This window comes from Tetrao urogallus, assembly GCF_951394365.1.
Source record: "Tetrao urogallus genome assembly, chromosome: Z".
NCBI classification, from domain to species: Eukaryota; Metazoa; Chordata; class Aves; order Galliformes; family Phasianidae; genus Tetrao; species Tetrao urogallus.
Genome location: NC_136816.1, coordinates 34,595,932 through 34,656,879, shown reverse-complemented (window position 1 = coordinate 34,656,879; position 60,948 = coordinate 34,595,932). Strand labels below are relative to the sequence as shown.

General features: G+C 38.4%; 2 protein-coding genes across 2 annotated transcripts; both read right to left on the bottom strand.

Annotated features, from left to right (window-relative positions):
* Positions 1-1,849: 1,849 nt before the first annotated feature.
* ISCA1 (iron-sulfur cluster assembly 1) lies at positions 1,850-6,321 on the bottom strand (the record flags this gene model as incomplete). Its single annotated transcript, XM_079548097.1, has 4 exons — positions 1,850-1,998; positions 3,775-3,880; positions 5,528-5,581; positions 6,241-6,321. The coding sequence occupies 4 exons, from the start codon at positions 6,319-6,321 to the stop codon at positions 1,850-1,852; spliced, it is 390 nt and encodes a 129-aa protein (XP_079404223.1).
* A 3,479-nt stretch (positions 6,322-9,800) lies between these two features.
* Positions 9,801-38,625, bottom strand: TUT7 (terminal uridylyl transferase 7; the record flags this gene model as incomplete). The annotated part of the gene is made up of 28 exons (XM_079548522.1): positions 9,801-9,864; positions 11,041-11,108; positions 11,264-11,337; positions 13,022-13,344; positions 14,788-14,903; positions 15,356-15,447; positions 15,554-15,601; positions 16,806-16,983; positions 17,545-17,622; positions 17,730-17,843; positions 17,934-18,023; positions 19,074-19,177; positions 19,887-19,944; positions 20,465-20,565; positions 21,716-21,802; positions 22,461-22,611; positions 22,737-23,869; positions 24,230-24,410; positions 25,159-25,290; positions 26,314-26,433; positions 27,276-27,402; positions 28,874-28,943; positions 30,755-30,806; positions 31,729-31,817; positions 32,252-32,429; positions 33,466-33,582; positions 34,112-34,290; positions 38,130-38,625. 28 exons carry the CDS (start codon positions 38,623-38,625, stop codon positions 9,801-9,803), a joined length of 4,620 nt encoding a protein of 1,539 aa, XP_079404648.1.
* Between the last annotated feature and the right edge of the window lie 22,323 nt (positions 38,626-60,948).

Genomic DNA, 60,948 nt, shown 5'->3' with positions numbered 1-60,948 from the left:
CAAAACAAGTGAAACAAGTAAAGTCAAAGCACTCTTAGCAAACACCAGTGTTACTACATTCATAGTCATATCTGCTAGCAAGGAGCATAGAAAAGTAATCTGAAGAAACACCCTTAGCTTGGAGTTTTAGACATACTATCACATTAACCAGATTTTTGTTTGGCAAGATGAAAGGATTTACGGCACTATAAATTCACCTAACCAGTGTTACACTGGTTACAACTGTGTATAATACTTGACCATTAAAAAGAGTTTTTATATCAGAAGATGACATAGTATACAACTGAAATTCAAGCACCTAATATTAAACCATAGCTCTGGAAATTCTGGCCTCCAATTCCTACGCCGTACATACCAAGAATGATTTAAGTTTTTCATTTTTATTCTTGCCTCCACATATTTTCTCAAGCCAGATCTAACTAAGTCCCCAGAATCCTCCATTTTCTGTTCCCAGTCTTTTGACTAAGTGTTCAGGTTAGTTTCCCAGATTAACAAGTTACTGTCTTGTCTACCAAAGGGAATAACTTAGCTGCACAGTGCCCTCTTTAGACAATCAGGGAAATCAGAGATAAAAGGATGGACCTGTACTTTTCTCCTATCAGCTTTGGGAAGGACTGGAGAAAAGCTTACACTTCTGCCTGATTTCCAGTGGAAGATCATCAGCTTGAAAAACACTGCTTCAAAAAGGGAATTATCTGACTAGGAATAATCTGATATATTTTTTTTTAAATTACTGACAATTATTTTTAAAACAATTACTCAATAAAAGCTTTTTTTTTTTTAAATGATAGTTTCCTGTAACTAAATTAACCCTTGGCTAGCTGTTACATACAAGTTACTGTAAGCTTTTAAAGTGAAAAATTCTAGTGCTACATAGTTACCAAGTAGAGTTTAGAGTTCTAACAGCATGAGTAGCACACCTGGTTAAAAAAAAAAAAAGTTAGAAGATTCCTCTTGCAGAAAAAGCAGCTTATGGCTTTGGTAGACAGATAGCATGGTGAGAATACAAACATACTCTGTGAACACAGAATCAAAATTTTGAGTTTTAACACCTCTGCAATTTAAGCCACAAAAGATAAACAACAGAAATGTCAGGAACAAGGGCTGTATCCTGCTTTAGCATTCCAGTACCTGAATATATTTTATGTTTTTGAAAATCACTAAGTACAACATAGGCTGTGACTTCAACTAGGCAAGGAATGGGATTAAAATTTGGTTAGCACATTTTTAATTATTTCTACAAGCAGTACTACAACAGCCTACCACTACACTAATATACAAACTTCTTTTTGGACTTCCCTGGATTTAGAGGAAAGTAAGTTCCAGAGAACCTACACATAAAAACATGAAAGTATCAGAAATCTAAGAAAGGAAAGTAAGCATTTACATAATCAGTGGACTTATAAGCTGAAGACTGTATGCCCGTGTATATAAAACACCTATAAATGGTGATTTTTTTTTTTTCCTCCCCTAAATCAAGCCAGAATACTGGCAACATACTTTTGCAAATTGCATCAGTTTTGGATGGGGAACGAGCTGAGTGAACAAAGAAAACTGCAAAGGAAAAGAACAGCAGTGTTTTATTTCCTTGGCATGTAAAAGCACAGTGACATTACGATAGCACTTACTGTTCTTACCTTATAGATTCCAACTCATCACAAGTTACAGCATAAATACATCAGTGCTGCAATTTAACATACAATTTACATACTCAACACGACTCAATTTTATTTTTCTTAGTGGTGTCCAGACTTCACACACCCTAGATCTGAAGAAAACTGATCTACTTCTGAAAGCCAAAAAGCAAGTGTCCTGTGATGTTTAAAGTCAAAGAAGTAGTCCTGAGATTTCAGATGTTAAAGCTTTCTCCACAGCCACATGTTCCTTTAATGTTTGGATTATTGAAGACAAACTCACTGGACAATTTATCTTCTACATAGTCCATTTCAGTTCCCAGAAGTGTCAGCTGTGCTTTCTTCTCAATAAACACTCTAACCCCTTGAAGACAACAAAGAAAAACAAATTTACACAGAGCAAAATCATTCATCGTTTACTTTGAGTTGTATTTCAAATGAAAGGGAAATTGTTAACTTTCAGTTTTCTAGAAGCAAAATTTGAAGACCATCAACACAGCTTCTTTTTCCTTAACCTGTGACACTCTTCCATTGCACTTTCTATCCTACTATAAAATCTGAATAACAGTCTTAGTAGTAGTTCATCTTATGAACCAGAAAGAGATCCCTTTTCTAAGGCATGCAAAGCTGTGAGTAGGTTGCTTTAGCTGTTTATAGAGTAGAAGATAACAGAAATAACATCAGTGAACAACAGCGAGAACTGGTTAAGTTATATAAGCAACTGCCAGAAAGCTGCTCTATTACAGTGAAAACTTAGATAAAACACACTGGTATAACACAAGTCCGCAGGCAACAAAGTTGAAGTTACTCCAAACAGATTTTCAGGGAAAATTTTGATAGCAATTAACACAGAAGGCTAAACCTAATGCAAAATTTTACAGACCTGATCCCTGAAGTGGTCACTTGCTACCTAAAAGCCAGAAAATTTGGGCTGAAATCCAAAACCACCAGCCTGGTGAGTACAGAGCTATATTAAAGTCAAAGGCAGCCAAACAAAACAGAAAGCAGAGACATCTGAAATCCTGTCCGTTTTTGGACCTTGAAGTCTCTCTCTTGACTGAGGGAAACATGAACTGCTTTTATCTTCCTTAAGATCCAAACCAGAAAATGTTTTTTCAGCTCTATAAAGCCGGAGCAGCTCTGAGTCAAGCAGAGGTAACTCCAGAAGCAAGTTAAGTTTGAAATCAAGAGGCAATTGCAGAATTACGTGGCAGTCTCGATCTCACATGCTCCAGTTCAGTTTAGTCATTTGTCCCAACTACTTCTTTTTGTAAGAGAATGAAATGTATTAGTTGGTCGTAGATATCTATAACACAGCTATAACATGGTCTCTGCGTAGCAGAATACTATTTATAAGGAAATAATTGCAATATCCCATTCTTATGCATATCTCCTACTTTTCTGCCAGATTCATTTTTCTGGACGTAAATACAAGAGAATTCAGTAATTCTCAGACAAAACAAAAGAAAAACCAGAGGAATATTTCAGAAACCTCTCAAAAACAAACATTATATGGATTCTGTAAAAATCCCTATTTTACAGGACCACAAAGAAAGTCTTCTGAGTGCTGGACAAAACTATGGAACTTTCAATATTTTAGCAATACACCTGTTATAGCATTCTCAACAAAATTATCAGATAGCATGCTTAAACATCAGCATACAAAAACAATTTTCTAAGTAATGCTTAGTTAAAATTGTAGAAATGGTTGTTACAAAACAATTTGAAGATCAAAAGCATGAACAGATTAGAAACAAGTTACAGATCAGTGAAGAAGAAGACGACAAGTTAGAGAAGACTTTTCAAAAACAAAATCCTTATTTTGCCAACCCTGGTTTTAGGCATGCTGATAAAGTATCCCTTTCCTTATGCATTTTTCTATTTTTTTTTCTCTAAATACCGAGGATTAACCACCTCCAAAAGCATGAACAATTGGCTACACTGGTTATTCTGCACAGCAGCCTCTGAACTACAGATTGCAGAGCTGCAGGTTTTAACTGATAACTTCAATATGGAAACCAATGCAGCACCAATTCCAGTATCAGGAAGCTAGGACCTCTTGTTATAGTTTAGTACTCAAAACAATTTCTAACCCGCCTTTCTAACTACATAAGATTGCTCTACTGCAGCAGAAACTCACCATCTTGAACTACTTCTTCATCAGAGTCTCCTTTAGACTTTGTATATTCTAGCGTATAAGAAAGTCCATTGCATCCCCTTGTACGAACACCTACTTTCACACCTACCTGAAAAAAAAAAAAAAACAAAACACAAACATACATGACTTTTTTTAAACCTGTTCTTCAACACCTTGCAATAAAAGTAGGTGGAATAACAAAATGACGACATCTATTCTTCCCTACCCAAAGCCTAGAACTAGAACAGAAGTGAACTAGCTCAGTGCATTTCTTTTCCTTTTACAAAATTGATTATAAAGGTAATGGTAAGCATCAGATATTTGCTACTTTGCACCCAGCTCTAATAGTTCTTAAAAACAACTTTTGAAGTGATAATAAACTACTGCTACTTCTGTGAGTGCCCAGTCTCATAGACAGTAGAATTTCAGAATGTTGTGACTTCAATTTAAACTTCATTCAGATGCTAATTCAGGCACTATTTTAAGACTATTATAATTAATTATGAAGCTGTGAGGGCAGGCCAAGGGCAGTTGCTAGATTTCTACACTCTTTCTCTAATGACCATCAGAAAACTACTTCAATTCAAAGTTCTGAAAGAATTTACTTTGATTTCTTCATTACTCCTGCTGCCTTTTGTCCATAAAACTCAAACTCTACCTTACATCGAATATATCCATTTGCTTACTACATTAATCCATGTCAAACCCAACCCAGTCAGTGTATTTGTAATCACTCACTGCTTCTCATAATGACCTTCTATGTTTGAGAGAAAAAGAGCAGCCATACAAGTGAGGAGCTAAGAAAAAGTGGTATAGAATCAGAAAGCCATTCACGTACAATAAACTTCCAAAACTACCTATTCCATTTTCAGCAAACCACTATTTCTTAGTTAAATAGAAGTACACTGTATATTACACTGTGTATTACCTGTGTTACAATAAAAATCTACCAGAACATTACCAAATGCCACCATGTGGGACCTCAGACAAACTGTGTGATCTGCTCTAAGCACCTCTCGACAGGAAACACTAGATACAACGCAGCATGCTGGAAAACAGGAACACCATTTATAACACAAGGATGACTGATCAGCCGAGCTGCGGGCTTAGGGCTTCCTTACCATCATTTGTGTTTTGAAGAAAAAGCCTGGTTATTTACAGATGTACAGGAAGAAAAGGAAACAATGGGCACTGTACTGAAGTTAAGAGAGAATATTTCTCTTGAAATAGTACTTGCTGTAAAGCAAAATTAAAGACGGTGTTTGTTTTCATAGTGGTTAGAAAGCAAGTCTGAGCTTTCCTCTGAAAAGCTCAGTTATTTGGTGAAATGCTGGCAACTCACAAAAATGAATGTTTTGACCAACAGATAACAATCTAACATTACAGCTATATACCTCATAATGACCATTCCTACAAAAACTGATTACTAATGTCTTAAAGCAACAGTTGAAGGCCCTAAAGTCACCTGAAGTCACCACTGTGCCATATTAGAAGACTTCATTAAAATATAACTTAAAAATAAAGCTCAACTTTGCTTCCCATTTTATCATCTCAAAAGTAACTGTACAGTGATACATCATTACAGCAAGCTACCTCCTGCATTTAATTCTATAGAGAAACAATGCTTAAAAAACATTTCTCTCCAAAAAAGCCCCCAGCATCTCTAAACTGCTGGGTGTTTATTTCAGACTTCTAGGTTAGTGAGAAGTGCTTTGTGACCGTCAGCTGCACAACACGACAGCCCTAGTATGCTTACATGCTCAGGCTGGTCTTTAAGAAGTTGTTTTATCTTCTGGACGGCTGACGGGGTCTGAAAAACAAAAACACATCATTTCTAATCGTTACTTCTTGTTCATTTACAGAGAGTGCCTGCACAAGCATTTCACAGAACTGTGTTACGCACAGCCCTATTCTGACACTGTGCAACACAGTTATGCCTTACACTTCATCCCGGCACCCCATTTGCACGGTCACCTTCGGCACCTGTCACATCGCCAGCCCACCTGCTGCCGACCCACTGCCTGACCTCAGCAGCGCCTCGTGACTGCAGGGCCGAGCAGAGTGCCTGCCGCCTCCCCACAGCCAGCAGCTCAGATACGTAAGCCCCTGGGGCTAGCTTTCCGTTTTCAGACAGTCTCTGTGCACGCAGCGCGCTACTCGCTTTCTACACACAACGTCTTTACGTTTGTCTGTAGGCACGCAGGCACTTCGCAGCCCGTGACGCCGCTCCGCAGCCGGCTGCCCGCGGTCCCCCGGGCGCGGCGCCCCCCCGCCCGCGCCCGCACCCTCGTTCTCCTTTCCACTCCGGAGGCCCAGCGGCGCTCGGCCTCGCCCCGCCCGCCGCCTCCGAGCCCGCTGTCACCCCGATGCCGCCCGCCGCGGGAGCAGGCCCCGCCGCCCGGCCCGACTCCGAGAACGCCGCCGCGGGGTATAAACGGGGGCCGAAGGCGCTCGGCCCGGGGCACTGACCAGGGTGAGGGCGGCGCGGGTGGCCTGGATCTTCCTCTTGCTGACCGCGCGCACCGTGGCCCGCACCACCGACGATGCCATCACGCCCCTCCGCCCCGTCCTCTGCCCTCTGCCATGGGCACCACCGACGTCACGCCGCGACACCGCCCCGCCCGACGCGCTTCCGCCATCCGCCCTCATTGGGCAGCCGAGAATGACGGGCAGGCGGCCCGGCCCGCCCCTCCGGCCGTGCTGCACCGAGGCCGCGTGCGCGCGCCTGTGGGGTGTGTGTCGGAGGAGGCTGCGCGGCTTGTGCGCGGAGATAAGGGGCGTGCGGGGCCCGGCCCTGCCCCCGGGCCGCGCCGTCCGTGTCCGCAAGAACGACGGCCAGGGGTTGCAGATACAGTCCGATGGAAACAGGGAATGGCGTCTCTGCAGAACCGTAGAGTCACTGTGAAAAAGACCTCTGGGATCACCGACTCCAGCCGTCGACCCACCATCGCCGCGGCTTTCAGTGCATCTGTGCCCTTCTTGAACGCCACCGGGGCAGCCTGCGCCAGTACCTGATCACTCTTTCTGAGAAAAAAAATGCTTCCAAATATCCAGCGTGAGGTACACAGCCCTCTGCAAATGTGGAATATGTCAGCCGGGCTCTTTACAACTCCCTGAGAGGAGTCTGTAGTAAAGCATAGGTCGCCCTTTTTTCCCAGGTAATAGCAACAGGATGAGAGGGAATGACCTCAAGTTGCACCAGGGGAGGTTCAAGTTGGATGATTCTTCTCTGAAAGAGTGGTGAGATGTTGCAATGAGCTGCTTAGGGGGATGGTAGACACTGTCCCTGGGGGTATTTAAGAATAGTGTGGATGTGGTACTGAGGGTATTGTGCTTTTATCCAGCAGATGACTGAGCACCAGGCATTCATCTGCCCACTGCCCCCTTCCCAAAAGGATAGAGAGAACTGGAAAAAAAGAAAGTAGTTTGAGATCGAACTGTTCACTAAGATAGAGAAAAGGATAACGCTTATGACTATATATACATATATTTATGTATACATGAGCATGTACAAGACGTGCTGCACAGGCCTCCACCACCCTCTGACCTACGCTCAGCTAGACCCCTGAACAGCAAAAGCAGTGATGAATTTTCATAGCCTTCAAAACTCCTTCCACAAGGTCATACACTACAAAATAATCCTCTGTCCAGTTTGAGTCAGCTGTCCTGATCCTGCACCTTCCCAGATCCTTGGGATCTTTGCTGGGAATGGCCTTGGCTCTGTGCAACACTGCTTAGCAGCAACTATAAGTATCAGTGTGCTATCATCGTTTTTCTCGTAGAACCAGGTGCTCTGAAGAGCTCCATCCCAGCTCAAACTAAGACACAGGGACATGATTATTGGGCATACTGCTGATGGGTTGATGTTGGAATTGGTGATCTCAGAGATGGAAGGCCTTAGATGCTCTATGAGCCTGAGGCCTTAGTCAGCAACGCTTGTTATGTACAAGCTGGAAGCAAGCGTGCAAATGCAACCAGTTTTTCTGTCAGTACTATTTGCTTTACCTCCTTGTATAAAGGTGCGTGACTGAAATCCTTCATGCAGAAAAATGCACCCACTGACATTCAGCAGTGCTTGCTGAATGTTTATGGAGACCAGGCAGTGGAAGTGAGCACGGTGAAGCATGCGGTGTATTTCAGCAGTGACAACAGCAGGCCACCTTTGCTGGTGCACATCTTTATGAGCGAGGCGACAAAACCCTGCTTGCCAATGAAAATGCACAGCTAATGACAATGACTTTTGACAGAAGTGTTTTATAGCTGAGAATTTGCTCTATCAAACAGTGCTAATGTACTCTTTGCTGTAGTTTCCACAGAAGTAAGAGGTATTTTCAGAGTGAGTTGGAGGTTGGAAGTGTAATCTGTAGGATTTAGAACTGACTTCAGAAATCTCACACTTGAAAGCTTCACTATAAAACTAAAAAATATCTCAATGCGAAGGTGCTGAGTAGCATAAATGTGATTTATTTAGTTTTAAAAATATCTTCTATCTATGACATTATGCTGTAGTCTCTTAGAGGTGTATACATTTTGTTCTCATCAACAGAACAGAAGGCTAAATAAAATATATATGAGGCATACAAATGTCCTGCATGTGAATTTTCTGGGTATGAATGTGGAAGTATAGAAGAAAATCTTAGGGAAAAAAAATGCTTAAAATTATATGAATAACGTGCTATAGAGAACAAAATTGGAATGGTTTTCCATTTATGAAGCTGGCTAAGATTGAAAATAAGTAAAGAAAAACAACATCTTTTGGGAGAAAGATAAAACATCTAGAAATATAAAGATAGCTGGCTTCATGTTGATGAAGAAAAAAAAAAAAGGAGTTAGCTTCCTAAGGTCACTTTGGAAATTCTAACCTTCACCTTTAGCGAAAAACAGGTGAAGGAAAAAAAAAAAAAGCATAGCATTTTATAATACAGATCATTCCAATAAATTAATGATTCATTCCACATTTAAGTCAGGAATACTGAAAGCTACAACTTAAGAAGAAATACAGAAACGTAATTCTGGATTTTGATTTTATTTATTTATTTCAAAGTCATAAATAACAGTGGTTTCAATTTTACCATGTAATTATTTCCTGAACAAGACAGAGTACACTACCAGCTCTGGAAGGACTTCAAGTAAAGCTCAAGTTGATAAACCTACTTAAATTCTTGGCTGGTCCAAGGATCCCATTCACATTTTATGAAAATGCACATGTGTTTTCCCCAGATGCCATATACCATTTCTCTATTCCATAAAGCAGTTATGTCTGTATCCCCAAGATAATGAAAAAGATTCTTAGCAGCATCAAACAGGACTGACCTGTTTCTTAGTTGTCTCTTTTTCTTTTTTTTTTTTTCCTTTTTTTTTTTCCTCTCTTCTCCTTCCTTGTACACAAGCACAGCAGCAAATTAAATTTCATAAAATCAAAGAAGGGGCAAAAAACTAAAAATCTCACTGGTACTGCTTTACTGCAGAGACAGCTTTAACATATGTTTACTAGTGCCCGTGTTTTCAGTCCTCTAGACGGGGAAAATAAAAACACCACAAAAACCTGTTTGCAAGCACAGTCTACAAGCGTTTCAAACACTTTTACACAAATATTCATTAACAATCAACATATATAAATAATATTTGCTCCTTCAAAAAAAAATCATATTTTGAAGAAAATACATTTATTTGGCCTGCAACAATTTTAGTGCATTTTAAAATGCTCAGGCTGAATGACAAAACCTTGGTCCATTTTCAGTACCTGCATTTGTCTATATGATTTACCTAGTAAACAAATACAAAACATCATGGCTTTCTATTAAAATGCTCAGACAATCTATTTAGGAGCAAGGGGTCTATGGTATGACACCATATTAAAATCCTTTATTAGCAATCTAAAGTAAGGTTAAAGAAACATGGGTGTTTTAAGTTGAAGATTATTTATGCTGCTGTCCTGTGAATCCAGATGCTTTAGCCAAAGTAAGTTTTTAAGTATAAGAATGAAGTAAATTGCAACTGTATTGCAATTTAACAGTGCTTCATATCCCTCATGATTCTTGCTGGGTCCTCTTCTGTGAGGCTTTTCCCTGAGTCATATATCTATTGGAAAGGCTGCCTGAGATCAGGGGGGGAAAAAAAGCATCACACTTTAAAAGCTTAAAGGTTACAAATCAAAACAAAACACAAAGAAATCCCAACCCAATAACCACCACTACCACCACCATAGACAGAAACAAACAAACAAACAAAAGTAAAACAAGAAGAAATTACTGTTAAGTTGAACTGCAACGAAAGCACACAAGATCAACTTTATAATATCAGCTGCTAGAGGACAGTAGGAAATATTGTAATACAGAAAAGATTACTTTTTTTCCAATTAAATGCCTGGGGACAAACTGCTTTTTTTTTTTTTTAATGTCCCAAACTCAGCTTCAAAGAAGTCTTGCAATGACTTTTTTCCCCACCCCACATAAAACTGAAAACCTACAGAGATATTTAATAGCAGTTTGCAAAGACTTCTCAAATCTCCCTTCAGATGCCCCAGAAGGGATCTATGTATTCCATGGAAAAACCCAAGCTGCTAAATGGTTTGCACTTGCACACAAAACTCAAAGTAATTAAAAAACAAAAAAACAGTTACTTGGAAAATCTTCATTGTGACAGTTAACAAGTTAAATGTGTGAAATTTCTGTAAGGAAGCTGCAGTGGCAACCATGCATCTAACACAGTGCACAAAATGTTTCTGATCCAGAGAGCGTATACAAAGGCCTTTATGTCATCGTCTGTCTGCTACTTGTAAGTGTAATTTTAACTTTCTCGCATTTTGACAGATCAAAGGATGTGCTTTCATAGTCTCTCTTAAGTTAGCTGATCATGTGGAATTCTAGATGATTATTCTGAGGAAGCCTCACAAGAAAGTGCTCCACATGTTGCTCCTGAAGAGAAACACAGAACCCCATGTATGCCAAAACAGAGGGAGAGAAGAGAGAGATTGATAAAACACCAGATCCTTCTGCAAAATAAATCTATCAGAGTTAAATAAAGAACAAATGGCTGACAGAATTGACATGCCTTATAAGTTTTGTTCCCAAAACACGAATAAAAAAATGCGCTTTTCCAGCTTAAAAAAAAAAAAAAAGAAAGAAAAGGTGGTTTCAGAATTATCTGGCAACCTATTCAGACTGCTGCTGCGTTCAGCAAGTTAGGCAGAGTTTCCATACGGACTGAGAAAGTAAGGTGAAAACGCATGCTTTCACACTGTATTTCTGAATTGAAAGAAAGAGATACAAACCTGTCTGGGGACTCAAAAGTACTTTTCCTTTTTGTTTCTTTTTTTCTTCATGTGTAACCATTCCCTATAAACAACACATATATACTGATGAACCTACAAAACTGAATTACATATTACACATGTTCTCCTTGAAAGCTTAAGTAAGAATAGCTTTAAGTTCCTTTACAAGGGTTTCAGAATATTTAAAGAGATCCAGGAAGAAGAGCACTTAACATTTACCTGATTTAATCGACCAGCATGTTTGGCAGTTGGAGGTAAAGGGGATCCACACAACATTTCTGGTTTTGAACCTCCTGAAAAAGTTGTAATATAGCAAAGACTTACTATTTTGAAACTACTTTTCATCTCAGATATCCTAAGGTACAAAAACTAGAAAGATACTTGCATTCTACCTTCATAGCACAGAGAACTTAAGACATTTCTGTTTTCCGCCTTTATATAATATAGAAAAATGGGCACAATGAAATGAGATGCATCCATAGTTAAGTATTTAAGCTAGAAACCCCGATTCCCAAACCTACACAAGGAGACTGGAACCTTCAGAAAATGAATGATAATATTGGGTTAAGTGAATTGACCAAAGTCTCACAAAGTGCTTGTGTAAGCACAGTAAGTCACAAAACCTCTTGGGCCCAGAGAACTATAGAGAACACTTCAGGCACCAGACAAGCAAAAAAGTCCATCCTGGATCAATTCTCCTTCTCTACAAATATATTGATTTCCAAAATACCCATAATTCCCCCCAGCAACCACAAAACAGTCAAGTATATTCCTTTTCAACTCAGCAAACTCATTATGATGGCAAATATAATCTTAGCAAAAAATGCTCAAAGATAAATTCAAAAGTTAAGTTTAGACTTGACATGCATCTTCAAACTCTCAAAAGCCTAATAAAATGTGGCTTCACTTTATAAACATCTTTTTCATCCACCCAATTCTATTAGTAATCAATTAAGGCAAATATCCTTAAAATTCTGAGCACATTTGCAACCATTTTCTTACTGCTTCCAGAATTCTGGTAGTGCAACTTTATGCCTTATTCTATCAAAAACATCTGGCTAAAAGAGTTTCCTTATCTGAGCCAGAAAGAACATTTTTCTAGTAGAGATTATTTGAAACTGTGTATGCAAAGGATTCCTGTACTTTATTTTGAGATGTCAAGTAATGAGCAAACTGTACAGCTTTTTTCTGTAGTGTGTATATAAATGCTTCTAGATTTACTTAGGGGGAAACTGTAATACTGTGTTCGTTTGTAAGCTAGCTGAAAGTACCATGCACCATGCCAAGAAGTTGCATTCTTATTAGAGTGATTTTCCTACAATAAAGATGACTAGAGATCTGTCTAATGTGAAGGATGACTTAGATACTGCTTAGCAGTTCACTGTTTTCAAGTCTGTCAGTCAAGTTCTATCTTCAGGCAATTACTGTAGTTTCACGTGTTTTTTTTTAAATTTTATTTAACTCAAAGTTGCAAAATAACTCTAAGAAAAATAAGGCAGATTATTTTATCAACCATATTACTGAGTTAGGAAGGACATTCTTTATTTCTTCCCATTCAAAATATTTTATCTGAGCAATTTATTTTCAGTGATCTTGAGGTCCTTATGAAAGAGGTCTATTTTACATGATGGGAAGGAGCTATAAGCTTTTACTGCTATTACCAGGTGCTGAAATAGAAGCTGTATATTGAAACATTAGCCAACTTTAGCAGTGAAGACAACAGAAGCAATTTCAACACAGCAGGCACTCTCCACTTTCTACTGTTACCTCCTGGCCTGCTAAGAGAAACCATCTCAATTCTCAGGACACAACAGTTTTGAAAGATAGGTGAAAGTAAAGGGGAAACTGATCATGTCTGACTCTATTTTTAAAAAGTTGGCATTTATGTGAATGCCATTCAAAGGAAAATATTTAGCCGTTAATGAACTTTGTAACCATAAGTTCTGCTTAAACTACTCAGCTTGGTCAGTTTCATACCTGCAGCTACCTTATACTGTGGGCATTCCTTTTTAATGTGACCTTCTCTTCCACAGATAAAACAACGTTTTTCTTTTAACTCTCTGTCTTCTTGTCGCTTCCACTTCTCTGCTGATTGCCTGGGAGACCGTTCTTTTCCAGTTTCCACTACTCCCCTTGCTACTTTGCTCTTCTGAGGTGTAAATAGATGCAATTTCCCCTCCTTGACAGAGCTTTCTTTTTCTGTTGTTCTGTTCTGTATTTCTTTGTCCTCTTTGCTTTTCTCTTTGTTTTCTGTGTACCTCTGGTTTTTACTATCTTCATAATCACGTCGTCGCCTCAGTCTGCAAGAGGAAAAGGCTGCAGATTTCATATGTCTTATATACATTAAAGATAAAAACACAAACACTGCATATAGCCTATAAATGGACTCCATGTATTTCTTCAGTGGGTTAAATAAAGTTAAATGCCTTTGGCTCTTTTAAGAAACAGTTCTACACTGTTATGATATATATATTATTAACTTCACGATTTGATTACAATACAGCTGAAATTCTATTTTTTTTTCCCCTCTAAAATACGAATGCATCAATGTGAAGATCTTGTTGCTGGAGCTGCAATGACAGTGGAAGAAAAAGGACACCAAATTAAATACTAGCACATAAAAATAGAGCTCTCGTTCTACTTCTTGTACCATTCCAGGAGAAATCTACCTTTCTTCCAAAATGGCATATATTCACTCTCTCTACAAATCACGTATAAAGGAAGATGCTTCTAGCATTCAAAGTGACTTAAAGATGTATCAGTGAGGACCTGGGTGCCATTACTGATCTGGTTTCATTTTACTTGTTTATTTATGAACTGGAGAAGGAACAATCAGTGTCTGATGATGATAACAGACTCCTTTGCTCAGTCAGATGCAGCACTAATGACAAGAAAACTTCTTCAAACTCACAAAACGGAATAAACTGACAAAATGATAGCAGACAAACTTCACCATAGATAAATTGTAAATAATGCATCCTGGCAAGAATAATCTAGAGCATGGCTATATAATATACAAAGGAAAGCTGGCAATTAGACCTAAAAATAGATCTGAATTATCTTGGAATCATTTTAAAGAATTACTATAAAAAAAAAACCCAACAAACAAAATCCCCACCCCAATACAAACAAGAAAACAAGAAAAACTGACTAAAGTAGTAGCCAAGAAGTTTACCAGAATATCTGCACCATCAGGTAACATATCAAGAACAGTACAGAAAGGACTTTTTTTTTGTGCTGAGTAAAACTATGGCGTGCCTCCAGCTATGTACTTTGTGTTAGTCTAATGTGAATACTTTAAGAAGGAGGTAGTACAGTTACAGAAAGTACAGAGAAAGGCAGGTAAAATGAAGGAGCAATTACTAAAAAGGGCACAGACACTAATTTGGCAAGAAGCTACAAGATGAACACAACCGTGACTTCAAATCTCATCCAGGCATTATCAATACTCATTAATCCTCCTATGTAGTGCTTATGAAACCACATGAATGCAAGAGAAGAGATCCCCAGAAGACAGCCAACTAGTGTACCTGTCATAAAGAGCATCTCCTATTGCAATGGCTGGACAAAGGACTGAAGAAATATCAGTCTTATACCACTTATTTTCATAAATGCAGAATTTCATTGATTTCTGCTCTATGGAATGCTGTATGGAATATAGCTGTGAATGCACAGCTTTAGCATCCCTATTCTAATCTTCCTTCTAAGGAAATATATCACAGAGATCCCAAAACTATACTCACTTTCTTCTCATGGGACAATCTTTCATGAAATGGCCAATTTTACCACAAATTCTGCAGCATCTATCATTTGGTGCCAATTCTCCTTCTGTCAGTACCTCTGGATCAAAGAAGTACTCCTGGAAAAAAAAAAAATGATGCATATAAATTACAAGTTCATACACTGGGCAGTCAAAACAGATAAGTAAGTTGTTGAAATTTTGCTTATGTACAGTTCTGACAGATCTAACGAGATAAAATCATCCACTGCTTCCTCTTCCCCACAGGCAGCCGGCTGACTACCAGGTGTGCAACATTCTTTCTTAAACCAGTCTTAAAAAACCCTAAGCTTTTCTGAAGGAGGCTGAACTGTCTAAAAGCCTACATAATGAATATCTCCCTTGATCAGTATTTTGTATGCCCCCACATTTTATAGGCAAACAATATGAAAAAAAGTACTCAGTAATAACAGTTCAAGGATTTATAAGAGCACTGCTGAAATTAACAAAAGCATTAATAGACCATAACCATGTTCTTAAAAGGGAGTTACACAATGAAAAACATGCATATGATGCCCTTAGGAGCAGCTTACCATTTTTGATGGATATTCTTTAGGAAATATTTTTACAGGAGTACCAAATACTCTTCTGCCGTTTATAAAAGCTTTCATTATAAAGTTTGTCACTAGGGAAACACACACAAAAAAAGAGAAAACATCATGTGAACATCAAACAAGCCAGTAAAACAAGAATTGTCACTTAATATCCAAGTTTTTCAACAGGAAACTTACTTTTTCTTGATAATCCAGCTCCAAGATTGTGGTTCAAATCGAAGGGGTCTGTATGGAAAGCATTAGAGATATAAATATTTATATGCACATATATACACACATACACACACAAACAACCCAAGACAACTGTTTTGAAAACAGAATTAATGCACTAAAATTAAACTGTTTGTGAATTTCTGGAAAATAAATTAACTTCATGGACAAAGGATCACGTTAGTGAGATGAAAAGTGAATGAAGCAGCCCCAAGCGCATTAGGCACAGTATAGATTGACAGTCAAGGGAAGGAATTGTTCCACTCTGCTCTGTACTTTTGCAGCATCACCTCGAGCACTGTGTGCAGGTTTGTGCACTGCAATATAAGAACATAAAGCTACAAGGGAATGTCAAAAGGAGAGCTATAAAGGTGATGAACGGCCTGGTGGGCAAAGTGTATGAGAAGTGACAAAGGTCCCTTCGATTCCTCAGTCTGGAGAAGAAGAGACAAAAGAGAGGCCTCATGGCGACCTACAGCTTCCTCATGAGGGGAGCAGAGGGGCAGATGATGATCTCTTCTCTCTGGTGACAGCAATAGGACCTGAGGAAACGGCATGGAACTGCATCAGGAGAAGGTCAGGTTGGGGATAAGGAAAATGTTCTTCACTGGAGGGTGGTCAAACCCTGGAATCTGCTCCCCAGGGCAATGCTCATGGCCCCAACTTGCCAGAGTTCAAGAAGCATAAGGAGAATGCTCTCAGAGATAGGGCTCGAATTCTGGTAGGTCCATTCTGGAGCCAGTGATCCCTATCATTCCAAATCGGAATATTCTGTGGTTCTATAAAAGAATATGCTTAAGTTGTATGTGGGGCAAGACAGTAGTTCTTTCTGTGAAAGTCACATGGCCCAGAAAATGACTTATGGAACATTTCTAAAATGTATCACTGCATTTTCCTAATAGAGATCTTAGCATTAACAGTGTAATACATGTACAACATTAAACTGGTCATTCAAATAAGAACTCTGCTAACCTTACTATTAGTGGGAAAATCTCACAAGTATGATTTGTGCTTTGCAGCTTTTTTGCAGGTGGGAAGAAAAAGAATAATTTTTAGCTCCACTGAAAATGAATGGGAATTTTAAGAAGACTTAAAACGTAACAAAATAGCAACTTGTAATCTATTAATAGAAAACTAAATAAACCAACACAGAATGACCAAGTTTTCCATGTGGACATTAAAGAAATTCCATATAGGGATGTACACTATGTGATTTTACCTTCAATAACAATGTATTTGGATGTCCACTGCTTCTTGAAAGTTGTAAGCAGGTTCTTTCTCCTAATGCAGATGACATGCTCTTTAAAATCAAAGTCTTCAGTGTAAAAACGAAGAAGTCCCAGCCACAGTTGCCCTACAGATTCAGTGTTTTTGCCAAAGTCAGGCCAAACAACTGGCTGAAAATGACAGAAATATGTTTATTTTCTACACTTACACTGGAGAGAATAACTTAATAACTTTCAAATCCAACACGATCCAGTTACTCCAGGATACTTTCTTTCTAAACTGCCACTAAGAACCCAATTATTGATTTTATAATAGCATGTCTTTAAACTTCAACAGAACTTTTAACATCAGGTTTTGCCTTTATTAATTCACTGTAAATGCTCACTTAATTCAAAATTATTCAATAGGTTTAACCTACTATGGCCATAAACGTAATTAATATTTAAAAGAAATTCTCTGCTCAGTAACGTGATGCACATAATGATTAATCATCATCAACATCTGAAAGCAATTTATTTTAAAACTACTTTTTTCAGGTTATGCAGTGGATTTTTTTTGTTTGCTTCTTTTTCAATGTACAGATGCTTGCACTGCTGGGTTGAATAGAACCATGCTCTTAAAAGTTCACATTTCAATTTATAAAGCAATAGCTACTTCAGTTCCACTACTGTGTTCAATCAACATGTCTGAGAACATTTCTTAAAATGAATTCTTTTTCGTTTTTTACTCACCAACTCTTCTATCTTATCAAAGAAATAAACGTTCCAACCATCAACTAAAATTTCAGGCTTTTTTGGTTCTTTGTAGATCTGAAAACATAGTATTAAATTCAACAGAAAAGCCTTTAAGACCAACACTAACATTCTTCTGATCAATACTGTGTACAGGTACTGGTTTCTTTATTGATATACTGTACCTCTTGAAGAACAGGGATGACAGGTGGATTTCTCTGTTGAAGAAAATAAAGCACCATAAGAGTATATGCATAAGAAGAAAGGCTACCACGAGATGCATCTCCAATGTCGCACATCTACAAAAAGGAACATAAATTACATTTTTTTTTATGATCATCACCTCATGGTGCAGGTACTACCTCATCCTGAATGCCCGAAAAACTCACCTTTGTAAAAACTTTCATCGTATAGCACAGATATTTCACTCGAGGATCAATGGCTGCATATGATGAAAGAAGTCTTGTATTATGCAAGGCCTATGAAAATAAGAAATCCATATATGAAATATAGGAGGTCTGAAGAAGTTGAGGGAATGAGCTGAAAACACATAAAATGTTTTTAGTCAAGAGAAGACAGCGAATGATTCAGAGCACTGTAGATTCAGAGTCCACATGCATACTTCTTCAATTTTAATTTACTTACTGAGTTTGTGTTAACAGCCTGTAGAGCTGTGAGCTCAACAGTTAAGCCCCGCATAGCAGAATGTATATTGAGAAAGGAAACATTCAACAGTGAGGTTATCACTACTACTCTACTGAAAGGCTAACAAACAACTCATGCTTCTCAGAGTTGCTATAAAGCAGAATTCACAGAACACTACTTCAGAAAGTGAAGTATTCATCTATTACTGCATTTTCAAAATATATGGTAGGAGGTTAATTCTTGAATTAAGAGATTTCATTCCAGAAAAGTGAGAGCTATCAAATTACCCATGGGGATGCAAAACTTCAAGTACACACTTTTAGATTTTGTAGTTGAGGCATCCTTCTCTACTTGGGCTCCCCTCAGACTCATATAGAAGCTTCAGAAAGCTTAATGCTTGGCTCTAAAACTCACTTTCCTTCAATGCTGCAAGGAGCTGCCTATTGATGTACAAAACATCGGAAAAAAACAAATGATACTTCTTTTTAAAATATTTGGCCAATGACTTTTTTCTAAATTGTGTTGTATTCTAGTCCAGGCAAGCTGGATTCCTGTTACTATCCCAAGCCTCAAAAGCTAAGTATGACTTGTGATGGGAATTGAGGGATGGGAAAAGTGAAGTTATATTATTGTCTGTTTCACAGAAAGAATTAAACACTATCACTTATCATTACTGAAGAACTACTATCTTGTCTTACAGATGTATTAACACTGAAGTCTTGATTGCACAATTGATTGCACCACGTCAAAAATAACTCATCTGTGCTTGGAAATTTAAAACTGGAGTAGAACTGGAATCACTTATAATTGAACCTACACAAAACAATCATTTCATTCCCAAGAAGCAGCCCCGCATTTTATTGCTAAAAACCAGATAACCTTACCAGAGTGTTATATAAACTGATGTCTACTTCAAGACCACTTCTGACATGGAAAAATTTGACAATTGGGACTTTAGCAGTTGTTATAGGCAAGACATTTCGTAGACCTAGGAGGAAATATTTCATTACTAAATGTCTACAATACAGTCATAACAGTATGGAATACTCTCCAACTAATCCCAAACTGTAGTAAGAATGCTACACAACAAAATCTTAGTTGATATCAAAATTGTATCAGTAATACATGATTATTAAATGACTTCAGGCATTTGTCAAACACTTTGAATTATGAATACTACATATTACATATACAAATACAGTTATGCCCTCCCCCCTCAATAAAACAAAGATTAGTCCAAATGTAACAGCAAAATAAACTTAGGAGGTTGTTTACGATTCACTCTATGTTAAAGTCATGCGAGATAAACCAACACAAGCACTGTAAAATTGTTTCTCTTGTAGATCAAGCAGGACTACTTCAAGCTTGTATTAGGCTACCTTTTATCATTACATTACTAGGCACTAACTGCACAAATACAATACAGCTACTAACATGAAGCCTCAACCTTCAACTTAAGGCTCATTTTTACACATTAAGGCTATGAATCTACACTCTGCCCAATTCAGTTGCAGTTTTATAATATTATAACTCAGAAACCTACACATACAAATAAATACAAAAGTCCACAACATAATCTCTTAGTTATCAATATTAAACTCATACAACAATTTCATGACTTTCCATCTACAGGGCCCAAAATTTTCACGTATCAACTGAAGTCATAAACAGAATAACTTATTTCAATGTTTAATTACCTGACTGTTTCTTGAGAACTTTTGCTAAATCTTCAATAATTTTGATACAATCAAGTCCCTAAGACAGTAAGAAAAAAAAGTCAAAACTCAAATAATACCTGCTACAAGTGTTTCAAACAAATCTTTTATTAGTTGCCATTTAAGTTTAAAGTTACGTAACTGGGTTTCATATAAAACAATTAGGTATACACCAGAAATTGTTTCAAAATAGCACTTGTAACCTCAGCACTAGACAGACAGTACCTCAACACAGGCTTTTTAAAAGTTCTGTTTTATACATGAAAGACTCATTTCATGTTCCACTGCTTCCCACTCATCGTTGTTCGTGCTACAAAAAATGTTATTTATCTGCACAGCTAATACTAGAAATTATGCTAGCACCCTAATTCAGAAGAAAACTGTTTATGAAGAACTGAGGTTCTTAAACACATGCACAGATCAATAACAAAAAAAGGTAACGCCACCTTCTTTTGTCACACCTACTTGTGTTTTCCTCTATCTGAAAAGCTTTCATATGGCTACAACATACATACAGCACAAAGTTTGCATTCACTGGAAAAAAAATCTTGTCAAACTACCTCAGCAGTTTCCAACCCATCCATCGTCATACAGATATCAAGATCACTTTGTTTGAAACCAAAGCCATTTTTTGAGGAGCCAAACAAATTCAGCTTCGTTCCTGTAAGAGATGTGATGGGTTATAGTCACATGTTAACAAACAAAAGCTTGAAACCACTGCATGCTTTTTAATACAGGCATGAAAACACTAGTGATTTTTATGTTACTTTAAAACTTAGTTCCTATCAAATTCAAAATGATCTCTGCTTTTATTAGCTAAAGTGAGAAGCCTGACAGAAGCAAATTTGGTGTTCCCAAGTTAAGCATTCGGGCCAGGACTGAAACCAGATTAAAATAGGATTGCTTTCTACAAGAGATCTTTGAGATAAGGCACCTCTGAAGTCCAAGTCCTACATATAAAAGAATCCAGAAAGAAAACAACAGTTTCATACAGCCAAGATCCGAGAAAAAGCCAAAATTTAAAAATATTTCAAAGCCGATAATCTGTAGCAGGAACAGTATGGATCAAATGCTTTTGTCCCTGTAAGAAATTTAAAGAAATATATATATGCAAACATATAGACTAATGCATGTATGCAAGTGCACATACATATAGACAGACAGACAAACTTTGAGGCATTACCAAGTTTTCCATGTCTTGGTAAGTATAAAGAGAGTAGTGATGAAAACACAGAAACATGCATGTAAACTGAAAAATTGTTCTTTAACCTTGGAATCAAGACTCCTACCAGAATTCTTAAAAACAAAAAAGCTTTTTTTTTTTTTTTTTTAAAAAAAAAGAAGATATAATGAGAAGCCTGGTTAATGAATGAAGCTAAAACAGCTATCTTGAAACTGTCCTACTGCTCTTATTTTCTCTTTAACTTGCCCTTGTTCCTTTGTACAGATGCATTCTTATGTATGATAAAGTCACAGAAGGGTTAAAATAAAATCTATGGGGAGGCTATTGCTTTTCTTAGTCTCTTTAAGCAAACAAACCACACAACTAACCTAGTTTTCAAGTCTTTCTTCTTTGCTAAAAGAAGTAAAATTCATATCAATAGGAAGAAAGTCCAGGGCATCATACACAAAATTGAGACATTAAGATATGTTAATAATATGACCATTGTAACAGAAGATATACAAAAAACAACAATACAGATCAAATGCTCAAAACTAAAATGTTTATTATGCTGACTTGACATGTTTTCTTGGAAAACACTTAAATATGAACACATCAAAGCATGAATATAAAGGCAGAACTTAATCACCTGGGAATTCCAGTCTAATGAAGTTTTCCAGGTTTTGTCTTATATGTTCCCGAGCCTGATCCTCTATAATATTTGGAGCAAAATCCTCTTTAAAAATGAACAAACAAACAGTTAAGGTAAACTGATCTGTAAAGAGTCAACAACAAAGACTGAAATGAAAAAGGGAGGGGAGCATAGTAAGGGGGAGAGAAAAGCAGAAGATTCAAATGTGAGGGAACGATAACAAGGATGAAGTAGAAGGGAAATACCTGTTCAAAGAAAAACATTAATTAGACAAATAATGCATTTTGTCTGGTCAGAAATGGCGAGAGAGAAAGGAAGAAAGTTGGGCCACTCTGAAAAGAACAAAAGTGGAGAAGTGTTATAAAACAGTATTCTGATTCGAATTTTTCAAGAACACTGAAGTCTTGTTGAGAATCGTTACTTGAATTTTTAATGTAAAAGCACCAGTCGAAACACTCCACCACAAAACAAACTCTTAGATTTATATTAAGATTCCTAAACTAGTTGTCAGACAGCCATTGCCACAGAGGCAAACCTAAATATTTTTTATTTCTCAAGATATAAACTCGAGACACAGTCCTACCGTATTCTTACAAATCTTATAAAGTACAGTCATACTGTAGCCAGTGCAGCAAATAAACTAGACACCTTTATAATAATAGCTTCTGGTTATGTCATTGATTTTTGCAGTTGTTTTTCTTTTTTTCTTCCCCATAACAGCATGTAAAGGAGAAAAACTTACGGTAACACTGGACACAAACTTGATCTAGAATAACTGAAAACTTGGGTGTCAGAGGTGGCAGTGGGTCCAGCTCAATTTTCTTGAAGTCTTCTGGACAATCTCGTTTTAAGTGACCTTCCCGTTTGCACAAGCTACACACTACTGTAGGAGACTGCATGAACAGAAAGCAAAATTGGTTTCAAAAAGCATAACCCCTTAACGAAGTTGAACAGTACTTTCATATAACTGATCAGAGAACATAAACAACATGTGCACATTCTGTTAAAGCTCGCTTACCTTGCCTTTTGTAAAAGCTTGCTTACTAAATTCATAAAAGAGTTCAGATTCTAAACACTTTTCTACCACTGCATTCTCTTCACAAAGATCTCCCTTCTCAGTAAGATCCTCTTGACTGAAACTGATCCTCAGAGATCCGTGAATGTTGTCTTTGAAACGGTTTTCTTCATATTTATTAGTGATGGACAAATCATCATCTTCCTCAGACAGGGCATTCTCATCTCCAGATCCAGGGTATGTATTGTCTAGTTCACCTTTGGTTGTTAGGATACCACCACATGCTGCCTGGTTTAGAAGACTCAATTCTTCCTCCTCTTCCTCCTCCTCTGAGTTAATCACTTCAGCCAGTTGATTCTTTGTTGAATGTATGAACTTCTGGGGGGATTCGTCCAGTTCATCAGTACCTTCAGTACTCTCCTCATCAGCATCGATCTTGTTATCCATTATGCCCGTGCACTCCAAGCCAAACTCATCACTCTCTGTAAGTGCTGTTATTTGAAAACCTTCCAAGTCTGAAGTACTGCATGTCTCTATATCATGATCTGTCATTGTTACAGGGAGATCTCCACCATCACTGTCTTCATCTATTCCCTGATCAGTAGACAAGATATTATTCCATCTTGTTTCTTGCTCTTGTTCTTCTTCTTCCTCCTCCTCCTCATTACCACTCTCCATCTCTTCACAACTTGGTTTAAAGCCCTCATTATCTCCAGAAATAACCTCTTCAACTATGCAGTCTGAATCTTCTTGAACAATTCCCAAATGACTTGTATCATCGGCCAGTTCTTCTTCTGTCACGCTCTCTGAGCCATCACACACCTTTGAAGGAAAAGTTCCATGTACCTGAGGAATATCTGTAGTTCCAATTACATAACCTTCCACTACTGCTGTGTTAATTATACCACTGACATTTTGCAACTCAGAATTGTCAGGCTTTACACTGTCACTTCCATTGTCCAGCTTTACAGACTCCTCCTCGTTGGCATCTGGAAGGGACTTTTTTCTCAATTTCACAGGTTTTTTGTGAGGTAAAGCAAAATACTTGTAAGTTGCTCTCAAGCAGTGAAGAATGTATTCATACATTAGCTGGCTGTTCAGAGTTCTTGCAACATTCCTTTTGACTGAATATGGGTCTAGTAGAAAGAAAAAGTAAGCCAGCAGTGCAGAGGTTAACTTTTAAAAAAGTAATGTACTTAGATTCTTCAAAAAATTCAAATATAGTATTGTTAGTTACACTAAAATGCCTAGGAACATAAATGTATGAATAGAACTGAAGACAATTTATTTTATTTTTTTAAGGCCATCTACATCACTCACATTACTTCTGATAACACCACCCCAAACTGATTTTTTTAAAAACATTCTACAACACTGCTGGGAATAGCAGTTGAAAGCTAAAAAATCCAAAGTTATTGCACTTTATCTCAACAGCAAAAATAATACCCTGGGAAGTTAATGGCAACAGTTCTATGAAGTCTGTTGATAAAACATACCTTCCACAGCTATGCGCTTTTTAGGCCAGTCCTTCAATTCACGCGACACTATTTCTTTCAGTCGTATGCTAATAACCAAATCAGCCATATTGAACTCCAAGGCATAGAAACGAAGCAGTTCTACCCAAAGTTGCCCTACAGGTGCTGAACATTTCTGTACTGAATCAAATACTAAGGGAACCTGTCAATTACAGGAAAAAAAAACCCCTTAATATTTAATGCATATACAGATATTCAGATCGTAAAAAAAAATTTGCTTATGTAGAACATGCATTTGCAAACAATATCATTTAGTTTGATTTCTTCATATCCTATCTGTAAAGTGATATTATAAAATTCATAACTACTTCTGTAACACAGCAATTGCAACAACACCTGCAAAAAAGGATGAGATATCATAAGCTCTTATTATAAGACATCAAAATAAAAGACTCAGCAATAGCTGAAGAATAGTGTCAATGATTAATAGCAATTGATTATGTGTCTTTGTTATAATTTATAAATTTCCAAGGAAACAGCACAAAATAGATTACAGATTCTAAATTTTATTGCTAACTGCTGCAAAATGTCATTAGAGAACAACACTATGGGTTGCAGAGTAGTTGTGGAATAAAAGATGTGTAAGAATAGTTCAAAACTCAGATGAAATACAATCATACACTTGATTTAATTTGAAATAAATTTGTTTTAAGTCTATATTTTCTCCCTTAACAGATTAAAACCCAGGGCCTTATCAAAGAGACTTGAAGTAATACCTGTCAGCTTCTGGGTACTTAGGGATAAGCATAACAAGCTTTGTATGAAGCAATTATGTAATCTTCCATTTCCTCTTTTGGTTTTGAAACATCAAAACCAGAGCAAAAATGTAAGTTTTTTTTTTCCCCCCAAGAACAGTAAGAACTACTACACGAACGTTAAATATTTCACACCTTGTCCCTTGTAGGGGAAGTTTCTTGTGGCAAATCAGCATTGTCAACAGGGTTATGTTCCCAAATCACAACATCATTCTCAACTTCTTTAAGATGGAAATTAGTTAATTTGTTTAATGAGAAACCTTCAATCTAAAGGAGATAGAAAAAGAAACAAAAATTAACATTACATGAAGTTTAAAGCATTCTTTCCAGGATAATAAGCCAAACTAGAACAAAGTTTAAAATCAGCTTTCTCTGGCCCTAGAAGATAATCCCAACCTGCTTCCCTCTTATCCCTAAACTTCCCTAAAAAAAGCTCTTGAGGAGCACTGCATTTGAAAGTGAATAGCATCCTGCATTCACTTGCTTAGCATCCTGCTCAAGTATATGTATTTTAATTATACAGTCATACTGTATAGGACTTTTTCTCACATTTAGTGCAGAGAGTGAAGATACTCTGGGAAAGAGTCAGTCATGTAGCAAAGGAAATTGTTAATTGCAAGGCCTGTGTAATTAGTTATGGAAACTAGGACATCCACATTAAATGTTAATTAAATATTACAAGTGACTGTATGAACAAAAATACATGCCACAGATATAACACCTGAATAGTGTCCTAGAGAATTGGTTTCTACCCATAATAGCCTGATCCCAATGCCCAAATGTGCTCCTGAACTGTAGTCCACACCTCCATTAGAAACCCAGATGTCAAAGTTCAAGACATTGTTTTGCAATATAGCTGTATTAATTCAGAGCTATCAAGGGTATGGAAGAAAGGCTGAAGAAATAAGGAAGTAGATTGTTATGCACTGCATTATTCAATTACCTTACTCCTTCAAGGGGCAGCAGTAGCATTTAATTCAATGTCTATGACTGCAAATTTTATCCTTTTACCTATTAGGCAAGTAATATATATATATATATATATACATATATATATATATATATATACACACACACACTTAGTAATATAGTAACTAAGTAATATATATATACATACTTAGAAGTTATATAACAACTAAGTGTACATTGGCTGAATCACATTATCTCTGAATTCCTGGAGAAAAGAGTGGCTTACAGCTTTCTCAGCGTTGCAAGAAGCTGAGGTTACACCACAGGTGAAAAGATGGATCCTCCACTCACTCACAGTACCCAGTTTACTAATATACATACCCATGATCCCAAATAGACAGGTAGAAAAGGCTCTTTCCTCTGTTGCAGAAAGAAGATAACCATTAATGCAAACACATAGGGCGACAAACCTCCTTCCTCAGGACGATCGACACAGCACAGCTGTAAAATAAATTGTGCAGTAATTGCAGTTTCAAGAGAAACAGTAAAAAATATTGTTTTCCTTCCAATTAAAAAAAATAAATAAATCTGTCACTGCATATAGTGAGAAAAATTCAGGTATCTTTGAGCTCCTCTTGTGAGATTGATTCTGTTATCGAGATCAGTTAAGAGTCCTGCTGCAAAAATACCACAGAATCCGAGTACACAGAATGGCAAAACAGACAGCATAGTGCAGATTTTCAAAATCATTTTACATAGATGTAACCAAAGTTAAAATGCTTTTCTATGTTCTTCATAAGATTGTATTTTAACTGCATGCACACAAAGTCTTTGAACAAGTTTGTTATTATTTTAATTCAAAAGAAAGTTTTATCTACGTAAGAAAGAAAAATTTTATTTCCAGTCATTTTCACGATGTATTAAGTTTATGCTAACTGCACTACATAGACAACTTTCCTATTTGTTTGGTAATATGAAAGAACAGAACATTTAGAGCTTTGCATGACACTCACGGAATCAATCTGAAAATTCCACTTCTAAAATTTAATGGAACATGGTAAGGCAACAAATCATAGAATCATAGAATGGCTTGGGTTGGAAGAGACCTCAAAGATCGTCAAGCTCCAACCTCTCTGCCACAGGCAGGGCCACCAACCTCCATGTCTAATTATTTTACTCAAATCTATTAAGGCAGTTTATAATTTAAACAAAAATTATACCCTTTTTCTAGTACTCTCTCTAAAACAGTTTAAGCAATGGTTTTCTAAATCATACAGTCTAACCAGTATAGTACCAATATTCATTAAATATTTTCACAGATGAAGAATAAAAATAACTCTTACCTTTGCCCAGTACCTGAGGGCAATCACTAAAGATGCAACAGTAGGCTCCAGTTTTCCAATGGTAGCCAAATGGTTTGTTGTCAGATAAGCATTTTCATTCCCTGCACTTACTTTACAAATAAGGCCACTAAAAACCAAAGAGAAACAAAGTAAAAGACCTTGGAGGCCTTGTAAGAGGAGACAGAGATCGGACTACATTTCACAAAACAATCTAGAAGGCAGCTGTAAGGGAAGGTTGAACAGCTCTTCCAAGACAGCATATCTATATTAAAAGAAGCATGAAAATCAACTTGATATATGATAAGATTGAAAACGAATGCACTATACATAGTCTGCTCTGGAAGTAATGTCTTCTATTTATTTCAATGGAAACTACAACAGATGCAAAGACCACAATAAGACTATTTGACAAAGCAAATTCTCAGTTACAAAATACTACTTCTTAACATAATCACCACCATCAGCTATACATTTCCATCAGTAAGACTCAGGAGTCTGAGCTTGCAAAAGTCTGAACCAGCAGAGGTGACATCTGTGCATAGCTGTCCAGAACGTGGTCTGTCCTGCACACTGCTGTCATCACTGCTGAAATGCACTGCCCGTTGCCTCACTGGGCTCATGTCCATTGTTACATCTCCATAAAAGTTCAGCAAGCATTGAATAGTGTCAAGGGGGGGTGCCATTTTTTCCACATCAGGGAATTCAGTTCTGCACCTTTACTTCAAATGCACTTCCATGCCATTTGGTCAGACTGCTCCTCTGCTGCCATCTGTTGCACAGCAACAAAATGCAACAAACTATTGCTGGGAAAGTTCATCCGCTACTGCCATGCCATCAACATCTGCATCTGACTTCGCAGGCCAACAAAATAAACAGGAGACATTACTTTTGGAAGCACACCTCGTAATTTTCTGTATAAGTGTGTTCAAATACATTCCAAATTTAAGTTAATTGTTTCTAATGTGTTCAATTCTAATGATATTAAATCACTGAACTGTAAAACCTCAATTCTGATTTCCTTCATGTATCAAAAATATTTTCCCATGCCACACCAATTGCAAAACAGTTTCTACGCTGCTTCCACAGAACAAAAAACATTTTCAAACAGTGAAAAAACAAGGTAGCGGCAAATAACTGGTAATATTCCTCTACCAGAAAGTATTTATAGAATGTTTCATGAATCTTAAGTGATTTCCATTAAATGGGCAAAGTAAAATGTCTTTAACTCGTGCATGAAATATTAGTGAGGCTATGCAAGCTGATCTTGCCCTTAGAGAAATCTTTAATTTAATATGGCATCTATGTTATCTATAAGGAAGCAAAGGAAGTTTCTTCTTAAGCAGTTATCCCAAATGGAGGGGTAAAGGCACATGCTGGAAGCCAAAATGGTTGAAAGGACTGGGAAATACGCAGCTGAGGACAGAACAACCCTTACCCTCTTATTCTAGGCTAGGAATGACTTGCCCATGAGTGTTAGTTTGTGTTTCAAGATCCATGGAACTGTAACAATTTAGTAAAGAAACATCACTTTTCAGATGTTGGTACACATAATTTACATTGCTATATACTATTAGAACACAGAAAGTGACAACTGAGACCTTTGCTTTTCTCTGCATACCACCACCGGTATTCTAGTATGGAAATCTGCATCAACTCCAACAAAAGATTCTAGGCGGGAGAAAAGAGAAAAAAGCATATTAAGTATGGTATTGACATAAAATATTTTGAACTGGACCCAACTAGAGCAGTTCAGCTGTATTCTGGCAATTTCGTGATTATTTCAAAATTATTTTATTCATTCATCCAAGGATGCTGAACATTAGATGTGATAAATCAACTCCAACACGCTCTTAATGCAAGTTTTTCACATGTGATAGGAAGAGCATGGTCTATATTCTATGATAAGAATTGTTATTTTAAGAAAATACTTAAGAAAAAACGAACTTTACAAAATTCATAAATACTGTAGACATACTTAAGTAGGGATATTTTGGTTGTGCTAACTTTACTGTAGGCAGATAAAACTTTAGACCAACAACATCCATAAAACAAAGGTATTGTGAAAGATTAAAGACATACAACTTTATCTCAGTACCAGGTGGAAATAAAGTAATTAATTTAAATTTCCCTTGTAATCTAGAAATGCTCTATGTAAGTATTAGAACAGGCTTGCTAACAAGAGGTAATGTCTTCCTCCTAGACTTTATTTTTCCCCCTCTTACTCTTTATGTAACTCTTCAAACTTAATTTAGATTCTTTTTTTTTTTTTCCATTAACAGCGAGAAGTATAAATACCATAAATACCACTACAGCTCCTCCTCTAATTGGAGCATATTGATACAAACTTGATGTTTCATTAGGTCAGGTGCAGAGAGAACTATGAAAGTGTTAGCTATTCACTGACTGCAAAACTGAAGTTCTGTTATGCTCTAGCAACTGAGACAACTGATCTCTTTGCTTTTGCCCTGGAAGTACCACAAATGCCTAGTTCTCTGCCCTTGTTATCTCCAGACTCAAAAAAACTAGTATGTTAAAGAAAACGCTATATTTCAAAACACAGATTCTGAGTTCTTTTGGGATCTGGGTGTCCTTTTCTCACCTCCCATTGAGCAGTAAATACTGCTATCCTGTATGTTATGACTGTAACAGTCATCTGATCAGACAAGATCACATACATACAGCAGAGGGGATGAGAGGGACAGATAGAGGAATGGAAGAAGGATGGGAAGAGAAAGCTTAGACCAGAAAGTACATGCAAGTTTAATGTATTTGCCTGAAACTATACAGACTGAATTCCCATCTGTGAACAAAATCCAAGGTAAAATGTAAAAAATTTTCTTTTCAAAATTTGCATTTAAAATAACAGAGGTTATTTCCTATTTATTTATTTATTTATTTATTTATTTTTGTCTGGATATGCTCTAGCTGGCTTGAGTATATTTAAGATGTAAAATGTCATTTAGGAAAGTGATATTATATGACCACATATTAGTACACACAGTAATATTCGCTGCTTGAAAAATGTGTCTGTATGCAGTCAATAGTACATTAGCTCACTGCATTAACAGACAAGTGCATACAATTACAAGAAAACAGATCACAATCACAGAATCAAAGCAGTCTGATCAAGTTAGAAATGTTCAATCTACTTCAGGTACTATACATGGTTCATACTGCAGTTAGGGAAAGAAATGCACCACCTGCCTTCTTCACTTGTGATGCGAAGAAAATATCCCATTAGGAATTCCTCATATCGTCAGAAATAACTCCAGAAGTCATAAAAAGTCAAAAAACTAACTATAAAAACAAGAGTAATTTCTGCCTCTACCAGTGGCAGAAATTTTCTGCATTATTTTCTGCAAAAATTTCCAGGTTCAAATTAATTAAAAAACCCTCATAATCATTTGTTTTACATATTCAACAGAAGTGGAATTGATTAGCAGTAACTGTTTAATGGAACTGAATAGGAAGCAACTTACCACTGTTCTGTAGACATTCTTGAACAAGTAAGAGAACATCTGGCTGAGTCATCTGTGAATAAAAATAATAAAGTTGTTTTTGTTGCAGTGAAAAAGCTGATTTCCCACATCACTTTTTATTTATTTATTTATTTATTTATTTATTTATTTTTAAACAATGCCTCTAGGTCAATTCTGTTTTTCTTCCAAGACAGCAAAAGGCAAACAGAGCAAGGTTTTATCAGAAGGAACATGGATGGAAAATATCGTGGAGTAACTGTAAGTTCATTTTTTATCTCCATCAAATTGAAACACTAAAAAATACTTTTTCAGTGAGTTTGATCAGCTTGCTTTCTGAAAGTAATGGACCTGTCATGTGTCAAATATTGGAATACAGCTTTTAATACAAACATTTTAAGAATATAGATCATTCTTCTCTCCACTACACTTCAGCATTCATCAGAGAAAACGTCTGATTTTAGCTATGAGAATGTCAAACCAGGAATAATTGTAAGTGTGGAAAAAGAAACTTTTCACAGTCCTGAATTTCTTTTCAATGTCTCAAGCACAACAACATAAAAGAAAAACAAAACAAGCAAAAAAACCTACTAGCATGACAAATCAATACTTTAATTTGCATAGAAGATGATTTAATGGCTCAAAAATGACACAGCAATCAGAAACTGAAGCACAGATGAGTACAAGAAGCAAGACCATGGAAATGCCGTTTGATCCATCGATAATACAAGACAAATAAGTTGATCTGCCCCATACGACTGCTTGGAGTCCAGATGCTTTAAGTATTTTCAGTTTTTTGGAACAAGATTCAATGAAGTATGAAGTCATGTTATATTACAACAGTATTAGTGTGATAGCTCTGTACTACCCAATGCATTTTCATTTTGAAAATGCTATTACCACTTCATGAGTTATATTTAAATTATACACAAAGGTGTAAACCGCTGTGACATATTTAATAAAATGGTCTTACTTACGCTGGCAGGAAACTGGATGTCTATGTTTATGTCTGAAGTTTTGAAACCAAATCTGCTAAAGGAAGATCCATACAACCTTAAGGAGCACTCTGCAACGAAAAGAATGCTCCATTTATTTTATTTTACTGACCTAAGTCTGTAGCTACTTTACAACACTAGCAGTGCATCTTACAGCTACCGCTAGATTTGATGACCACAAAAGCTCAGGACGGATCTTCCAAAAGCATAACGCTCACTTAGTAAATCCTACCTTCCATTGTTTAAATAGCAAAAGCTTACAGTGAAGGCAATATACTCCCCACATCCTGTTCATCTCTACTTTTCAGTCCAGGTCTATTTAGGTTATTACAATGAGCAACACTGTAATTTAATTCTGATATTGCCACATCATATTTTTTAAAGAGACTAGTAACTAAATATAGTATTTTAGTATCCAGCTAGCCAAGTTTTTAAATGAGTTTCCACCTCTGTGAACTTACAAAAATTAACATATCTAGCAATTAGAAGAAACTGCAAATAATACCTGGCAATTTTTGATGCAGTAAGTCTTCCATTATTGTTCCAATCTTGAGCCTTTCTTGTAAATCTGCATTACTTAAGCCAAACTCTTGTACTACATTTTCAATGGCAACATCAATAGCTTTAATCTGTGAAGGTGTTGGAGGAGGCAGGGCATTCAATAACTGTTCCTCTTGCTTTTCCTTTAAAAGATAAGAAAACTAATGATTCTGTTCAATTGCTTAATGTTCTAGAATGAATGAATGCAACTTATCTCAATTACTATAACCACAGTTGATCAAGACCATGAAGGTAACTGGAAAAAGAACAAGAGAGAAACTGCAATAGGTATAAAACATATATACCAAGAAGCTTCAATAACCTGCAGGGCTACATACATGTGTACATTTACTTGGGTATATGCATCTGGAATGTAAAAAAAGTCATCAACTCTTTCATCAGCAGTGTGTGTGTTTAAGTACACATGTATCTGGAATGTAAATAAACCACACCAACTCTTCAAAATCTAAGAAATAAGGAAGTCTAGAAGTTAATGAGGAAGAAACAGAAAACATGATCAAGACAATTACTGTCTACTTTAAGCTGGGAAAGCAGAATGAAAGAAAAAAAAAAGAGAGTAACACTGAGGTCATGCTAGAAGTTACTTTGAGGTCTGTTCTGAACATGATCAAACTAATTCATGATCATCTAAATAGGCCTGCAATACTCCACAGGCAATTAATTTCATTTACAGTATTCTGAATGGCAATCTTCATCCAGACATACAGCTTATGATTTTTTGCTTATTATTACACCTCACTGTTTTGAACTTTATCAAAACACTTAACTGATGAGATATACCAAATATACACCAAAAAGAAATGCATGTAACCAGTCTATTAGAAGAATTACAGAACAACAGAAGAGTTGAAACAGTTTTTTTTTTGTTATACTTGATCTCCAGATCAAATACTATTCCATGACAAATTAAATAAGGACTTCCTTTAATGATGGACATTAAAAAGTATAAATTACATTTCAAAAGTGAGAGAGGAAGTAAAGTCCAGGTATTAAGTTTACTCTTTTTATGAGCCTTAATACGTAACACATTTTCAAGGAGCTTCAAATATAGTAAAAAAATAAGATTATTTTAGATACAGTGCATTTTCACAGTTAATAGCAGGTGAAGACAGCTTCAAAAGCCCGCATTTTACACTTCCTCTACTGTCCTTAACTCACCTTTATGCTTTTCTTGTGTCTTTTCTCCTTAATATGCTTATGAGCAAAAGTCACAGATTCAATCAAAACATCACATAATTTGCAGGCATATTTTGCTGATGGGTAGCTTCGAGGATGCTAAAATAAAGACAGAAAGAAACCACACCATAAAATAAAGAATAATGCTAACTTAATTTTGTTCAATACCCTTGCTAACAGGAAGACTCTAACACTGAAATCCAGAAATGCTCACTCTATCTTTCCCAACCCTATCTTTACAATTAAAAAGTTCAAACACCAAACATAATGCCAGAAGAAGAGTGCTGCTGGGAAATTAAGTCCAGTACCTTGTTGTCCAGTACCCCCAAAACCATGGTAGAATATATTAACTGAATGTATAATTACATTTTTCTGATTTGCTGGCCCAACCTTTAGTGAACCGATGTTAATTGGAGAGCAGATGGATCAGTCTTTTTTGCAATTATCTTGCTGCCACATTGAGACTTAATATAATAGAAAAGGATAACTTGCCTTCTCTTTACAATTCATCTACTCTGTCGTTACATCGATTATGACCTTCTAGCTATAGCCAGAGATATGGCTCAATATGCATCTCTACATTTTATTCAAAGATTAAAAATATAGGAGATAAATAAAAGAGTGGCACCTTCTTCAGTCTATAAATGAAGTCTCGCTTCAATCGTTCTTCAGCTTGCTGTAAACCTAGAAGCTCTTTTGCTGAAAGCACAGATTCATCTATGACTGGGCCACCCACTTCATCATCTTGATCATACTCATCTTTTCTACTTCTTCTTGATCTCCTTGTTTTCCTGAGCTTCTTCATTTCTTAGAAAGAATTATGAGAGCAAACACAACAAATAAATTCAAATACCATACAAAATTCTGGATTTCATTTCCTCTTTTGATTTCCATTCTACTTAAATGCAAGCCAAAGAATCATCTACTCTGCATGGTATCATAGCCTGTTTTGTGTAAGTGTGATAATAGCAAAAGCGTGCATCTGTGACAGAGCCTGGATTATCACTTGTTACAAATGACGATGAAACACTTGTTCGTCTCACTGAAAATAACTGGGATGCTTATTTAGATAATTTTGCTACAGTTGAAAAAAAATTAAGGATTTAGGTGCCTACTTGAGACATACCAGTATAACGCTATGAAGATACAACATGCCCAAAGTATCAAAGAACTCCAAACACCACTTCTTTTAAGCAACGCCTGTTGTCATTTTGAAGTACGAATTGCTACTAGCCTGAAAAAGATGTGTAAAACTTACCTCAGGAATGAAAACACATAGGCTGGATTTTCATGTAAGACTTTAGATTAATTTTAACTTGAATGGTTACATAAGATGTCCAGGTGCACAGAGTTTCAACATTTCCCTGCTCCTGACAAAGTTTATGTAACTTTCTTAGACTCCAAAACTCTTGTCATACCATGAAGTTTATTTGTAATAGTCAGAAAAAAAAAAGAAAAAAGAAAAAAAAAAGGTATCTGCTTTACCCAATGTATTTGTAAGGTTTTGTCCCTGCTATTACAAATTTTGTCTCTAATAACTGGCAAAGCAAAACAAGCTAGTTGTGAATTTTCAACCAGTTGTCTGATTTCATTCACTGAACAGCATGTTTGTGCTAGTGTTGTAAGCAGAAAAAGAACAAGAATGGTCACACAACCCCCTCAGCAGCAGAGCAGCACAAGCATATGTTGCAATAAACAGAACTAAGTCTTAGTAGGGATTCCTCTTTCTCCAAAGGACATTCCAAAGAACAGAAACAGAAGTCATAGCCTTGTCTTTACATATCCTTTCCATTTTCTGTACTGGCTCTCCTGCTGAGAATGCTAAGACCTGCAACAGCTGTTTGAACACATTTTTTTTCTGATGAATGCTGGTGTGACTTGGAGAAAACTGTCTATTAAATAAATGTCTCTGAAGGAAAGCATGTGGAAAGCACCTAATTATCATTTACCTTTGTAAGTATTAAGTAAGTTCAGAAAAAGCTGCAAAATAAATTAATACTTCTAGTATTATTTATTAGTTGAAGTAGTGACAATCTAACTATAGGCTAACAAGTAAACAAGTACTAAAGGTGTGTTCAAATTAAAGATTATGCAGAAAAATCAGCACCTCGGATTTGGTAAACTCTGTGTGAGCTAAAGGAAAAAGGCACGAAGCTAAGAGGAAGAGACAACTGCACAGAAGATGTCAAATAAGAGGAAACATCAAAAAAGCATTATTAATAACTGTTTGCTATCTGACAGTTTATGCAGGGCCCTCAAGAGGTGAGCTACCCCATGTCTCCGCTTCACAGCAGGATGAGCTCTGTCAATGCTGGGTGATGCTCATCCAACCTATTCTCAAAGGCATTTGCACAGACTGTGTGAGTTGCCAAGACAACATCCCAAGTACTTCACAGTGTTACACAGAGAAACTTTCCCTCTATTCTTCATCTGAATCCTTCCTGCTGAATTTCAGGCCTGCTCCTTTTTGTTTCTACTGTTGGAAAGATTCAAACAAGATTACCATAATATTTTCAATAACTGTCTGTATCGCTGAAAGTTATTATCATGGCTGCTCCCCACTAGCCTACAGAAGAAAGGTTTACCCTGTGTTAGTTGATGTTTTTTAGGTGCCCTGGCATTCTTGTTGTTTTGGACTGTTCCTGCTTTATTTATTCAAGAAAGCTGTTGAAGCTAGACACAACACTACAGCTAAGTTTGCCAAAAATATACAAGAAAAAGCGTACTTCAGGCTACAATTTAGAGTTCCTACACCTCACAGTGCCTTGATGCTGACTACTCATTTTCATCTTCCTATTCATTATGATCCCAGATACTTCTCTGAAGAAATGCTACTTAATAGCTCTTTCGTCTTCATTTGTGCACCCCAACTTAAATAATAGATTTCACATGTATTCATTTAGTATCTCAACCTGTACCTAGGTCAATTCTTCAATTTTGCTAAATAATTTCTATTCTTCTTCCTGCATTTCTGCATTTAGCTCCTACCAGCTCTGCAGCTCATTTATACTAATAAGAACACTGTCTACATTCATAATCAGAATAGTGTAATAAAGCTTCAACAGAGTAGAGCTCTTGCAGAAGTTTGGTCAATGCTTACTATCACTTTAAGAAGATCACTGGTACTTTTCGTAGCTCTACAACTTTGCTGTATTAATTTCAACCAGAGAATTTTCCTATAGTTTACTTATTCTGGGACTGTCACCCAAGCATTGAGAATACTACTAACAGTATTTAACCTTTCTCCCATGTCATCATTTTATCATTTTTAAGAAATAAATTACATACTTTATACTTTCTTCTAGGCAAATCCACATTTACCGCTACTTGTCTCTTTGCTATCTGGCAGATAACCACAGTAGGTTACATTATTTGTTCCAGAATGGATTTCCAAAATTAAAGTTGCATATCCTTTTAGATAGAGTTTTAAAGAGAGGCTTGCCTTTTCCTGCATGCCACTAACTCAATTCCCCTGTGTAAATTTTGCTCTGCTCTTTCCTTCTGAGACTGAGCTTTACTTTGCAATTTATTTCTAACAATGGGAGACACTGGACACCTGCTCAGAGTTCATCCTCTTACAACTGATGTCAAGAAAAAAGACAGTAGAGTCTCTTTTATAGTAGAGTAGACTTTTATACATCAACTAGCAAGACCTTCCCAGGAGAGGAGCAGAACAGACCATAATCTTAACTAGAATAAGAGACCTCTTGATAACAGTTAGCTGATCCCTGCCCTCTTAGCAGCACCTCAGCCAGGTCACAATCTCTCTTATTTTACCTAACTATAAACATATAAAAAAATGTTGGTTTTTTTTTTTTTTTTTAAGATTTTTTTTTTTTAAGAATAGGATGAGAGGTAATGGCCTTAAGTTGTACCAGTGGAGGTTCAGGTTACATATCAGAAAAAATTTATTCTCAGAAAGAGTGGTGACACATTGGCACAAGTTGCCCATCTCTGAAAGTGCTCAGGAATGTGGTGGGTGGAATGTGGCACAGAAGGACATGGTTAGCAGGCACGGTGGGACGTGGTTAGTGGGCATGGTGGTTATGGGTTGACGGTTGGACTAGACAGCCTTAGTGGTCTTTTCCAACCTGAACGATTCTACGATGCTTCTCACTGCTTTAGTCTACTTACACTTTTTTCTCATACTCAGATTCACTGAAGTTCTGATTATACTTTCATAGTATGACTTTATGGGAAATACATTATTTGTTCTTACTGCACTACTTACTTGTGAGCATTAAGTTCTCACAACATCTCCGACACATTGTTTTCAGTCTTCATTAATATGCACTTTTATGGACTTCAATGGCAACTCTAGAATTTTATCCTGTAGCAACCTAAATTAATTATCTCTATCTATTAACAGATTCAATCAGACCATACCTGGAAAACTGCAACAGGGACAACATACAGTTGTTGTAATTTCTGTACCATGTAAAACCTAACACAATTTATAAAACAAGTTCTATACCACACACTGTACCAACTTGTTTAAAGTGATTCAACATAATAGAGTAAATTTGCATTGTATGACAGAACAAAAACATTTTTTTGATTTAACAGCGATTGTAGAAATTTTACTTTTCATTAACATATACAGAAAGGTACCAAATAGTATGTATAATAACAAACATCTTGATTACCAGAGCTTCCTCTCTGCAAGTCTGATACGTCTTCATCTGCTAAGTCTTTCTGAAGTTGTCGTCTTACATTTCTGTTTCCTGCACCTTCAACTTCATGAAAAGAGTCCTTTCTTGTTCTGTTATGCGTGGGAATCCAGATTCCAGATCTGTAGTCTCTCCGGTTTTCAGAATTACCACGGTGGTCATCAGATATCCACTTCTTTATTTGGTCTTTTTGAGTGTCACTCAACTTTGACCCTGGACTGGGAGTTATATTTTTAAGAGAATTTGGGCTACTGAAAACAGTACGTGGTCCTCGTCTGGGACTACCTCCATAATGACCTGGTGTTCCCTTCTTCTTCTGCAGGCTGTTATCTATTTTATTGCTATGGCCATTTCCATATTCATCTGTTACTTGGTAGTCTTTCTGTGAGAGACCTCCTTTGAACTCTTCTTCAAATATTATCTCCGGTTCCTTACTTTGTTTGGTAATGTAAGGCTTCGCAGTGTCTCCCATAGTTATTGCTATTTGATTCTGTGGTTCACACCTAGAAAATAAAAGTTAAAAGGAGTATTTTAAAAATAATCAACCTATAAATACAGACGTACTGGTTACTGAAATCTCAAAAATAAAAGCCCTGGCTCTGTAGTACCGTAAAGACAGGAACATCTTGGTGAAAATGAAATTTTATTTCAATCAAATAAAATTCAAAATTAATATAAGCTTCTCCTCTTGAAATGTCTAAAGCTGGTTCACAAAATGCAGTGATAGTCCATGGCCTTTTTTTTTTTTTTTTTTTTTTCTCTCTCTCTCTCCCTCAGTATACTCAGCTCAGTACAGAACTTTAAAGAGTCACAGAACAAACTCTGGAACACACACAGTATTTAGGCAGCAGTAAAGGCAATGCTCCAAAGTGATGGAACAAGAGGGAATGATTTTAAACTCAAGGACTGAACATTTAGATTGGATGTCAGGCAATGTTCTTTAAGGAGAGAGTGGTGAGGTGCTGGAACAGGATGCCCAGATAGGCCGTGAGTGCCCTGTCCCTGGAGATGTTCAAGAGCAGGCTGGATGGGCCTTGGACAGCCTGGTCTAGTATAAGATATGCAGGTTTGTGGCCCTACCTGTGACACAGGGTTGGAACTTGATGATGTTTGGTGTCCCTTCCAACTCAAGCCATTCTACGATTCTATGAAAAGCTAATTAAAATCATCATCCAAATATCATCCCCCACCGTCACCTCTGCAGACGCTGTTCACTTTGTTAAGGATTAAAATCGTGATCGGTGTTACAGATGAGCAACAATTGGTCTGAGGCAAACATCACCCAGTGATAAAAAAAACCTTAGCTGCTAATGGACTTTGCACTTTTTACCTCTTCCAGAACTCAGAGGTTTCATATTATGCATTTTTACTACCCAATATTTCATACTACTTCAGTACTGCCTAAAAAACATGGGCTGCCAATATGCACCCCAGACTTTACCACGTCTGTTTTCTTACCATAAAAAGCTTTCAGAGTACTGTAATTAAGGAGCTAACTTAAACCTGGGAGACTAGGAAAGGAGAGTTATCTGGAAAAGATGTTAAACCAAATAAAGAAAAATCAGTCTGTGCAACTACACCGTATTTTGCATGATTGAAATCTAGCCATATACAACCACACTGGAATTTTTTTCTCTTTCAAAAGAAGATTTATGCGCTTAAGACTGCAGAGAAAGCTACAGAACTACTGAAGCAGTAGATAATTCACTTCTAATGTATTCAGTATGGATATTGGATGCTTGATTTTATAGATATCTATCTACACCTATACATACACTCATATGTGTATGTACATACATTTACATATGTGCATATACATACACATAAAAAAGTTCTGCAGGCTCCAAAGGCACCAGTATACCATATCTCAGTGTCTGCTTCCTACCAGCCTGAAGCTTTCAGTGTGTGACCACCACATAAGCAGAGCTCTGTTCTTACAACAGTGACAGTTCTTGGGTCCCTCTCCGAAGACCTGAACTCAGTCAGTTGCACATTACGGCAGGGGTGCAGTCATTCTAAGTAGGAACCAATAACAATACCGAAAACAAACTGGACTTGCTTCTTATGCTAGGAAAGAAGCTGACACCAACTCCTTATTAAACAGGTCCCTCCGCAGTCACCTCGCGAGCCCAGCCCACGCCCACGCACAGATCGGGCAGGACGCTAGGCGTGCCCCGGCCTCACCCCGCAGCTGACACGAGGCAGGGCGCGGCACTCACGTGGCTCCGGACGGCCAGCGGTCAGCAGCAACGCCACCGGTGCGAGAGGCACCCCCCGCGGGGTCGGGAGGAGCGGACAGTACCGCCAAGCTACCGGCCGGCTGCCGCAGGGAAGGGCGCAGTCAACGCCACGCAGGACACGCGCTGCGAAGCCCGAGACCCTCGTTCGCCCCGCAGCCCCCTCTTCCAGCCCTCCTCGCAGCACGCACACGGCTCCGGCCCGCCTCCTACCTCCCCGCTCGGCCCCTACAGCAACCACCCCGGCGCTGAGCGGAGGAAGGGAGGAAGGGAAGGAAGGAGTAAAGGCCACGGACCGGGCCGCCGCAGGCGCGGAAACTCGGTCGGGGGAGACGCTCGGCGAGAGGGCGCCCGGGAACCCGGCGGGAGGCCCCTCCCGGCCGCCATTCGCCGAGAGAAGGGCACTCACCAGCCGCCGACACTCCGACCCCTACCGCCTCCCCGCCATTACGTCGCGGCGGAAGCGCTGCCGTTCCCTCAACGCCGCCGTCCGCGCGGCTCTTCCGGCAACCCGGCCCCGCCTCCCGCTCGCATGGCGGTGCCTGCTGTGCCAGTGGTTCGCCGTACTGTGCGCCGCCATTAAGTGATCATGGGGTTTCCAACGTAGGTCATAGAATCATAGAATCACAAGGTTGGAAAGGACCTACAAGATCATCCAGTCCAACCGTCCTCCCATTACCACTGCTACCACAAGCACTAAACCATATCTCGCAGCTCATCCAGATGTCTCTTGAACGCTGCCAGGGACGGTGACTCCACCACCTCCCTGGGCAGCCATTCCACTGCCTGACCACTCTCTGAGAGAAAAAGTTTCTCCTTATGTTTAATCTAAACCTCCTCTGATACAACTTGCAGTTGTTTCCTCGGGTCCTGTTCGTTGCTTGGGAGAAGAGGCCAAACCCCTCCTCGTCACACCCTCCCTTCCGGAAGTTGTGGAGTGCAATGAGGTCTCTCCTGAGCCTGCTGTTCTCCAGACAAAACAATCCCAGGTCTCTCAGCAGCTCCTCATAAGAGTTGTTCTCCAGACTCCTCACCAACTTTGTTGCCCTTCTCTGGACACGTTTCAGGGCCTCAATGTCTTTCTTGTAGCGAGGGGCCCAAAAGTGAGCACAGTACTTGAGGTTGCTGAACAGGTTCCTTGCTGCAAATGTGCAGTGTATCAGCCAGCCTCGGCAAAGGCAGTCCAGCTAACATGAGAAGATTTTTGTGGTACTTTAGTCATTATCCTTGTAACAAAAGAGTAAATACATTGATCTGAACAGTCACAAAAACAGTCACGAGTACAACTTGGAGAATAGGCACTGAGTGCAATGCTGTTCACACATCGAGGTGGAGACATTTCTTCCCACATCTGGATGCAGTATTCCAGGTGTGGCCTCACCAGTGCAGAGCAGAGAGGCAGGATCTCTTAACCTGCTGGCAGCGCTTCTTTTGATGCAGTTGACTTTCTGGGAGAGGGCACGTTGCTGGCTCATGTCCAGCTTATCAAACACCATTACCCTTTCACTTTTACCAATCTTTTACCCTTTTACCCATCTTTTACCCACTTTTACCCTTTTACCCATCCACCATTACACTTCCTTTCAGCAGGCTGGGGAGACAAATGACTGTCAGACGAATACAAGAGTGGTAATGATAAAAAGGTGCTGTGCTGTAAGTGGGTGGGAAAGAGAATTAGTAGAGCTTGTTAAGTTCTTGAATATAAAAAAAATATAAGTTCTTGAAAAAAAAAAAAAAAACTAGAAGACCATATCTCATGAAGACAGGCTAGATATGTGTAAGTCAGACTGCTGGCTATTACAGAACCATATTTCGTTTTTAAAGACATCTAATTTGTGGATTACTTCAGCACTGATATTGAATCTGACACAGACTTTTTGTTCCAGCTTAAGCTGGTCATTACATTTCCAGTTTCTCCATAACTACATATACTTAGCTTCATATTGTGCTTTGACCCAGCAGACAGCAAAGCGCCATGCAGATGTTCATTCACAGCCCTTCCTCACATGCTCTTTCTTCTTTCTTTAGGAAACAACAAAAAAAGAATTGTGAGACCTCACAGGTTGAGGTAGGGACAGAGTAGGTAAGAAGGAAAAGAAAAAAAAAGCACCCCCACCCCATCAAAGAGAATACAGTAACAACAAAAAAAGCCCTAACAACTTATGCAGAATACTATTGCTTACCTCTAGTGGGGTCATGCCCAGCCAGTCTCCAAGCAAATACCCCAGCCAATTTTCCCCAGTTTTGTGGTTGAACTTGATGTGGTATGGGTATGGAGAACTTTTTCGAGTTTGTGCCAGCAGTCCTGACTGTGTCCCATCCAAGCTGCCTGCATGCCTCCACATGCAGAACAGCGTAATAAACTGAAAAGTCCTTGTTTTTTTGTATGCACTGTTTAACAACAACAACTAAAAATAGTGGTGTGTTAATGCCACTATTTTCATCAAAAATCCAAAACACAGAACTTGCCAGCTACTATCTCAGCCAAAACAAGTATTTAGTACATTTTTTAATTAGCATTTTTTGTTGTGAAGCATACTATTTTCTACTAGGGAAGTTTTCCCCAGAAAGAAAAACAAAAACAAAAACAAAACAAAAACAAAACAAAACAAAAAAACCCAAAATGACAAAACGACAAACAATCAGGGTTTACTCTGGTTCTGTAAGCTAAATCAAAGTAAGCCAGTGTCAGAAACCCACCATACTGGTAGTAAAGGGGATGGAGTTGCTTGGGAGCAGGAGTGGCAGGAAGCAGAGCACGTGTTTTGACTGTCAGCCATCTCATCACTCATTTGCAGTCTCTCACTTCTAAATTTCACTGTTGAATCACTTCCGGCTTCGAAAGCAGCTAAGAAGTATTGAAAATGTTGCTGCTTGTCCAAGTGAATGAAAGATTGCTTAACTTCCAAATTAGGCAGAAACTTGTCAGCTAGATATTTTACAGTGAGATTTTCCTGAAGACGCTGCAGCTCACTGATGTACTTCTGTGCAGACAACCTTGCTCAGTCAAAGTTTTAGATGCTCACAACTTTTAAGAATTATTTTGTTTTGACAGAGATATTCAAGCATGAATTTATCTGTGGAGAGCAATCTAATGAAAATCCCCAGGTGCTGAAAATAAAGTGATTTACACGTGGACACAGAGGGTATATACACAGAATTAGCCCTTTATCAGTTAATCGTTTACATCTGGCAGCCTACTACGAAAATGCACGCAAAACTTACCACACTGTAAGCTGCACCTTGAAGTGGAAGGGGAGTGGGACAAAACCCTGAATGTCTTAGAAGCTCAAAACATGCACTGCTGACCGCAAAAACCATAAATTACAGCTTGATTTGTGTTCAGTAGATGGCAGCAGATTCAAAAGAATTGCTGAAAAGCTGTAACTCAGATGAACTGTCAGTGAAATCAAGACCTAAAAACATTCTTATGCAGCAAAATAAAAGTGTGAAAACAACACAGATTTAGCTAGCCTGGGAAAGGACAACAGTGGGGGGAAAATGTCAGCACAGGCTTCATCTTCACCTGGTGAGTCGTAATTTGCCTGCACTTTCAGGCTCATGTTCCTGCTGATATGTCTGCCATTCCCTAGGCTCACTTGATTGAAGTTAGCAAGTCTATGCCTCCCTGTGCCACCTCCAAGTATTTGTTCTCTGTGTCAACAGTGCCTACGGGAGTATTTTAGAATAGACTGTACTCTTTTGAAGCCTTTCTTATTCTCCCTCACTTTCACTTGAATATTTTCTCTGAAACACAAAGGCTGTAAAAGTGAGGTAAGCAAAATATATTTAGCTAACAGTCAGTGTTATTCTAACGAATCACTAGATGACCACTGTACCTTATCTTCTCCTGAGAGTTGTCTCAGTTGGGCTCAGGCATGCAGCATGCTTAGAACTCTTATAAAACTGATAATCTAAAAAATAAAGGGCCTGGGGAAAAATACCATAAATGCAAAGCATCACCCTTTCCATTGATAGAAGATGTTGTTTTTCCAGGGATTCAGATCTTTGTCCTTCACAGTACACAGGTCCTGAAGGTTTGTCAGTACCACTGTCACAGAATCAATGGGTCACAGAATGGCTGAGCCTGAAAGGGATTTCTTGAGATCATGTTGAGATCAATGCCCTTCTATCAAGCAGAGTCATCTAAAGCAAGTTACATTGGACTGTCCATCTGGGTTTTTAAGTATCTCCAAAGATGGAGATGCTTCAGCCTCTCTGGGCAACCTGTGCCTGTTTGACCACCTTCACAGTAATAGACTGTTTTCTCATGCTCCCTTGGAATCCAGTACGTTCTAGTTTGTGCCCACTTCCTCTTGTTCAATCAGCAAGAACTACTGAGAAGAGTCTGCCTCCCTCTTCTTAGGTTCTCTCATCATGTATTTATACACACTGTAACACTCTTTTAGCAGCAGAACAGGCACAGCTCTCTCAGCATCTCCGTCTATGAAAGATACTACAATCTCCATATCATATTTATGCCCCTCTGTCAGAGTTGCTTCAATATGTCCGTGTTTCTCTTGTGCTGGGAAGCTGAGAGCAGGCCCAGCTCTCCAGATGTGTCTCACCAGTGCTGAGCAGAGGTGAAGGATCACCTCCCTCAATGTGGGGTGTTAGTGCTATTAGCTGTTGGCCTTCTGTGCCTGGAGTGCACGCTGCAGGTTCATTGTCAATTTGGCATGCACTAGTACACTCTGGATGTTCTTGGTAGAATGACTTTTTCAGCCCTTTCATCTCCAGGAACATACTGATGCATGGTGTTGTTCTTCCCCAGATGCAAAACAACTCAATTATTTGTAGACCAATTCAATTCATTAAATTTCATGAGGTTCCTCTGAGACCATTTCTCTAGCTCAGATGACAGCACAGCATGACAAAATGAAGTCTCTCTTCATAGTTCTGTATTTTCTGCAGGCTTGGGGAGGATGCACCCCATACCAGTGTTCAGATTGTTTGTGAAAATGGTAAGTATATTTAGTCCCAGTATCAACTCTTAGGGCACACTGCTAGAGACTGGCCTCCAACTGGGATTTGTGCCCTTAGTTACAATCCATGAGCTGGGTAAGAGACAGCTATACAGGGAGATCCTTCTAGCAGAAGTTTGCACAGTGCAGTGTAAATGGCAAAATGATTTGCTTGGTGGTACAGCCTGTAGTCATTCTCAACCTGAAATACATGATACTGGCCAGAGGATTTGTCAGTCTGCAGAACTATCTACAATTAGGTTTTTTGTGGCATAAGGACCAAAGGTGTGAGTTTTCCACAGCACTCTGAAGTGTAAACCAGGCTTACTGTGTGAAGGGGTAATGAAGCCTGGTTGTGACGCTATTTCATGGCAGACATTCCAGGATATGTGCTCACCCCATAAAACAGACGTCTCCTACACTCAGAGCAACCAGGGAATTTTGACAAGATTGCTGATGTTACGGAAAATATTAAGCAATAATCCCTTCCATCAGCCTAATTCCCAGTTCCTCAGCTGGCTAAAAATGTTGCAACTGTTTTATTACAGTGGATAGTTTTACAACACCCACATGTTTTTTAGTTCCCAGGTTGACTGAATTTCTGAACATCATCATAAATTAGAAGTACAGAACTTGACAAGATGTTTGTTGTGAGAATTTCTTGTTTTAAGAAGTACATCAATAGTATTGACTTTACTAACTTACTGTTTGTAAGGAATATAATTTTATAAAATGAATTAAATTAAATTAAATCACTTGCATCAGGAACAGTGTTGCCAGCAGGAACAGGGAAGAGATTGTCCCCCTGTACTCAGCTCTGGTGAGGCCGCACCTCGAAAACTGTGTCCAATTTTGGGCCCCTCAGTGCAAGAAATACATTGAGGCCCTGAAGCGGGTTCAAAGAAGGGCGACAAAGCTGGTGAGGGGTCTGGAGCGCACGTCTTATGAGAAGCAGCTGATGAAGCTGGGGTTGTTCAGTCTGGAGAAGAGGATGCTCAGGGGAGACCTTACCGCTCTCTATAACCACCTGAAGGGAGGTTGTAATGAGCTGGGGGCTGGCCTTTTCTCTCATGTAACTGGTGATAGAATTAGAGGGAATGGCTTCAAGCTGCACCAGGGGAGAATCAGGCTGGACATTAGGAAATACTACTCTGAAAGAGTGGTCAAGCACTGGAATGTTCTGCCCAGGGAGGTGGTCACAGACCCTGCAGGTGTTCAAGGAACTTTTGGATTTTGTGTTGAGGGGTACGGTTTAGTGAGAACTATTGGTGATAGGTGCATGGTTGGACTGGATGATCTTGTAGGTCTTTTCCAGCCTTGATGTTTCTGTGATTCTGTGACTCTGTGAAATGCTTTCATTAAATACAGCCTACATACACACAGCTAGATATATATATCTGTTTGTGTGTGAATGTGTAAATATGAGGGACTGAATACTCATTTCACGGGAATTGATATATTTCTTTTGACTTCAGAAACAGAAAATTACTATGGTTCAGGAAAAAACATGCATCGTCTTACACCAAGATTTTCTCAAGATGGTCATCTTGAGTCATAAGTACTGGCCTTTATCAGAGTGAGTCGTCCTGAATTACATGGTGGTGTTCTGTACCTCTAAGAATCAGACTAATTACGTAAGATCCCCATGTTATCATTAGGTATTTAAATTGAAAATGTTTGTTTATGTTTTAAATTGCTTTTGTGTCATTAGTGGGACACTACAGGCAGATGAAGAATTATGCTATGTAATATTGTTCATTTTGTCATGATTTCCTATGTTTTTCCTCCTGAAAACATGGCATTAATAATTCACATCTGCACAACAGGAGGATCCAGAAAATCATTCTGCTCTCAAGCAGTTATCTCCTGTGTCAACACATCTCTGGAGTAGGCGAATGGAGCTGTGTTGGATATGGTCTCCACTGGCTCATGTGAAGACGGCATTTTGACCTGTGGCACCAGCACCTGTGGTGGCACAGCATGTCTTCCTTGTCCCTGCAGCTGCAAGTTCTTTCTCCAGCAGCTTTCAATAAAAAGGGAAGCACTTCCACTGGAAGTGGCTTTGAGACCAGATGCCTGATGGTCTGCTTGTGCTTGATGGGCATTTTCTGAAATGGATAAACAAATAAAGTGGAAAGACTTAAGCCAAAAGCTTTAGATTGTCTTCTTGCTGTTGTGTCATTAGATAAGTGGATTCTAGATTATTTGGAAAGAAAAATGAAGTTTTGTCTGGACATTTTTATATCTTTTGTTATTTACAGCTTCCAAGAAAGCATGTATGCAGTCTGGTTGCCAAACTTGGCTATGTAAATTGTTACACATGATGCTGCCTGTTTGTTTGATGAATGTGCCAGTATATATGCGCTTGATCTCAAGCATATCATTCTGCCTTTGTCAGTTTCTTTGCAACAAGCACAGCAAGCCAATGCTGTAAATAAACTGGAGTGACTTAAAGCTTCTCCTTAGCATAAGTGAAATTTAATTTATTTCTCTACTTTCTGGGATCAAAATAGCTCTTTGGGGACAAGCGTGTATGATTTTGTGGAAGTGGTAAAGCTGGTGCTTATACTTAAGTGCTTAAGTACGCACTTACGTACATTGCAGAGGAAGGCAATGCAGGTAGAAGAAAACTGGGAGGAATCAGTTGGAGGTAGGAGAAAATGGCACAGAGGAGTCCCTGGCAGCTCCAGGACCTCTTGGAGGGGGAAACTGGGACAAGTAACATTTCAATACAATTTTCTTGAAGAAAACAACCAATATTACTCAGAGTTGTATCTGAAAGAATGAAGAGATCCCCAAGGCCCTGTGAGGATGGGCCCTCAGGCAGTAAAAAGGATGTGAGGTTGCCATACATCTGGTTAGCAGAGGTTAGCGTGTTCGTAGCTGGTGCTGGCAACTGGGTGACTGTGAAGCGAGGGCTGCCTTTATAGTCTTTTTTCTGATGAGCCTCTCTCATTGGCACATTCTCCCCTGCATGTTGCTAACTTTTGCAGCATCAGATGCTGCACTGATCTTTTTGCTCAGCTGCTGCTTTGTATCTCCTCACATCTTTCATGCCCAATTAGCATCTTTACCAGTAGTGAGAGCAGGTGGATTGAGCAGAACAGTTCTGTTGCCCTTGAAACTGCAGGATCTGCAGGATCCGGCACATGCTGGCACAGCACTTTATTTTCTGGTGTCAGTTCTTGCTGCTTGGATGGAGGCAGGTGCCAAAAGCCCCTTGATGCTTCAGCCAAAGCTATCTATTTTTAAAGATATTTGGTCAGTCCTTGACTTTCCCTCTGTCTTTCCCAAATTTACAATATCAGGCTGTTGCCTACTTGCCTGAAGCTTTTCCTGATGTTTTTAGCTTGTAAAAAAGCTTCAACTCAAAGAAAGCAGATGATGTTGATTATAATATTCAGTTATTAACAAAGAGTCTCCCCCCCCAAAAGCAAATGTACACTGCCCCAAACAAAGTTTGCTCTGACTGTGCTTAGGAAATTACTTTCTAATTACTAAGAACATAACACACAAGTCTGGAATGTAAGAAATACTGAATATACAACCCTGAATATAGATCTGGAAGCTATATGAAATGCAATCATCTTCTGACACCCTTTAAGCATGTTGGATAGTAATCTGCAGTAGTTTCATTACATTTATAAGTCCATGTGAAGTAAACATGAAAATGAAGTTGTGCCATTTGACTCTACGTGGTATTTCCCTGGAATTTCAATAGCTGGAAGATTAATGAGAAACAGGTTCAGATCAGCTCTCACACAGATTACCAGCATGTCTGTCCTTCCGATGTATTGTACTTGCCTGTGTATTGGTGTGTTGGACTGTGTACAGGGGTTGGCAACAGCTTTTCTTTTTTGCTGGGCCACGAGAGGGACCCAGAGGCATAGGCCACTCAAAGCCATTGGCTTCCAGCCTGGATTTTCTGAAAGTAGCTTTTTTGTCTCCTAGCTTTAGTTTTCAGGAATTTTTTACTACTCATCTGCATGCTTTCTGTGGGAAGATCTGAGAAGGGCACTTACCAAACAAATTGCTTTAGGTAATAAATGATTGTTGAGCAGACGGAGAAAGACTGTGTATCTTCTAGGCCAATAGTTATAAATCATGTGAAAACATGAGGAGGAAAGCATCTACCCTGATGTATTATACTGTGGGTGCATACAAGAAAAATATTTTTTAAAAAGTCAGTGTCTGGAATTTTCCCGTTATTAGTATTTTTGAACATTTAGCCAAGCAGACAACTGTAGATGTGATGATACAGTTCCACAAATTAGAGGAAAGCCTTATTAAAACTAAAGTTGCTCCACAAATATAATAAATTGGAGATATTCTGTAACAGTCAGCTTTGCTGCTGCTGCTGTTACTCCAACAGCTGTGCTGTTTCTAAAATGCCACTGTATGTGGAAACAGGGCATTTCTTCCACAGCAATGGAAAACATCCTTGATATCTGCTGTTTTGTTATGGAAATAGCAGCTCTATCTACCTATGGGCTGACTGAGCAGCTTCATTAAGTGGTCCTGAGAAGTACCTTTCCTGATGAGGAGATCTTACCTGCCTTCACAATGGGCTGCTTCCTCTTCTTCTGTTGCACATGGTCAACAGACACAAGGTAGGGTTATGTCCTATGTCCACTGACTGCCCTTCTGCTGCCCACTTACGCTGTTTTAGTCAATGTAAATGATAGCTATGTTTTTATCATTACAAAAGTTATTTCCACTAGGTAGTGGAGCCAGGAATTATTTTACTGCAGAGACAGTTTCTTGTTATTCAATGGAAAACTTATGTTGGTGAGTGACAGTGTCATAATTTGGCCAAAGACTAAATTAAGCAATGCTGTGTTGCATCTGTACAGCACCTCAGGCTAAGATCAAGATTAATTACAATTGCTGCTAAGTCAACTCAATTTGTTCTTGGAGGAGATGACACACTGTCACCCCAAATCCAGTCACAGGGAGGAGGGGCCCATGAGGCTGAGTCAGGAGTGGGGCTAAGAGCGGCCTGGTCCTGGTCTAGGAGGAGACCACTCTCTGTCTCACTTTCCTGCTGTCAACCCACAGTCCACCTCTGCAGGCCTGGAAGCGCTGCAGAGCCGCTCTTTGGTCACACACCTGCCAGAAGGACCCTTCAGGGATTTCCCGAGATCCTGTATGCAGGGCAGGCCACGCAGAATTCTGCCTGCGCAAGGAGCTAACTTTTATTTTCATCTCTGTGTTGTGTAATCGGAAAATGCAGTAAAAAGTGTGGTGACAAACTGATATTAAAGATGGTTCCCTTCCCTCTCTGCTTTTTCTGGCAGCAGCAGAACACGCACCGACAACACACCTTCCATTACTAATATTTTGAAACCCAGAGCAGGAGAGCGCCTCAAACCGCAGCCTTATAGCGTAATGAAGAATACACACAGCTGCAGTAACAACCACATAATTATTTAATTAGTTTTTGACAGCTTCAAATTGCACAGGCAAAGGAATGCATGAACCACACATGGAAACCTGCCAGCAAAGGTTTTACACGTACGCAGATGGTTTTAGCTATTGTAAGCGCAAAGCCAGGATGTTGTACATTTACTGCAGAACCTAACGGCACATCATGCACTGCAGATTTATACCAGGGGAATAAAAATGCTATGTGTAATTATTTCTTCCCCTTTATGCCATAGTGTTTCTTTTATTCTATTTAACTTTCCATAGCTGAATCCTGTGAGATCAAAGATGGCAATATTTTAGCATTGACTTAAGTAATCTGTAAAGTAACAGCTTCTTTGGGCTTTTGGAATAAGCAATCATAATACCACTAATTAACATTACATATCACTTTCTATTTTAAAGTCCTCTTATGGATATGAATTAACACCTCTGTTAAGAAGTTAACATTTGGTATCTTTATTTTGAAAATGAGAAACCAGAGGAGCTCAGAGGACTACAATAATTCCAGAGGCTCAAGTGTGATTCAGGGACAAAAGAGACAGCAAATTAAGAACTTCTTAGTTCTCGTTTGGATCTGTGGAGAGCTAGAACAAGAAAGTTCAATACAGAAATATAGGAAAAAGAATTGCCTGCCATGGTGCTGATGGGGAGGGGACTGGCAATAGTAGCAATCTGTCTTTGGAAAATAAATTATTCCAGAGGGGAAGATAATAATTTAGGAGCGAAGCAAAGCCTAATGTACTGTAAATATTTGCTCTTCTGCTGCTGCAGAGCCAACACCCATCTCTCATGTCACTCCAAAGTGTTTATAATTTCCATGTGTTGCAAGTTCTATGATTCTGTATTAGAGCGGAAGTGATTTCTCGTGAGTGCACCTAATTAAGGCTAACAGTTTAAATAAAACAAGGATTAATTCAAAACTTTACTCTGAGCTCTAAATGAACACAAACTTTGTCTGAGGCTTAAAAAGTTAAGTCCTCTCTTTTCCCACATAATTTTAGTTTTCATATTTTCCAGTCTTTGCTTTTTATGGTTCTGGCTGGGATAGGAAATGCTAAAAGCCCACAAGAAAAGGTTATTCCCAGAGAGCTGTGTAAGATATTCACAACAAAACCCTAAAGCATGTGGAACACATGTGGTTTCAAGTTTCACAAGGAAGTCAAAACCCAGACTCTGTTGAAGTTTATGACGTGGTTTGAATGAAACTAGTCCCATTTTCAAACAAATCTGGTCAGATTCCTGGTTTTGAGATGAAACTTTTCAAAATCACAGTTTAGCAAGGCCTGGGGAGAAATCTCAGTGGCAACCAGGGCACTGGGAGAAGCACTGGAGCTGAGAAAATGAGCACAATGCTGGTGGGACTCCTAATGTGGAGCACTGTAGTGAGGAGTTGTATTGAGGGCAGTGATGGGACACACTCTGAAACGCAGATAACATGCGCTGCTTGAGAGGCTGGGGGGCTCCCATCATGGTCTTCAGAGAGCATCTCACTCCTTTTTTACAGGTGCTTCCAGTACACACTGGAGAATAAAAGTTAGGAGGCCACAAATTCTTCAGAACTGCACCCGCACTGTGTTGTGTTCTGTAGGATTTATGTTGACAACCTTGAAGCCAGAGGGAAAACACAGCTTTGTTTTACTTAAAGAGGTCTCTTTGACTAAGAAACTGAAGGACTGTTAAGAAACTCCGCAGAAATCTCTGAATAGGCCAAATCACGTGAAGGATATTTGCTTTGTTGTCCTGCAGTAATACTCTGGAAATTGCTATTAAAGGTACAGATGTTTTGAAGAGCTGTACATGGGAAACTTGTTGATGCTTTAGCCTCAGTCTCCAAAAATGCTATCAAAACACAAATCAGAAGTTAAGTTCTTGTATTGCTGGGATGGATAGGAGAATAGTATTTTTTCTTGTGTACTCCTAGAAACATCTTTAACTGAGCTATTAACACTTCTGTATATTACTGAAACTGGAAAGGTTTAAAATCAACTTTACCTCTGCCAGACTTTGTTGGTAATTGCTTTTAAAAATTCAAACATTGTAAGAAATGAAAAACAGACCAGAGATCTTACAATCAAGGCTTTAATAATAGGGCTGGAATAAAACATTACTTTTATAGACACGTTTATTTCTTCACTGCATGCACATAGATAGTAACATATTTTCCCGTATTTATCGCTATATTTAGGAATATTTTGCTGAGAAAGTAAAAGCTGCTTTCTACTGAGGCCAAAATTTAAGCAAAGAAGAGAGCAGATGTTTTGTGAGTATATGGAAAAAAAAAACAGCATATGTCTGTGTATAAGGTAATAGCTCCATATCAGGCTACTGAATGCAGTGTATGACTTCCCTGTTTAATGAAGACTATTTTGTCTGTATAGTTCTGTGAGTCCAGCAAAGTCAGGACAGTAGTTGAAATATATTTCTTTAAGGCTGGAGTGTTTTCATTCTCACTCACTTTGATTAAACATAGGTCAGGCCTGTGTGCAAAAATTATTCACTATCCTGTCACTACTTTTTTTTTTTTTTTTTTTTGGCAAATGCCTCTGTTTGGGTTTCAATTGATATAATTAAATACGTGTTGATAACACATCTTTTATGCAGCATGATATTGCTCTGAATCTTACGAAAATCTGTAGTGTGCAACTTTAATTATTTGTGTCCACTGTTGTCTCTTTTAATAAAATTACTAGAGAAAACAGTTACCAACATCCAACAACCTTCTTCCCCATGATCCTGTCCTACCACACATTTATCTTGTCCAGACTAACTGAAAATTTCCCAGATGACTAGGATTTCAACACTTTCCTAAACAACCAACAAGTGCCTTTGAGCTTTCACTTCTGATATCATTCTCTCATTCAAGGAGAATTGTGGGAAACAGCTCCAAAACATCCTTGTTTTCTTTCAAGACCATCCTTTTTGCTGGTGCCTCAAAAAAGCTGATAGCAGTTGAACTTCTGGGACAGTGAGAAGTGCTGTCCTGCACTCACTGTCTGCATCCCCTTCCTGCCTGTTGCCTTGGTTGCAAAGTTTTCCAGTCAAAGGCTGCCTATGCAGCACTGTCCCTGTTGCAGTAAGCTGTGTGGCTGTATCTACCCTACCCCTTCATGTCTGCTTTGACATCTCAGCATCTGTGGGCTGAACGTGACTTATGAGTGAGTGCTGTGGATGTGAGACAATAGCCTGAGAAAGTACAGAGTAAAAAAATTCCCTTTTGCTTGCACGATAGTAAACGGTGTAAATATCTTTAGAAACAGAAACAAAATACAAGAGAGTCCAATTTAGTGCAAACAAGACAGAATGGAAATGGAAAATTTTGTCTGTTCTGTTTCACTACCAAAATTTATTTTGTATGCCGCAATATTTGCCAACATAATTACAACAAATAGAGAAAAATAATTCAAAAACTGATTACAAAGACCCAGGAGAGACATATTGTGTTTAAAAATCATATAAATTTATAATGGCTGCATTTCAGAATGGCAATATTTTTAATTGAAAAGTGTCTAAGGCTGAGTTATGCTGAATCACTAGCATTTAACAGCAAGATCAATACAAATTTTTTTTTTTAAAAAAAAAGGAAAAGAAAGAAGGCAGAAGCTTCTGTGGATACTGCCAAACCACTTGTCAGCTTTGTAAAATCGAACACTTGGGCAAGTTTCCCACCACAAAAACAGCATAAATTCAAGCTTCAAACTGCTTATATTTTTCTGGCAGTTTCTTCCCCTAGGCTTCTGATGGATATTTGATAACCTATCAAAAATATTAAAATCAGTTTATGTTAAAAAAAAAAAAAATTAAACCTATTAAGTTGCTTATTTACATAGTAAATTTTTTGTATCTCTTAGTGCTTTATTAAAGATCCTGACATAGTGCTATCATTCTTTAACTTCTAGGAAGCCAGATTCTGCCTCAGGTGGACTATCTTTGTTCTCCATTGTTCTCTACAGCTTCGTTCACTCTGCTGTTTGGTGGAATTAGACATAGCACAGTCTTATCTTTAACAATTAACATTTATTATGTTGTCTTTTTTTCTGGAACAAAAATGAAATATCTTAATGTCACAAATTGTTCCAGTGGGAATTGGAGTGGATGCCAAGCTCTATGTTTGTTAACTCAGTAGCTGAAAACTATTTGCTGTGCTCACTTTGGAAATCACATTGGCAGGTTTTGGTTTAAAGAATGGCTGCAACCCAATCATTAACTACCATACACATCAATTTGAAACGATAGAAGTAATTGCCATTGATAGCTTTATTCTGTGGAAGCCTATTTTCCCCCTTTCAGAAGCTTTTTTTTTTTTTTTTTTAATCTTGGCATACTTAAAAAGTGAACAAGCACAAGGAAATGCTTTCAAAATTATTAGCTTCTAAGGAACACCAGTAATCACTTTGCATAATCCACATCTGGGCTCAATCCAGTTTTCCTTAATTAGCTACAAATGCAATGCCTGCTGCTATGTCTCAAATTTTCACTGCTTTTACCTATTAAAATGCAAAATGAATCAGATTCTTATGTTAAAGTATATTACTTAGGTGGTTAAGTGGATTTGGAAACTATGACATTCCTTGCGCTATAAGTAGTACAAAGGTGATTTTTACAACCAGGGCACTTTCATTGTGTGAAAACACAATTGCAGCATTCCCTAGCAACAAATATTTAACAGGTCAGTAACCAGTAAATCACACACAGATGCTCAGGCCTCCTGTTCATCCTGTAAATACAAATATTATTATATATAACAGGGAGTAACTATAGCTTCTGTGTGTTCAAGGTCCCTCACTTAGCCTGGATGTGATATTCACATCCACCTACAAGAACACACTGAGTGAACATCAGGGCTCTCTGGTTAGCTGCTCCATGGGTAACAATGCCATCCTGAGAATGGATGACCAAGAAGGTGACTTGCCCTGGAGTATGTTATTGCTCTGAGATGTAAGATACATGAAGGGGTACATTATGCCTGTGCTGGGAGAAGAAAACATCTCTCCCGTAGACTTATGTTGAACTTGTTATTTAAAGAAAATGTGACCTCTTAAACACACAAGTGGCGGAGTGCAGATAGGTGAGCAGCCTCTTCCTACCTTCAGCCATTACTTGTGAAAACATTTCTCACTGTGTCAGTCATGTAAATACATACCACTGCCCCAGCCAAATATCCCATTTTTACCACAGAAGAAATGCAAGAGTATCCTTTGGTATCTTGTCTGATAGGGAAGGATTTTGAAGTGTAGGCGCCTCCAGAGTGGGATGCTGGCATTGATCTTTGTTCAAAGCTCTATGCCTGATTATAGCATAGAAAAAATTCTGACCCTTTTTCTTTCAATACAAATCTGCAAGGAAAGAAAGAAACAGTCACTGCTTTCTTTTTATCCCCCTCCTTTTTTTTTTCTATGGGTGGATTGCTAAAGGCATGATCCAAACCTTTGTGAAGCCAATAGAATCCTTTCTAAGGGCTTGAGAATATGTTAGATCTACACGGAAAAGTAAAAACAACTTATAAGCTGATTTCACAAAAGGAAAAGAATGAAAAAGTATATGGCACTTGGTTAAAGTAGCATGTTTGCTAGATTACACCGTGGCTTCTAAATCCCTGCAACTGAATCTGATGCCCCCTGGGCTACTCCTGGCTCCTTCATCTCCTGGCTGTAGCCTGCAAGGAGCAGGCACTGACTGCTGGCTTGGATCTGTGTGATGATATGAATAACATCAACAAATTTAAATAAAATTGACCATTCTTTGAATGCTTCCATCCTGGTCACCTTAATCTTGTGTAGACCTAAAGCAGATCTTTGAAAGTCAACAAAGCTGCACTTCTGGGACTGCAGGACAGTGTTGCAGTGAGCAGGGAGCCTCTCACTTACAGTGTAACCTGTTCTGCAGAAGCAGCCAAGTGGACCTAGGAGAGTTCTTCAGAAGTGCCATTGACATGGCTGCTGTGTTCCGATTGCATGGGAGAGGTGCAAGAAGTTAAAGTCCAGCCTGGGTGATGATGCTTAAATCTGAGAGTTTCAGAGGTATTTCTATCATTTGCTACAATTACTTTTTTCTTTACAGATATTCCTCTCTCTCCTTCAGAACTCCAAGAACAAAACAGCTCACATTTGAAATGTATGTTATGAACCAGGTCTATTTTGAGTGTCACAAGACAACTTTGGTGATTTGACTGAAAACAGGCCTGTGTATACTTGTGGAGGCTCTGGTTTACTGTGTCTTCTCAGGGCTTGGCACACGGCTGCAAAAGTATGCAGAAAAATCTGTCCCAAAATATGCTGACCAGCTGTTTCATACTTTATTTATCAGTTACAGCAGTTGGAGATTACATGTTCCTGCTTTCTAAAATGCGCAGCTAAGGAACAAAATATTGAAATAATTTTTTTCCTCTGTTGACATTTTCATTTGGTTGTCTTAGGTAAGATGTTCTTTTGGAAACCTAGCTTAGTATTACCCTCTACTATTTCCAAATTAATAAAGTTGGTTTTCTAAATAAGGATTTAAAAAAAAAAAACAACAACAACAAATTGGAACCTTATGGACTATTAAAGCTTTCTGCTAGAGAGAAGTGTCAGCATGATTGATATGTAGAAATTCTCTTTTTGAGGCCTTTGAAAAGCTGTGCTCCAGTCTTTGAGCTCTTGCTACAAACCTAGCCAAATTTCTTCCTGCCTTCCAATTTTCATAAATATCCCAACCAGAAGCAAAATGACAACACAATCAAGCCCAGAAATACAAACACCAGGTGAGCCACATGCATCAGTAATTGAGGAAAATAGCTTAGTCTGTTTGTTGTTCAAATGGTTGGTTAGGTAAGAAGAATAGAAAACAATAGATGCAAACTACAGATGCTCTGGGTAATTGACTAGCATCAGCTAACAGTTTTACAGCAAGGACAAGGAGTCCTGTGTGACCTTGACAATCAGAATACACTTGACTGAAGTAAAAGGTAGAAAAGAAAAATATAGTATAAATTTAATTTGTATGTAGAAAGCATACTGGATTAGGCTACTGATATTATTCCAACTTCTCATTAAAACCTTTACCTTAAAATAATCTCAGAATCTCAGAATCACAGAATTGTAGGGGTTGGAAGGGACCTCCAGAGATCATGGAGTCCAAGCCCCCTGCCAAAGCAGGTTCCCTACACCAGGTCGCACAAGTAGGCATCCACGCAGGTCTTGAACATCTCCAGAGAAGGAGACTCCACAGCCACCCTGGGCAGCCTGTTCCAGTGAAATAAGCATGAGGTTGTCTTTTACAGCTTTCATGCTAAGTTGATGCACTTTCTTCTGGAAAGGAATACATGTCTAATTCAGCAAATAAATCAAAGGCTCCAAGGAGATTTTTACTAAAGGCTCAATTTGTTCCTGAGACATTGGCATTAGTTATGGGCTGTAGGCACCAAGGTGTGACAGCCTATGGTGTGATGGAGGGGGCAGGCAGCACCTTGCTCCCTGGCTCCCAGAAGAACGTGGGTGAAGAAAAACAATGTTAGCATTTGGCGAGCATCGCATGCTATCTTCCAAAATATGAGTTCAGCAGAATTCTCTCATAAAACAAAAATGAGCTCGCTCTGGGTATTAGCAGTAACACACACACACGCCTACATCCATCATCAGTGGGTGTAAAATGAGAAAGGGATACTTGCCAAGGAGCTTTCAGATCCAAAAATGTGAATGAGAACTGCATGCTTGGAGTGGAGGCATGAGGATGTGCTTGCAGTTTGAGTCCTTTTGTTCTTCTGACATCTTGGGATTTTACGTGGGTTTAATGACAAATTCCCCCAAAGCCTGTAGAACCAAGCCCTGAGCTTCAGTGCTAGTGATCAGAGGATGGGTACTTCAAAACATGGCCACAATGAAGCTCTGGGAGCGTTGTGCTGTGCCCAGGCCTCTGGCTGTTTCTACTGGATAAAAGCAGAGAAGGGAGTTCTCCAACCTGCTGCTTACACCCAGTGTCCACTGCTGCTGCTGGCTGCTGCATCAGAACAAGGCCATCAGAACAAATGAGAACTGGCCACAAAACACTTGGAACTGTTATATCAGATGGCTTTGTTTTGAATGAGTTCTTTTTGTAGCAGCATTTGACTCTGTATGCAGGATCTTGGACAGCTCATGGCATGGAGAGAGTGGGCAAACCACAAGGCTGTATGGGCACGTGATCCTTCAGCTGCCAGGACCTAAGGTGAGGTGCAGACTGAGAGCTGGTTGAGGATGACTGCCATAAGGAAGGTCAGAGGCAGAAAGTGAGAAGGGCCAGCAATGCACTCCAGCCCTATTGTGAATCACATGTGGGGTGCTTACAGATCCAGACAAGGACACTGGGAGTTGGATGTTATATCAATTATCTGTTCATTACTATAACAGAATTTGCAGAGGGAAAAATAATCTCATTTATGGAAATATTTCCTGCTCCAACCATACTTCAATTTAATACTGTCAAAAACTGAACTGGGGGATTTGGGTGAGATTCACTCACCAAGTAAGGAACTTCACATCAGAGTGTGGCATATGTCAACACCAGACAGACAGCAGATCTGCAGAAAAAGGGGAAAAAATGCTGTTGGTTGATTGCAGCTAGGAAGGAAAAAGGGTAAAATTAATTTGCAGGAGGCCAGATGGCTATGTTTGAAATCAATTTTCTTTAAACACTTCCTTAGTTCTTTGGAAAGAGAAGTCTGCATCTATTTCTTTCACAGTGAAAAAAAAAAAAAAAGTTACTTTGGATTTAAACTTCAAAAATACATGTGAACAAAACAAAACAGAACAAAAAACACACACACACACACACACACACCCCCTCTACCTTCCCAGAAATATTGTGGTATAGACTGTAAGAAAACTGAATCCATTATCATACAATTTTATGCCTGACAGTTCTACTAATCTCAGAACTATCCTGCAGCATATGATTCCAGGGTATGTATTATTGAGCAGATATCCAGGGTTTTAAATATATTATCCATAGTGTATGAAAATAAACATGGATCTCCCTACATTTTAGGCCATATATTGTTTTGCATAGGCTGGCAGTAGAGAGAAAGAGAGGCAGAGAGGAAAGTGGAAATAAAGATATAACAAATAAAAATAAATTGCTAAGTAAAATAAAATCACTAGGGCTTACAAAGGAGTTGAGAATGGCAGAAGGGAAGAAAAAGCTTAATATAAAAAAAAATGGAATCCAAAGGTACAGAGTTTTTGAGAAGTTTTCTATCTCTCATAATTTTAAAGTAGAATGCTCTTTGTTTTCTTTCGGCAGTAAGATGAGAGTGAAGTGCTCCAGGAACATTCAGCCTAGGAGAACGATTCTCCCCTCTAAGAAGACCTATCTCTATAAAGTCACCATGTCATGTCCCTAAATCAGCTTTATAGCTGCACTGAGAAGAAAGCCACTCTCAGACTTTTAAATGCACAGAGAAAGAAGCAAACCATCTCCTCTATGCTAGCAGTGATGTAATGCAAATATTTATGACTAGGATTAAGTTTTTTTATTATTTATGGCCTAAGTATTGATAAACTATGTTTTCTCCAACTTCTTGGATAGTAACTGTTATTTCTGTTACCTGTTTAACTACTTTATTCCTTATTTCCACCATAAACATCAGACATACGACAAAATTTACTTCCATTATATATCTTCTTCTGATATCTCTTTCTTTGCTGATATTTCATTGTTATTGCTAGCTAACAGCTGTGCCAATATCCATAGCAATGAAGAGTAATGCAGGGAAATTGTGCAACATGTCATCAATATTTTTATCTCCCTTAATTATTCTTCATAGCTTGTCTGATCATCAGATCTCTCCCTCTTCTTTCACATTTCCTGGTTCAGATGCATCTAGATTATTTGATGTTGTTTGTTTTAAAACTGTATGCTTTTTACTTGGCAAAATCCACCTCAGTCCTTTTCTTTCTTAGACTGTACTCTTTGTTCTTTCTATTAAGCAGATCTGTATCAAATTTCTGAAGTCTTTCTCTTTGCCTCAGAGAACCCTGGTTATATTTATGTCTCCTATCTTTCTGGTTTCTGTTTGTATTCAGTGCTGCAAACATTTTAGGGACTCAGCAGCCATACTGTGGACCTATATTACACTTGGGGGTTTTATATCCTTTGTATCTTACCTCCTGGTTTTAATGAAGTCCCTCCTGTATAAAGCAATGTTCCCTTTCC